This window comes from Pezoporus occidentalis, unplaced genomic scaffold (assembly GCF_034315485.1).
Source record: "Pezoporus occidentalis ecotype Australia unplaced genomic scaffold, CSIRO_AGI_Poc_V1 ctg63, whole genome shotgun sequence".
Taxonomy (NCBI): Eukaryota; Metazoa; Chordata; class Aves; order Psittaciformes; family Psittacidae; genus Pezoporus; species Pezoporus occidentalis.
In genome coordinates, this window is record NW_026915977.1 from 3,868,010 (window position 1) to 3,938,766 (window position 70,757).

At 54.3% G+C, this 70,757-nt stretch overlaps 1 protein-coding gene across 1 annotated transcript; it reads right to left on the reverse strand.

Annotated features, from left to right (window-relative positions):
- Nucleotides 1-4,670: 4,670 nt before the first annotated feature.
- Nucleotides 4,671-58,016, reverse strand: EFNB1 (ephrin B1). Its single transcript, XM_062640073.1, has 5 exons — nucleotides 57,757-58,016; nucleotides 27,779-28,056; nucleotides 11,724-11,816; nucleotides 10,585-10,713; nucleotides 4,671-9,452 (listed from the first exon to the last, which is right to left on the reverse strand). The coding sequence occupies exons 1-5, from the start codon at nucleotides 57,870-57,872 to the stop codon at nucleotides 9,064-9,066; spliced, it is 1,005 nt and encodes a 334-aa protein (XP_062496057.1). The 5' UTR covers nucleotides 57,873-58,016; the 3' UTR covers nucleotides 4,671-9,063.
- Nucleotides 58,017-70,757: the final 12,741 nt, after the last annotated feature.

The window sequence follows — 70,757 nt, forward strand, 5'->3', positions numbered from 1 at the left end:
CCTGCTTTCCAGACCCCTCCTAAAGGTCCTTTCCCTTTCCTATCCCTCCTACCCAGCTCTTTCATCATGGTTGCCCCACCAGGCTGCTGGCAAATGGGGGGGGGGGGTGTCAGGCACGAGACCCCTGTGTTGCTGCGTGTGTCCTGGCTGGCTCTTCCCTCCTCAAGCACAGGCTTCCCACTGGGATACATCCAGGAAAGAGCCATTTCGGGATGCTGGAAGCCCTGCCAGGATAAGAAGGCTGCAACCATCACCCTGGCTTCAGGCCTGCCTGTGGAGAGCAAACCTTGGCAGCACGTGACGTCTTTCTTAGAGCACTTGAGATCAGCTGGTTTTAGATACAGAAAACTGCCGGTCCTTTGTGTGGAGCCTGGGCTGGGCTGCTTCTCGTCCCAGATTTGCTCTGCCTTGGGGCACAGATGGCTTCACTGTCACTAAGGATGGTGCTGCTCGCTGGTCGCTGCGCAGGAGCGCGCAGTGAGCCCTGGATTCCAACCCAGCACAAGCTACGCTCTCTTCTTCCTCCTCCTGTCCTTCTCCTCCTCCTCCTCCTCTCCTATGCAGCCCCGGGGCAGGGACCACTGTCCCGCTCTCCCCGGCACGCTGCCCATGCGATGGGCTGGTGACAAACAGCCCTCCGGTGCATTGCCGTTATTGCTCTCATTACGGAGCCCGTGGGACTCGTTGCATACCACGACAGCCTGATGGATCTTCCAGGCTCCGCTCCTGCAGCGTGGAAACCAGGTGCAGCAAGTCGGTGGATGCTGCAGAAATCCTGGCTGTGGGAAAAGCCCATCGCCTCAACCAGGGGAACCTGTTAGTTATTTTGGATATACTGCAGGGAAACAAGGATAAACTTCCCAATCCTCATTGCAGCAGCCGGCCTGGCCGAGGTTTATTAAAAAGGATTGCTGTTATATAGCCTTTTACAGGCTGGGGGTTTTCAGATGCTCCCCTTGGAGTGGAAATACCGGAGGAGGAGGAGCGGGTTGAAAGGGTGGCTGTGTCCTTGGAAGTGTTGCGGTGAGCTGGGGCAATGGGGTGTGATAATGGCAAAGGGAACTCATAGTACCATGAGGACTGGGGCTCCATTGCCCTGCTTACCCTCAGCCCAGCCAAGGCCAGGATGAGCAAGGGGCTGGAGGCACTGGTGCTCTGGCTCTGTCCCTGCTGCCTCCTGGGGCCAGCTGATCCCATGGATGTGCAGCAGCAGCCACTGCTCAGGGCTTTGTGGGAAGGGGGAAGCTCCAGGACAGGCCACACTTGGCAGTGCTGGAAACAGCAAGGCAAAGAGCAGCCAGGAGGGTGGGAGCAGTTGCAAGAGCACGCTGCAAAGCACCTGTGCTACCTGCACAGCACCAGTGCATGGAGCCACTGCTGCAGACTCAGTCCCCCCAGTGTTGCTGCCTTCCCTACTTGCACCCCCCAGCATACCGGGACAAACAGGGTGATCCTCGGGAGGCGCCTGCACAAACGGAGAGATCAGAATACACCAAAACCATCTGAAAAGCATCAAGCCTCTCTCTGCAGTCTGCTTTCCATTCAGGGAGGTTGCTGCCAGGTTACATGGACCCACTGGTATGTGAGTCTGTGGCTATGAGGCCAGAGGTGGCCTGGGAAGCCTCCTCTGTGATCTCCCCTTCCCAAACAGCCTGACCCTCCCTGCAGCACAGGGATGCTGTGGGTGTGCAGTGAGAGGCGATGCAGCAGGGAGCATCTGCCCTGCATCCAATAGCACCTCCAGCAGCTGTGGCCAGTGTCCAGGCACCGCAGTCAGTGCTGTCTGTGTGTTCCCCACGCCAGGGCTCAGCCCAAGGTCCCCAGCAGCCCCACTGGGGCAGCGTGGTGTCCCATCACCAGCTGAGCCCTGTCTCAAACAGGAGTTGGAAGTGCCGTGGATCTGTTACACCCTGATCCCTCCCCCCAAGGCAGTTTGAGCTTCCCATCATTGAAGCGGGTTACACTGGTACTTTCTATATGGAGTCCCCGTTCCATGGAGTGGAGCACACTTGGGGTGCCACCCTGGCCATGCCACCCGGTGGGCTGGCTCCTGCACCGGGGGCCACAGTGCACTCCAGCATCCACCCTCCTGCAGCCACAGCTCAGGGCACAGCCCTTGCGAACACCCCAGCAGCTGCTTCGGACCCGAGTGGGATGCGGCCAAGGGTGAGTTAATAAACCTGACAGAGAGCTCCTTTACATTAAATAATTAAAATAACGTCTCCAGGCCTGACGGACATCCAAAAACATCAGAGCTTTGCAGCTTTAATGAAGTTTCCAGATCTGGAGGCTCCCAGGCAAAACCCTGCCAATCCTACTCCCTACCAGCCGGCCCTTGGGAGCAGAGCCACCACATGCCTGCATGTCCTTGGCTCCTGTGTCCCCGTGGGCACTAACACTCACAGGTTGGTGTCTTCTCCCCACTGCAGGCAAGGGTGAAGATGCTCCCAGCAAAGCCCTTCCCAGCCCAGATGCTTTTGGTACATCACAGTGCAAGCTGGAGGGGAGTGTGGTGGTTCCCCCAAGCCCCATGCAATGGGGATGGTGCAGCTCCGTTCTACCTGTGCCCATGGTACACCCCCTCTGCAGCAGCCTCAGGACCTACATGGGTAGGTGCACTGGGGGACACCCCATGGGTCAGACAGGGTTTGCCCCAACAGATCCTGCTGTGGGTGTTCCTGATTCTGTGCCAGGTCCCCGTCTGGGTCCACTGGAGCAGCCCTGGAGATGGGGACAACCTGCTGTGCTCCCGCTCCCCGGCCGGGTGCTGGATTACAGGAACCTGCTAAAGTGCTTTTCTCCTTCTCTGGCAGGTCCGAGCAAGTTTGGCTCTTACAGTTTTACCCTTTGGGCATCAGGGACCAGTGAAGCTGTTTAAAATTAAAAGTGTTATTTAATTCACACTGGGATCAAAGCATGCAGAGAAGGATGATTTTCAAACCAGCAAACCACATATAAGCACGTCTGTCACACCCAAAGGCCCACTCCCCCCCACCCTGACCCTGATCCAAATCGGCCCCTGCTTGCTCCTACAGATGTCCTGGCATGGTCCCTGTGGCTCAGGCTGCGCCCCAAGCACCTTGGAACCAGCCCACTGGTTTTGATCTCCTCGGCCCACCTTGTCTCTCACCCCTTACATGTCAGCCAAGAAGTTCATTCTCCACCCCCTCTTGTTCCTTGGCCTCATTTTTCCTCCAAGACCCCATAAACCTGACTCATCCCTGCATGCGATAACCATGCATTCCAGCATCCACAGCCCCTGATGGGACAACCTGGATTGGTGGAGGGTTGGAACTCGATGATCTTTCAGGTCCTGTCCAACCCAAACCATTCCCTGATTCTACAATGCAGCCTTTATACATCGCAGGCCGAGCTTTGACTCTGCCATCCTCTCCTAGAAAACTGTTGGATGAGCTAGAGGGAAGCTGGCCTTGCTCCCCTCCTCTGGATGGTTTTCCCTTTGCCTTTCCTGGAGGATGCTCATTCCTGCCAGCATTCTCTAGGTTGCTAAGAGCCTTCCTCTGACTCTGGAGACCAGTGAGGCCGTGGTGCACCAGCCTCCACACCACCACACCGGTCTCCTGGGATCCACAGGGAAGCAGCATCCAGAAGCTGTAGCCTCTGCCTGGGACCTCACACACTCCTGCATCACCTTGAGCACAGCCTCACCAGGAAGCAACCCCTTCCCCATCTTCCTGCTCTGTCTCCAGTCCTCATCATTCCTCCCATGTCCTGCATCCTGCATCCCAGATCCAAACCAGCAATGAGGATGTCACTAGCATTCCCCAGGACCTTTCTTCTTCAGCCGTCCCGGAGTCCCGGAGCTGGCTCCATGCCACCCGCTATCCTGTGCTGCAAAGTGGTGTCCAAAGTAAAGCAAAATCAGAAACACTGGCTCCAGGCTGAGCAAGGCAGCTAAAGAAACTCACCAAGCGTTTCCCATCCACATCCCGTTTCTCATTCCTAACGTATGGCGCTGCCTGCTACTTCATAGCAATGCAAAGTGCCATATGAAAGCTGGTTATAAAGAGCAAAAGCAATGACTGTGGTGGAGCCCATTTTGGAGCCAGCGAACGCACCATCTGCTAAGGATTTATTACCATCCCATTTCCTAAAATGACTTTTTAATAATTTATCACATGAAGGTACATTGAGAAATGACTAAATAATTATCAGTGCCTAGACGGGATGAACATCCCTGTCCTGAGCCATCTGTGAACGGCTCCCACAGGCTCTGATGGCTCCTGCTGCAGGCACAGCCCCTCGAGCTCCTGCAGGGGACGGGACCAATGGGCACACTGAGCCTGGGGCCATGCTGGTGGTATCAGGGGAGCCTCCAGCTTCAGGGTCAGAGCCACAGGATCATACAGGTTGGCAAAGACCTCTCAGATCATCAAGTCCAACTGTATCCATTGAGTATCCAACCATAGCCATCCATATGAACCCTAAGTCCCTCAAGGCAGAGGAGCCTTGTGAGATGCTGCAAGTATCAGACAAAAATCTGTGCATTTTTAATGCTGACCAAAACAAACCCGACAGCTCCCTCTGACACCAGCAGGAAAAGCCACTGATGAAGTGAGTCAGCTAACTTGCCCCAGATCTCTTCAGACCAGGCTGGGATTTCAAAAGACAACCTGGGGCAGCAAAAAAGCACACAGGAGACAGACGGGTTTCCATAGGAAAAAAACCCTTTTATTTAACAATATATCAGGTTCCATCACGGCTCCATGGAGTTCAGATGCCACAGAGCTGGTTACCGATGCCGATGATATGCTACTGGGCGGGAGAGCTGGAGAGAAGGTGAAAGGAATCAAAAGGAGGAACATGACACGAAGAAAGAAAACTCTGCAGAGCCGGGAGCGCGGCCGCTGGGACCCAACGGGAGCCAAGGACAATCAACCAGCGCGGGAATGCCAAGCCCTGCTCTGTGACATGGCCCCTGCAAGCAGCTTGGAGACCGGCCATCCCCCAGGTAGGTTATGGCACAGAGGGTCCTCATCTCCTCCAGATCATAGATACACAGCCAAAGCCCCGGCGTCCCCCTGCATGGCCAAGCCATGTGGTACCCAAACCGCTCCTGCTGCTCGCCAATGGCATTCCCAGCCCTGGGCCAAAGCCCCAGTCCCGCATGCCCTGCACCAGCAATGGGCCCGGCCACACCTGAGCTCCAAGTTCAAATCCACCTCTCGACTAACAGCAGCAGAGGATGGACAGGGAAAATGTGTCAGCCTGGATGCTCCAGTGGTGCCGGCACCATGGCAAAGGCAGCAGCCCCGCGGATGGTTGATGGCGTGATGTGGGGCTGCCCAGGAACATTGGGACTTTGCCCCATTGGGATGCAGGACCAGGGTGAGGGCGCGGATGCGACGGCATGGGATGTAGATGTGGTCACAGCTCTGAAATGTGGGAGTGCGCGGTGCGGGTGTGCTGGTGCGCGGTGCAGCCTGGAGGGAGGACGAGAGGACAGGAGGTACCAACCCTGCTCCAAACCACCTCAACTCTCCTATAATGCAGATTCACAGGCATTCCAATGAGGAAGTGTGACTGCAGGAGCTCCCTGCTGCCTTCTGGCTGCCCCTGGGGAAGTGCCAGCATGCCGGTGACACCAGAAATGGCTTTCATGGGCATGGACACCTCCCCAACCACAAGGACCCTTGGCACTGTCCCGTACAAAACATGGGCTCTGCTGAAGAGGAACAAGCCACCCCAGCCCAGGCACCAAGCAGAGATCGGGCTGTGGTGCGCTTGCAGCTGGCAACTGGAAAATAGGGATAGTTGGGGAAAAGGATCTGCAACAAGAGCAGCTGCACGGGTCTGGAACAGCGGATCAGGATCTCAGGATGCTGCACTTGAGTTCCACATCCTGAGGTTCGGGCTTTTTTGGTTTAAGACAAAAAATGAGATAAATTTGGTGCTCCTTTAGTTCACCTGGTGTTGCCAAGCCTCCTGCCTGGGGCTGCGGCTCTGCCTGGACCCAGAACAGCCAGAAACAAGCTGGGGATGAGCCAGGTCTGACCCTGCCATGGGTGCTGGGGCTGTCCCAGAAACCAGGGCAGAGCAGCCACGCTCTCTGCTATATCTCAGGGGGACCAAGCACCCGCACACCAGCACAGCCCGCGGGCAGCTCGGGGCTGAGCGCAGTATGACAATGTTTTACACCCGTTCTCATGGTTAGAATTACTTTTTCTTGTTTCTTTTTTCTTTTTTTTTTTCTTTTTAGTTCTCCTTTGTTTTTTTTTCTAAGAAAAAGCAACCAGAAAATAATTCAGAGTTTATACAAAACATCTTTACATTATTTCTTCCAAAAAAGACTAGTATTTACACAAACAAAACAAAAGAAGACAAAAAAAAAAAAAAAAAAGAAAAGAAACCAACCAAACTTCAATGCTTTCAATGAAAAGAACCGAAGGGACACACTCCATTTCAGGACCCAGCAGACCGAGGTGCTCAGCAAAAACCAAGAGTTCAGATTTCACCCTTTCTTCACATATTTACAAGGTTTCTCAGCTGCCCCCAGCAACAGGAATGGAGGTGATGGGGCTGCTGAGCTGCAGCCCGGCTGGGGACAGCCACTGAGCCGGGTAAGAGCGACTGTCACTTTGCTTTTGGCACAACTGTGGCCAGACTCATTCCCTTCTCCTCCAAAACGAACCAAAACTAAATCATCCCCCAAATACCTCCTCCACACCAGCCACTGCTCCCTCCTGATCCACCACCGCCACTGCCCACATCAGGAACCACAGGTCACCACGCAGCAGATGGGAAAGGGCACCAGTGAGGGAAAGGGGGATTTTCTTTAAGACACAATTTGCTGTGATTTCTGAGGGCAGACCCCACTCCAGCAGGGAATGGGGGGGTCCCAGCTGTGGCGGCTCCAGCCCTTCAGCAGCAGCCGAGGGCAGGCAGTGCTGGCATGGATGCAGTGGGGGAGAGGGGCTAAAAGGTGCTACATGGAGGGACCAGGGAGAAGGGCCAGGCCGGGGGGAGCACCCGCTATGGCTCTTCTCTCCCGAGGGCAGTAGCCATTTTAGGGCCCTAGAAGCCATCCTCAGTGCTGGATGCTGAGTGCAGGAGAGCAGGGGCAGCCTGCTCTGCTCCAGCCCAGCCTCCTGCCTTTAATAGAACAACAACCAACAACACAACGCTGCGGGATGCTCCAGTCCCACTCAGGACCGCAGCCAAACCCCCAGCACAGCATCGAGCCACTGGGTTTCCCATCCGCTGCTCTGCCCCTCCTGCCACCCCTGCCCGCTCCTCGTCAAGGCACTTTTGCAGAGCAGCTCTCTCGCTCTATGGGCACTTCCTAACACGGGTTTTGGGGCCCTGGGGACAGGCAAGGACAAACCAGGCCTCGAGCCACCGCAAGCCCGCTGCCCTGGGAGCAGCACCGCCTGCCCCACGCTCACTCCCTGAGCAAAAGCAGCTACTTCTGAAAGGAAAAGAAAGCAAGGAAGGAGAAGGGGGTGGGCGCCAGCCCCCAGGCTGGACAGGCTGCAGACAGGGGGGTGGCTGTGCACCACCTGCCCTGTGTTGCTCACCAGCATCAGCCACACAGCTGGCAGGTCCTCCTGGGAAGATGAAGATGGGAATGATTCCACCAGAAGAGCCCAAGGCTCAACCCTTCCAGTTCTGGACAAGAGAGGGGCAAGGCAAGGGCAGAGTGAGCAAGGGCTGGTGATGCTTCTGTGTGGGAAGCATGGCAGGCAGGGGCTGGCGCTGCAGGGTCCTGTCCCCAAAGACAGGTCCCACAGAAGGGCACCGGGTTCCCCTGGTAAACCAGGCTGGGGCAGGAGCCATCGGCTCAGCTCCCAGCAAGCTAAGTATGGGGCTACAGCCACCCGTGTTACACCTCCATGGGGCTTCCAGCGCCAAGCACCAGCCTCCTCCTGGCACTCACAGCCTCCCCAGCACCAGCCGTGGGTCAGGAATGTTTGTTTTCCAGTTTTCCTTTCCAAGAACAGCCACCCACAGCATCACCAGTTGGCGGACAGGACCGGGGGCTGCAGCTACCCCCTGGTCTCCAGCTGCCCCCTACTCTGCTTCCAGCAGGCTCTGCCCCAGCCCGATGGAAACCCTCCTCAAAGGCTTTTCTCTGCAGTCGGACACCCTCAGGGTGTTGGGAAGAGCTGCCAGGCCAAGGCTGCTGCTCCGCATGGAACAGGAGGAGCACCCGGACTCTCGCGCACTGAATGCTTGAGACATGGTATAATATTTTTTTTTTCTTTCTTTCTTTTTATAAAGAGACTAAAACAAGAGTCAACAGCTATGAACACAAAAGTTTAAAAGGGCAGCGCTGGGAGCAGTGGGGTCTGCCCCGCGGACAGTGGGATGGCGTGCTGGAAGGAGGCGATGGCATGTGCCCGAAGGCGGCGGGCCGGAATCCCGCCCGGAATTCACAAAAATAAAAATGTTACAAAAAAATTAAAATAATTATAATAATAATAATAGTAGTAGTAGTAAATCGGGTTTGCCAGCTTCCTCCCTGCACAGTTGTCTGCATCTTGGCACCTAGGCAAAGCATCCTCCTCCTCCCCACACACAGCTGCTTGCTCCTCCTCGGACCGAGGCTCCTCGCCGCGGCCCCGGCGTCGGTCCAGGCTCCGGGACCCGAGCGGCAGCCGCTGCGGCGCCAGGCGCACGGGCACTTCACACAAGGACGTAGAGGGGTGACGCGGGGAAATCCCAAAGCGAAAAAGGGGAGGTGGAGTCTCTGTGTTTGCCCGCGGTGTCCAAGCGAGCACGGAAAGGCACGGCACCCACCCCTGGCCGGCCGCAGTCCTGGAGAAGAAGAGGAGGATGCTGAAGGCTCACCCTCGAGTCTCGGGATTACAAAAGCTGAGAACTACAAAACTAAATACAAAGGGGAGAATTCAGCGCGCGAGTGTGCGAGCGAGCCATCCGCTCTCCAGCGCCGGACCCTGGCGCTCCCCGCGCCGTGCCGTGGGGTTCATTTCGCTTCCTCCCTCCTGGCGCCAGACCGCCCGTGGGGAGACCCTGGGGGCAGCTGCCCCCTGTGCTCGGCGCTCCCGTGCTCCTGCATCGGCGGCTTGCCGAGGCTGCTCCTCACACCTTGTAGTAAATGTTGGCTGGGCTCTGGGGGGGCATCTCCTGGACAATGTAGACGGGGTGCCCGTAGTCCCCGCTCACCTTCTCGTAGTGCGGGCAGTAGTTGTTCTCTGTAGTCCGTAAGGGGATGATGATGTCGCTGGGCTCGGAGCCCGCATTCCCGCTGCATTTCGGGCTGGCCAAGGTGCTGAGGGACAAGGCTGTAGCTCGCTGCTGCGTGTGCTTCCGGTGCCGTTTGCGGATCTTGATCAGGAGGACGACAAGGAAGATGATGATGAGGATGAAGATGACGCAGCCAGCGCCGATTGCCGCAAAGACAGCCACCTTGGAGCTCAAGAAACCATCGCTGGGACCTTGGGTCTCCTGGCCGTCCTGGTTGACAGATCCTACAAGGCAAGAGGAGAGGGTTGTCAGACCCTGGCAGGCAGCCTGAACCCCATCCCTGTGAGGGGGTCTGTGGTCTGTCCACACACAGACTGCATTGGTGGGGTGAGTGGACGAGCGGTACATCAGAATCCCTCTCCACCCCTCAAACTCAGCACAACAGCTTCCCCCCCACATGCTGCCTGGGGAGGGGAGCAGCTCCCTCACCTCCAAGGGGACAGCAACATCTCCTTACCTTCCCACTCCAGTTAGACCCACCCCTCCCTTTCATCTCAGCCTGCAGGTGCTGGGCAGGGCAGGCAGGAGCCCTGGCTGCTGCACAGAAGGGACCACATGCCCTCTCCACCACCCCAGAGTGCTGTTTCCCCTTTCCACCTGCCAGCCTATGGAGCAGAGCGCTGCTCAGGTCTGGGTGACCACCAGTCCGGACTCTCTGGGAGCCTTCACTCTGCAACAGACCTTGATGCTCTGGTGAAAGTAGGCTCTGATACCTGGAGCCCCATGATATCCAGTTACTGACCCCCTGCCTCCTCCTGACCCCTGGGGCAGGGCAGCCCCAAGTGCCCCGAGGGGAGAGTGTTTGGCTGGCCATACCGGGTGAGAAGAAAAGAGCAACTCTTCCCTACTTCATCTGATTTCACTTTTCTCTCAGCAGGGTCAGGAACTCAGGAAACCACCTTCAAAAGGCTTTCACACTGGCTCAGCTCAAAAACCCGAGGACCTCACCTCCTCCAAGCCCTCTCGGATGTACTGCAGATGGGCAGCAAGGAGGAGGAGGAGGAGAGTGCTGAAACAGCACTTCCCTGAGAAGCAGCTGCCAGGACATACCAGAGCTGGGAAAACAAACCCAAGCTGCTCCGCACTTGCAGCCTGGCTACCTGCGCTGTGCCCTGAGTGGTCCCTGTCCAGAAGGCTCAGGGCTGAGGCAAGGAGATGCTGTGAGCCACAGGGATGGTAGAGATGGGCACAATGCTTATAGTAAACCCAATAGGTCCTTGCTCTGGAGCACCTGGCATTCCTGGGATCCACGCTACAAGCCTGGCTCAGAGCTGCCCTGCCGGCAGCAGCTACCTTCCAGGCCTGTGGGTGGGCAGAGCCTCCATCCCTCCCCTGCGTGTCCCTGTCCAAGCTCACCCGGCTTGCCGGGCTCCTCCACCGCGGGGACCTTGCTGCGCGGGCTCTGTGTGACGATCTTCACGGTGTTGTCGGCCTCCTTGCTCGGCCGACTTGTGGTCAGCTGCTCTGGGATCACTGCGTTCGGATCTGGGGAAAAGAGAGGAAGGGACAAATGAGATTCAACCTGGATGGCAGCAGCTCGCTCCTCATTACACAACTGCCCCAACAATCCCAGCCAGCCACCCCCAGAGGCTGAAGGAAGATAACAGGAGCAGTGCGAGATGCTGAGAGCAGCAGAGCAAGGCTGATCTGCTTCAGGGCTCATGGGAAGTAGCTTCCCCACCCTAATCCCCCCCCCAACTTTTGTTTTCTGAGCTCCCATGCGTGGGCTGGGGCAAGTTTCTTGCATGGGCAGCAGGAGGAACAGGAAGGGAAGGCAGCCTGCCAAGGCTGCAGCACTGCTTCTTCTGTTTATTATAAGTATTGGCCCCACAGTGAAAACACAATAATGAAAAGCAGCCATCAGGAGCTGTGTATCTGAATCAGGGGCTGACACAAGCCCAGGGCATCCTAGGGCTGGGAGGCACCCAGCAGCTCAGGATGGAAGGTGCTGGGGAGCTCCCTCCAGAAGAGCACACACCACAGTCCCTCCATCGGTGGTACCCTTGGTGTCCCACTGCCGCCATCAGCCTGCACTGTCCCCACACTGTGGTGGCCAGCACTGCTGAGAGCTGCCAGGACCAGCGCAAGCGCTGATGCATGCCCAACTGGAACCCCCCTCGGGCCCCCAACAGCTCACGTGGACACTGCCTGTGCCACCCCCCCACTGATGCACTTGCATGGTTCATGGGTCCCATGCTGAGCTAGCTTCCCACCACGACACAAACCACGAGGCACCACAGAACAACTACCCCATTTTAATCCCAACACACCAAGCACGTGCAAGTGTTGGCAAAAGAAAAAAAAAAAAAAAAAAGAGGAGAAAAAAGAGCAAAAAATGAAATTCTGCTGAATTAACCACGGAAGCCTCCCAGGGACCAGCTGGCCCGGCCTCAGCTTCCCCACAATCCAGACCCCTACACACAGTTCAGGGGCCAACATTTTGCTGGGCAAAGGCATTTCGGTGACAGAAGACCTGAGGGTGCAGGGGGACTCACCCTGCCCCACTTTCATGACAATCTTCATGGAGCGTGTTTGGCAGACCCCTCCTTCCCGGTTCTCCAGGCCATCCAGCGTCCCGTTGGAAGTGGCTGCAAGAGAAGAGAGGAAGCGTTAGGCAGGGCTTGTGGAAGCTGGAAGGACAACGCTGGGCAGGTCCCCTCTGTCCCCTAGCAGGAGCTCGGCATATTGAGGTTCATTCCTGACCCCTCATTGCGGCCACTTCTTCACACCTCAGTCTGGCACCCACAGTGTTTAAAACACCGAGTTCTTGTTTTCTACACCTTCTGAAGATGTTTGCAGGGATGAGGATGTGATCCCTCCAGCTTCCCCTCGCTGCCACATCCACACAAGCAAACCATTATCCATGCCTGCACCCTCCTCCCCCTTTAATTCCTGGATAATTTCCTTTGCTCCTCGGTGTATAATAGGAACACATGCATATGCACAGTTTAAATTATACATATATAATTACACACTGTGCCTCAGTAAAGAATGTAAACTCAGAGCCCCAGTGGGGTTGAGTGGCTCTAATTGCAGGGCAGAAGTCAGTTAAATTCACATTAACTTTCTACTTTAGCCGGCACAGATTTTTTTAAGCCTTTCAGTCCTGAGGGAGCTCAGGGAGCCGCACATCTCCCGCTGCCACCACACAGGGAGGGACCTGCACACATCCACGTGCCCGCCAGCCCTCTACCATGGCAGGGACAGCAGGGCAGGGGGAACATGGGACAAAATTAACCCAAAGCAGAGCATGACAGCATTAAGCACCTCAGTGACAGCCCCTGCTAAACACACTCGAAGTGGCTTCTAACCCCCAAAGAGCCCTCAAGTGCCCAGGGGTTGCTGTGCCCAGTGGATGGGTGACGCACTGGGTGTGCATCCAGCTCTCCCTGAGACAAGGGATGGTCCTCAAGATGGCACCTCTGTCCATCGCAGCAAACACAAATCATCCCAGTGCTCCAAATCCAGGCATGGGGATTTATTCTGCTAGGGAAGCAACAAACCCTGGGAGAGGGATGGTGATGGCATACAGCAGGAGTGGAGCTAAGGAAAGGCGGCACAATGGAGAATCGCGAAGCTACGGGGATAGTTTTAGAGAGACAAGGCAGTGAAGCAAAGCAGGATTTGGCCAGCACAGCACAGCTCAATGCCAAAACTCAGCCTCAGGGTTTCAGGTTGCCTGCACAGCCCAATTCCTGCCTCCACCCCACAAAACTCGGGTTTGGGAGGGCGGGTGACTGATGGTCGGTGGGGCTGAATCCATCAGACCCCGCTGTGTGTCGGTGAGGAGGTGATGGGCAGAGGCTGAGTTATGGAGCAAGGTCTTTCTTCTGCACTGGCTTTCCCACAGCAAGACCCTTGGAGGAGGACTCGGAGCTGGGCTACGCCAGAAAGCGATCCTGGATCACGCCGGGATGCAGCTCAAAGTCCATCAGCTCTGTCCAAACGCCTCTGTGCAATGGAGGCTCTCGTGAGAAACACCAGCAAATGTTTTACTAATCAGAAAGTCGTTGGGCCGTTTGCTGAGTTATCACCTCTCCAGCGGCGGGGTTTCGCCTGCCAGCAGCTCCCTGGATGGAGCCGTACATCCACACATCTGGGATTCACTGCCGGGCGGTTTGACAGGAGCACTGTCAGCACAAATCCCGACGCAAACGCCTGGGAATGTAGAGAAACGCCCCCCTACAGCTCTTCTTAACCTGAATAGGCTCAAACTCCCCACATAAACATCTTAGGGAGCTAACTCCAGCAGAAGGCACAGCAGCCCAGTTTTCCCAGGCCAGAGGTGCTGGTTTGGGATTGAAATAAGCCAATATGTCCCAGCTCATGGCCCTGAAGCAGTTCCATTAACAACTTCCCAGCCCCACGCCATGGATTGCTCCATCTTGAACAGACTTCAGCCATTCACACTGCAACACAGCGGGCAGGGAAACCAGAGCAGTCTGTAAAACCAGCCTCTGCGAGACCTCGTAAGGTCTCATTTATAATGTAATAACCTAATTATATCAGAATGATCTACAGAGTAAATATGGGTCCAGCGTGGGGAACTATGAGATCCTGCAAAGGTAGAGCACGCAGCAGTAACAGAAGACAGCATTTCCTCCAAAATAACGTTAAACGGAGATGTTGTATTCGGATACAACAAAAACATTAAAGATCCAAACAGGATGGAGGAACGGCAGCTGGAGTCACAGGGACAGGCCAGGGGACACAGCAAAGCAACCTTCCTCCTGTGCCACATGCAGGACGTTGTTCAAGAAGCCTCCTCTTGTTCTGATCGTAAGGATGATGACAGGAGAAAGCAGCTTCGAAAGGGAACCACAAGGAAAAAATGAAGCAGCTGCTTGAAGGAACACCAAAAGGGGCAGGTAAAACGGCAAAACACTTGCAAAACCCATGGCGATAGTCTCCCGTGCAGCCGCTTGAAACAAGGACACACACTACCACACTCTGTACAGATCCAAAACAGGCCAAAGCAAAACAAGATGCTCCACACAGCTGGTTGGGCTTCCAAAAGTCATAATCCCATCCAAATGGCCAAAAGAGTGCAGCTTCTGGCAGGTTTCATACAAACACTCAGGACAGACTGATGTGTTGCGGAGCCAGGGGTCCAGAGGCAAGGAGCAGAGGGCTGCAGCTAGGAGTCCCTGGTGACCCGTGGGCACTGCAAGGCTCAGATTTGGAGAGCTGATCCTCCCACTCCATTTCTTGCTTTCACAGCATTAGATCTACCAGCAGAAGGCCACAGGATCAGGCCTGCACCGCTCCAGCAGAGACGTGTGATCCAGGAAGCATGGGGTGAATAGTGAGACGAAGCCCAAAGCATCTGTGACAGTCACTGCTGTGCACACGAGGGCAGAGCCATCACCAATCCTCAATGGCTGACGAAATTCAGCGCCAATAAATGCATAGTAACATACAGGAGGAAAAGGTAAATCCACAGGCACACAGCAGCTGCAGGGAGAGGCGAGAAGCAGCCCTGAGCCTGGGGAGAGGTGGCTGCAGGGCAGAAGCACAAGGCAGAGCTATGAAATGATCCATGAAGACAGGCAGGGAGCTGAGGACACCCAGGGGACTAGGAAATGGCAGGTCTCAAACGACAGCCGTGATCTCCACACGCCACATTTACAAGTGCAGCTCCATCACATCAATAAGGCTTGATCCAGGCAGCCCCAGCAACATGGAATGTATCGGAGCATTTTCCTGCCCCCCACTCTCCATTTTGGACTTACAGTTTGACTGTGGGACCAGGAGACCAAAAGCAGCCTCTGGACAAATGACTTCTACTCAGGCTCAAAAGAAAAGGCAGCTCCCAGTCCTGAGAGCTATTAGATGCCTTTGCCTTAATGAAGCATTAAGCCTCAGGCTGCTGAGTGATGAGGATTTAACATTGATACCATTAACCATGTAATTGCTTGTCAATTTAGAAGAGATGCTTGGTCTGCATGGAAGCACCGGCAGGACATCCACTTGCTGGCACAAATCAACCCAGTCCTCAGGCACAAGACCAACAAAACTCCACACCCCAGCCCGGTGACACAGTCCAGCCGGATGGGATGATGCCTCTGTGGGGAGGAGAGCCCCAACAACCCCATGTTTCCTTCCCCAGCAGCAAGCAGGCCCACGTGCTGTCCTCGGCGCATCGCATTCTGCCTCCCTACCACTAGCACTCAGACTGTCACCGCAGCTTTTCTTCCTTCCCTAAAATATTTCAACTTGAGAACTTGGGCTTTGGCAGATGGGAGGCTCTGGAAGCCATACCTGGCAGCAGATGAAGGCAAGGGTCTCTTAAATGGTCAGCTTTGGACGGAGCAAGATGTTTGGTTTCTCTTCTGGATTCCCTCTAGCAGGACTCTGCTATGATTTGGGCCCCAAAGCACAATTAATGTGCTGAGACTGTAGCGAATCCAAGTCTCTTTCCTTTTATTACTCTTAATTACTCTTCCATCTGTGCACCACAGCCCTGCTCCAGACCCAGCCAGGCGCTGCATGGACGCAGCCCGAGTGCCTGCCTGCGATCTCCCCTTCACCCCCGGACCTGTCCCAGATTCACATTTCCACCACACAGCTCTAGGCAGGGGCAGCAGCACCCCGCTGGCACCCACCGCCACTGCCTGTGAGGGCTTTGGGGTGCCACCCCAGCCTGACCCCGATCCCGGTGGAGCAGACAGGGCAGTGGGAAGGCACACACTGACCCTGCTGAGGTTCAGGGCAGCCTCAGGTAACCCACAGCACAGCCATGGTACCCAACACCAGGCTGGAAGCTCCTGCTGGTACATGTAAAAACCCTACAGGTGGCCCCGAAGATGTGCCTTGCATCTCCAGTGTACTCGGACACCGCCAGCAGATCCCTGCATGAACCCATGAACAGACTCTATTTAAAATAAAATCCTAGCTCATACCACCTTTCCCCTCCTCAAAGTTGTTCAATGCTCCCTCAGTACCACGGTGTGGGTGATGCACTGCTAGGGGTGTTGCATTAGCAGAGGTGCTGCACCAGTGCCCAGCTCTATCACAGGCACCAGGCTCCCTCATCTCCGCATCCCAGCCAGGGCTGGCACCACAGGGACACACAGAGCTGCTGACAGGTCACCGAGCAGAGGCACCCGCCTGCTCCACTGCACACAAATGCCCTGCAGCTTGGTCACAGCCCCTTCTCCTCCTCCTCCCTCTGCCGCCGCTCACAGCATCACTGTGATTATTAATATTACTATGATTTCCTCGCTGGGCCCCGCTGCAGGGAGCGAGCCCGCGTCCCCCCACCGCACACATCATCCCAAGCCCTTCCCATTAACTCCAGCACATTCACTGGGTCGGCTGCCAGAGCAAGGGCAAGGGGCTGTGCAGGGGGAGCCGAGCCCCACGCTGTCACGCTGCCAGCGGGGCCAGCAGCAGCCTTCCAGCCCAGAGGCAGCTGCACCGGGAAGGGGCCCTGAAGCCCCAGAAATGTGTGTGCAAGCCAGGCAGCCCCGTCCCGTCCCTGCACGGCCGCAGGAGGTGCAAGGCTTGGGTTTCACACACCCTCCTGGCAGCTTGAGAGCTGCTCCAGCCTCCTGGTCTGTTATAGAAGAAGGACTGAGCAGCCTGATTCCCCCCGTGCCACCAACACTGGATGCTCTGGGGTGCCCCCTCCCTAGTGTTGCAGGACACTGGCGGGCCCAGTACCACAATGTCCATTGGGACTTCTCTGTCCCCCACACCTATGTAGAGCCCATCACTGCAAACCAGCCTGCACAGCCCTGGGGTCCTTCTCCCCACCATCCCCAGTGGGCACCAGGAGATGACCCCACAGGCAGGGATATCCAGCCTGCCCACCTGGCAGCTGCCAGCATCATCTACTCCCTACTACTCATAAAAAGCCCATTTTGGCAGGACAATAGTCTGCTCCAGGCTGCTCCATCCACAGCAATGGCTGTTGCAAAGGAGTGAGAAGCACACAGAGATGCTCGGTGCCCTAAGACCCAAACCTGTGTTTCACGAGCAACACCCTTCCTGTTTGATATCTGCATCCTCCTCCTTACTCCTCGGGGTTTACAGTCTCAGGGTCCCACAAACACACACAGCTCAGAAAAACAGGGGCGATTTCTAGGAAAGAGCCTGTCCCAGGCTGCCGGAGCTGGGGTTTCAAAGCATTGAATGGCAAAATCTCCTCATGAACCAGCAATCTGTTTCAGGTTTCCTCTGCCTGCAGCACAGCCCCATGAAACAGAGGGGCTGACTACCACAGGTCGCTGGAGAAGCAGCAGCAGGACCCACACCAGCATGCACTGGGCAATGGCGTGAAGCCTCCCAAAGCCACCACTTCACATGCAGAGCCAGGTATGGGCACAGTTTATCCCCACAACCTCCAGCCTGTGGTCTGGCTTTGCTGACATCCTCAACCTCCCAGAACAGGGAGCTACGAGCAGAGCTGGGTCGCAGGGCTCACCCAGCCCCACAGCAAAGCAGGGCACTCCCAGCCCAACTCCCATGGGCACAACTGTACCAGCCCACCTAACAGCATGCACCCCTAATGAGCAGGGCACAGAGCTAGAGGGGCACATGGCAAACCCACTTCCTAGCCGACACAACAGTCCCATTTATGACTGTGGTGTTTGCCAGGGATTTCAGCTCTCCAAAGTGCCACATCCTCCTGGGAAGCCCTGGAGCACCCAAGTGTGGTTGGAGGGGTGTGGGAAGCTAACATCCACCAGCATCATGTGCCCAGCTCTGGAACTGCCTGGCTAAATAGATTTTATATATAAACCCACATGACTCTCCCTGCACTGCGGAGGGAAATGCCAGCCTCCATGCCGCAACCTCGGACTGAGTCCTTCCATCAAGGGAAGCAAGTATGGCCAAGCACTGGTGGGTCTTCAAGCAAGGCATGAGGAAACAACCTAATGGTGCTGATTCAGGCTGAATTTGTTATAGCCATTTTTTAGAGTTGTTGCAAAACCCTACAAATTTTTGCCACCAAAGGGAGAGCCTGGTGTGCTGCTCCCTCTAGCCAAGGCACAGCGGCTTCACCTCTGTCCTCCCCAAGGACACAGTAAGCGGGGGACAGTCGGGGTGACTGCAGAGGACAGACCACTCACTGCATGCCCTGGGTAACCCAGATACCCCAGACATGCTTCTTGCTCCAGCAAACACACCACAAAGTGAAAAGCACCGGGTTCTAACACACTTCTGGAAATAGGAATGAAAGTCTGGTTGGGATGGAGTTCACCTCCACCTGGCCATGGTCAGCACCCCACAAAGATAAACAGAAATGTTAAATCAGTCCCATCCCTTATGAAGAGCAGCATTCCCAAAGTGCAGGACCAGCAGCACCAGGCAGGTTAAGGGGCTACAAAGGGAGGACACAACACACCAACACTCATCCTCCTCACGTGCTACAGCAACGCTGCCAGCCCTAAGTGCTGGTTTGGGACTGTCTCAGGTACTTTCTGGGAGCAAAGAGAGAAGTACTGCACAGAAGACAACACTAACACAAGTAATGCTTAAGTGAAAACCTAATTTCCCATTGAAACAGCTTTCTGATGGAAAGATTATAACCAACCCTAATTAGCATCATAATTAAGAGTCAGGGCTACATTGCAGGCAACTTCTTCAAGGCTAGAAAGCACTTCTTGGTTGCAAGACCACTGCTTGCTTACTTGCTTCCAAGCCCTTTTGTACCAATGCTGCCAAGACATGCACGTGGACAAGCCATGCAAGCTCCCAGCATCCCCATCCCTTGCCAGGGAGCAGGCACAGCCGGATACTGGGACACTAAATAAAGCCTCTTGTCTTCAGGACTATCCCTCCCCTTCCGAAAGCAGAGAGTGTCAGTAGAAGAGAAAGTTTATTTGCACAGTCTCTGCGGTAGCCCCAAGCAACTGGTTACAGGTCAGGAAAAAAGTGCCATGTAATTCTCCACCTGATGCTCTGCCAGAGCCATTTGTGGGCCCCAGTGGGAGCAGGAGAGGAGGAAAGTACTCATTGCATTTTAACAGGGTGTAAATCTCTTCAGTTAGGTAGCAGAACATCTATGACTGACTGAGAAATCTGTTGCGAAGGGGATGGAGACAGATGCACAGGGGATAGTGCCACCCCCCCACTGCCCGGATGGAATAAGCCCAGAGGAAAATCCAAGTTGTAAGAGACAGGAGAAGCTGATTCATGTGCAAATCTTCTGGAAGTTCAAGCTGCCTGGGAGAGCGTGGGGAGCCAAGGAGGCACAGGGCAGCGGGGAGGGACAGGAGCTCGGGGTGCGCTGTGGGATGCTGGGAAGAAACCCCACTGCAATTAAAGGTAAACTTTGCATAAACATCAGGAATCTGCTGGCAGCGGGGAAGTTCACACTGGTGCAGAGGTGCAAATAACCCCATGGCTGGGACAGGAGCTAGCCCAGACACTGTTTCCATGGTGGATGCAGCCGCTGCTGCTGCGCACCCACCGGCACTGCACCCAGCTCAGAGCAGGACAGCCCCCAGTTCACAGCACCCCATCCCATGGCAGCTGGAGCAGGAGCTCACTACACCTCTGAGCAGCAGTGCCCACAGCTCCCCAGGGAGCAGCACAGCAGCACCTGCGCTGCCCCAGCAAGAGGCCACCGGCTGCAGTGGTTCCAGCCCTCTTCTCCAGGACACTAGCAAACGGACCTAACTGTCTCCAGCAATCACGTCATAGGATCTGGATATTTCCAATATAAGCTAAATAAGCCCGACTATTCAGACAAGGACTCATCCCCTCATGCGGTAAAGAATGAGGAAGGGCCCCCTCTCTGCCCAAGTTAGGGCTGACCCCACTGCAGAGGGTTGAGCAGCCACCCCCAGGCTCTGCTGCTCCCCACCAGCCTCCACAGCCAGCTCGCAATTAGCTCTGTTAACACTAACTCCAAGCTGCCAGGCAGGATCAAAGAGCACAGTCATTACACAGCAGCAGCAGAAAAACCATCACTCCTAGGGCAAAGACACATCAAATGGCAAATAAAACCCATTCTCGCCAGAAAGGCAAGTTTTTAAAGGTGCCACACACAATCTGGGCAGCCCTCCCCAGCACAGCCAGCCTGGTCAAGAGGCATCCAACAGATCATTAGAAAATAGAGATGGAAAAAGGCTGCACATCACAACTCACTAATGCCAAACCTGCTCTCCCCCTGCATGTCTCACAGTCCAAATGTCTCACAGTCCAAGTGTGGCTGCTTTCTGCAGCCCCCAGAGTGCTCTTGATCTGACAGCCAGCACCCACCGCTGTGCACCCCAGGCTATCAGCAGCCCAGTTTGCAGATGAAGCTACAACGCACTATGTCAGAACTGCGGTGGTGCCTGCATGCCTCTCCCCAGAGCTTTGGCATCAAGAAAATTCCATAGGTACAGGAGCAGTGGAGCGCAATGGGGATCTCAGGGAAAAAGCCTGCGGAAAGGATCTAGACGAAGAATGAGTTATTAGAAAATATATGCCAAGGAAGTAGTTGCCTGAACTTATCTACTGTACAGCCCTTCCAGGAGCTCCTGTATGCTGGGATGTTTTTCAAGTCTTTGTCAAGCTGAAGGGTTCTTCTGCCTTTCAAGAATCTTCCTGGAAGTTTAGTCCAAAAGGAGCCAAGTTTTAATGTCTTCCAGTGTTACAGAGGTGAGCATCACTGAAGAGCAGGGTCCACCACAGTCCATGCACCTGCAGCTGCATGAGATTCTCCAAGGTCCCCGTGCCCCCCCTGCTACAGACGTGCTGGAGGGAGCAGAGACTGGAAGGGGAGGAAGAAGATGAAGGCAGAGGCATGGCCAAGGCATGCAGCACTCCGGAGGGACTGCTTTAGTGTTTGCCCTCCTCTGCAGCTGCAAAGGGAGCACCTTTTTGGGGAGACAAGGCAGAGTCACACTGTCCCAGCAGCATGGGGGGGGGGGCACAGCAGGATCAGGCAGGCATGGTGCCAGTTGGATGTCACCTCCCTGCTGCCTCTGTCCAGGTTGTACGGCACCTCTTCATGGCACCTCGGTTTTCAGAAGCACTGTGGAATTAAACACGTTTTACTTTCTCCTAATGGGTCATGTCAGTGTTAAAGAGATGCTCTTGGAAACACTATCTCCTGGGGAAGGGCACCTTCAGTTGCAGGCAGCCCAAAGGCCCAGGCAGACACAACCTGGTGTCCGGCACCCTGCGGCGGGGAGAGCCCTTGGCCTTGCAAGAGCTGCAAGCAGGGGTCAGGCTACCCAGCAGGCAGAGAGTTAAGCGGGCACCGGGACCCCAGCCAGGGTCTTTGTTGCAGGCAGGGCCCCCCTCTCCCCAGCCCAGGAGCAGATCAAAGCACTGGGTATTTACCTCCTGGCTGGGTGCAGGACACCGGCCCTTTCTGCTAGAGCTTTTCATCCCTATTAGGGCCGTGAAAGGCTGAGCTATGAGATCAGCTGCCAGGGGCTGTCCGGGGACAGCGCTGAGCTGCAAAGGTCAGGAGGGAGGAGGAGAAGAGAAAAGAGGCAGAGGCTTAAGGGACAGGGCTCAACAAAATCGCATTTACTGTGGTCACGGTCTTCAGACAAGCCTCCAAGACAAGGAACCGCGTGTTGTCTAAGGGCCATTATTTGGGTTTGACACGTCCAGTGCCCGGGCTTTGAAGTTGGGAGTGGGACACCATTAGAGACCCATTTGTCTCTGGCACAAGCCCTTTGGCTCCCACGCAGCATTTCCTGCAGGAAGAGGGTCTCATCTACCCTCTGCCACCAGCTCCCAGAGGGATACGGACAGAAGAGGAAAGCCAGTCCCCCAAAAACAGATGGTTATGGCACCAGGATGGCTTTGCTTTGCCCAGGCTTTCTGTGTTGCCCCAGGTATGTTGCAAGCTGGTGAGGCAAGGATGCAATGCATCTGCAGAGCACCAGCCCATTTGGGTGAAGAATGAGGAAGCCGGTTAATTGGGTTTTTATCAGCAGAAGTTCATAGCTCTCATCATGGCATCAAACGGCACTTTTGCTTTCAACTCATCTTCACCAAACAAGTTGTGGGACGGAAGATGAGGAGCACATGAAAGTGGCCACATTCAAATGCAATCAGCAAAGAAAGCCAGCAAAGAGCTGGCGGGCTGACAAAGCGCCCTAGGGGGCTGCACCCGGCCCCCCCCGGCATGGCACCCATCCACAGCACTACACCAGGACACAAGGAACCAGGGAGAAAATTATCAAATCCCAAGGGCTGCAGAAAGAGCTCAAGCGGCTCCGCAGACACTCTCACATATGCTGGCATGGGCTAGAGGCTTCCCAAACCAACAGCAGCTATTCCGGAAGCTGGGGGAGTACAGCCAGAAAAGCAAGTATGGCAACGTGTCCTGAAAACAAGGAGGAAGGATTATTCTGGCAGTTGGCAGTACATAGGTGACCCCTTCTCCATGATGAAGTGCAAGCTATAGAAAAATGCTGATGTAGGAAAGGCCCAGGGACGAAGCACACATCCAATGGTTTACAACAGATAATTCTTGCCAGGTTAAGTCTAATTGCATCTAAAAACAGAAATGCAAGACAAGGGGTTTAAAGAAACACTCAGGATAATATATCTGGTCTCACTGAATCCGGCTGCCAAAAAGCGTTAGATTGGATTATGAACATTATTACATCAAAAATGGATTGAAGGGCTTAAAGACTAACAATAAACAGCAAATGTATCAGATTTATGGGGCAAACATCTACCGGGGCCTTGCTTTTACTTCAGCATTTTCATCGAACAAGGTCTGCTTGCCTTAAAGAGGCTCCCAAGAGAGGTGTAATCCTATGGCTGTGCCCAGGCACTCGGCAGAGGGATGGGGAAGAGACAACACCCTGGAAAAATACAGCAGCACTGGCTGGCCAAGGTGCTGCCCATCACATCTGCAAACAGCTGCCTGGAGAGCACCCAAAGGCTTTGCTTGGAGGTCTTTGCTCTCCCACACCCCATCCAACACAGAAAGGGCTGCCAGGACTGCCCCCAAACACCAATGGAGAATGAACTGGAGAATCATGTCCAAGGATGAAGCCAGTGCTCAGCTGAAAAACACGTCACCCCAGTAGCTCCCTGCCTGTGGCATTGGCAGCAGCCACGGCACATGGGGCCACATCCAGAGCTCCTGTGTGGCAATGCTGGGGAGCTGCGCCGGGAGCTTCTCCTCACGCCACTCAGCTGCCAGGACACCAGGATTAATGCATCTCTATCTAGGCACCTCATTACCAGAGATAGGAAAACTGGAGCAAGTTCAAAGAGTAGCAGCAAATGCAATTAAGAGCTGGAGTGAATTGGGAGGGAGGTGGAAAGAGCCAAACCTGCATGGCTGGCTAAGCCCTGGTGGGGTTGGAGTCACCCATGAGCATCCCAGGAGTGCAGACACCAGGGAGAGAGGGGGGAAAGCCTACTTGAGTGGGACACAGACAGCCAAGGAAGCAGAGAAAATCATCTAAATGGGTAAAAACCAAGGCTGAGAATAAATATCAACACGGTCAGGCTCTCAAGCCTGGGGTAGGTGACCTGCAGGCACAAAGCAGGACCCCCACCCACATCTAGAACAGCACTGTCACAAAACAGCCATCAGTTTTCATCTTCCTGTAACTCCTGCTAGCCCCAAATACAACTGGATGGACTATTTGTAAGCACTCAGACACATTCTTCCCTTCCATTTTGGCCATTCCGTAGCATTCAGCTTCTCTACCAGCTCTGCAAGGATGAAGGGAGGAATAGCCACACATCTGCTAATGAGCCAGAAGCACCTTCTGTCTCTATGAGGATCGTATGAATGACCCACACCCTGCTGCCAGCCCAAGGGAATAGCAGCACCAATCACATCTGCACTGAGGTCTGCAAGTACAAGCTACCCTGGAGTCCCTGTCAACCTTTCCAGTAGCCTTACCCATGTGCTTGGCCAAGGAACCCCAAAAGAGTACTTCCTTTTGGGGTAAAAAGAATTAATTCCTGATGGATTGCATTTTACCACCTCCCACAGTACAGCCACCACTACATGCTTCTGTCCATAGTGTACAATGGTTCTGCAGGGAGGAGGCAGGAGACCCCCACCAGGCACCAAAGGCAGGCAGGGAGGCAGCCACAGGAGACTGAGGACAGCAGAAACGAAGAGCTGCCCTGAACCCATGGAGCAAAACACCTAATTCCCAAATTCCCAGCTTCTTCATGGGCCAAGGGTCCTGATGCCCCATGTCCTGCTGCAGCCTCACATCCTCCACCAAGCAAGCCTCCATCTCCAGCACAGACCTGCAGCAGGAGCTGCCACATCTTGTTTTTTATGAAGCAGCTTAGGAAGAAGCATCACCTTCCCCTGCCCAGCCCCGAGGAAAAAGATGCTTTTAAGTGGCAGAGGGGCTCAGCACGAAACTGCAGAGGACGGGGAGAGGTTACGTTTGCTTTCAAAAGCCTTTTTCATTGCTAAGCCAAAGGCTGGGGCCATGTCCCTCTGTGATAAAAGTGGCCTTAAACAAGGCTTGGCATATCCAAGGCGGGAGCAAGGAGCAGCTCTGAATGGGGAGGGACCCCGGGAAGCCCCTGGCTCCAGCAGGGAGGTTTTCCCTGCTTGGGGAAAGCAGGGGCCAAGCAGCACACGTCCCGCTGCTGCCCTGCTCCCGTCCACTGCAGCATCGCTTCCCCAGCTTAGGGCTGCCGGCAAATGAAAAGGAAGAAAAAACCCTTTTGTGTGTCAAGGCAAAGCTTGGGGAAAGGGAGGGGAGGGGGGGGGGGAATGGAAAAAAAAAAGGGGGGGGGGGGGGGAAGGAAAAAAAAAAAGACAACACGTGGGTGGTCTGCTCAGGAGACTTTTGACTTTGTTTTTTCGGCTATTTTCTTTCTCGGCAGAAAGAGCTCCTGGGGCTGCTCGGCAGAGGGGTACGGCCAGATCACAGGAGCATCCTCAGCCCACCCAGGGGCCAAAGTTCAGCTGGCAGCAGCCGCTCGCTCCCAGCGCCGAGGGGGCTCGCATCAAAGTGCAGAGGAGTCAAGAGAAATTAAAGTCAGAAACGGTCCAAGGAGGGGGCAGAGGCCACTGCCAGCTCCCTGAGGAGAGAGGGGCACCCCACAGGGATGTTCTGTGCACCCCACTCCCTGCATCCCTGTTCCGGCCCTATACAGGCTCCGAGATGCTGCAACTGGAGACTGGGACTGGGAAACAAGAGGATAAATAGGATTTTATGGTAGTCTCTTGGGAGTTCTCCCTGCCCTGGGAAGAAAGCAGGATTCTATTACAAATAGAGGGAAGACTTCTAGATATGAGAGAAGATTCCCATCACTGGTAGCAAAATCATGTAAAAAAAGATTAGGCAAACATGCAACGAGTTTAAAAGCTTTGGCGAAACCTCTGCTGGCAAAGCTGGCACGGTGCAGCTTGCAAAATCCCAGCTGAGCATCCCGTCGGAGCTGCAGCGAGCCGGAGCAATAGTGACCCAGGTGTGCTGGCAGCGTTGGAGGGGAGCTGGCAATGGCTCAAAGCCATGGGGGCCCTTGGGGAGCTGCGTTTGTACTCGGCAGCACGCCGTCGGTCGCTTGTGAAAATGCCACCGAAAGCTACGGGAGGTTGATTTAACTTAAGCAAGAGCTTTCGTGTGAAATGCAAAGCAGCTCCTTAAAACTTGTGCAATTCAGAACCTGGTAAATCCCTTTGCCTGCACTTTCCTGACAGACTTGCATTGCAAGACGAGGGACCCCACGTTCCTCCTCCCCGGTGCTTCGTTAGGCTCCTGAGCTTGTTCTGGGGAATGTATTTGACTATGGGGGCTCTTTGCAGCCTGTGGGTCTCACGGGATCTACCGAAGGGGCGTGATGTGGGATCCCGCTTTCAGCCCTCATGAGCACAATGACCGTGGCACTGCTTGAACTTGACCCCCGAGCATGGAGAAGCTGCTGACCAAGTGCTTGAAGATGTTTGCCTGACACACAAAAGGCAGATTCACGGCTGTGCTTTTAGCCCCTCTCCCCACTCTCTGCCCACCGCAGGGAAGGCTTGCCATTGAATCAAGCCTTGCCTCAGCTGAGGGACAGCAGAAGGGCTGACCTTCTGGGGTTCCAGAGCTGTCAGGCTGGTGCCAGCCATGGTTACTCACGGTACAGGAGATGAGAGTCTGCTGGGGAGCTGTGCTGGGGCTTTTGGCATCCCAATCCCATCCCCAGGGCACCTGGGCTTGCAGCCAGGGTTCCCTGCACCCCCAAATTTGGTGACCCCACCTGTGCCCCCTTAGTGACACCAGGCAGATGGCCCCAAATCCTGACAATGAAGGTGACCAAGAGATGGCAGCTCTTGGGAGAGACCGGCCCTGCCAAGGCGTGACTCAATCCAGTGCAGCCCGCGGTCTCTGCCGGCACCATGGCCATGCAGAGCAGGCTGAGCCGGTTCTTGTGCCAGGTCCTCACCCCTCCTATAGCCATGTGGTGCCCAGAGCCCCTTCGTCACCACCCTGTGCTCAGCGATGTGTTAGGTAGCACTAAGCAAAATTCACCACCAAGGGTGGGCTCAGCACTGCCCTGGCACTTTCAGTGCACCAGGTATACCCCAAACTACAGGCAGCCCCAGGGAGGGCTTGGTGGGGAAATCCAGGCTGGCAGCATCACTGTGTCATCACACTATGGCAGAGCACCTCCTGCCCCAGCTGCCTGCTAACACCCTCACCACCTCCTCTGAGAGCAGGGATTTCAGGCTAAAAATACACTGTTTACTGACTGAGAAGCACCAGCTCCCACGGCTCAGTGCTTGCTTCCCATGCGGGATGTGACCTCTGCACTGGGCTGCTCACCAGTGAGCCTGCGGCATGTGATAGCGAGGGCAGAGATGAGCCACCGTGCCCTTTGCAGGCTGCTGTACTGCAGGTTCACAGGGGTAACAGTGAGCTTGAGCAGAAGACAAACAGGGAAAAGTGAGGCCAGCGCTGCCAGACTGGGGGCCAAGGGATGCCCAAGCTGCCCAGAGTCCACACTCTGTCCACACAGAGCCAGCACACGCAGATACATCCCCCCGCACTCATGGACCACGGTCTCCAAGAAAATTCAGCCCTTCTTCTCTCACCCCTCCATAAAGATGTGTTGCACCAAGAAAACAAGAGGATGACACCAGGATGCAGAATTTTACAGCCATTTAGACCACAGAAAGCACTGGGTGGCAGCTTCCCACTTGCCGGGCTGCTCTCAGAGCCAGGACCAGTGAGGAGGGTGGGCATCTCCTTGCTCACCATTTCTCCTGATCCCAAGTGCAGCACCAGGAGCTCCCCAGCCCCAAGGCAAAGCCCTATAAGAAATGCCCTGCAACACCTCCAGCAAAGATGACAACAGGCTCCAGGTTTGACGGTGCTCCAGACACACGTTGCCCCTCCTTGCCAGGACTGACCTGGCAGGGGGACATGCTCCTGGCTGCGGGCACGGCCAGGGACACAGCAGAGCAGCCAGACAGGGGCCGATGACCCGTTCTGTTCGGTCAGTGCCACATTCCAACCCCTTCTCCCATCCAGCTGGAAATATTTTCCATGCGTGTCAGCTCTCTGCACCAGCCAAGTCGCGAACAAGCGCCTGGCGACACTCTCCAGACCCCTGCAGCCCCCCCGAGCCAGGGTCGGCGGCGAGGAAGAGGAGAGCGACTCACATGTGATGAAGTAATCCTGCTGCCGCTTGAATTCCAGGCCCATGTAGTTGGGGCTGAACTCCTGAAACTTGATGGTGAAGCGGATCTCCTGCTCCGGCCGGTTGCACGTCACCAGCACGTTGGGGTCCATGACGGTGCTGCAGGCATCTGCCTGGTCCTTCTTCACCAGGTACAACTTGTAGTACTCGTAAGGCTTGGACGGCTCCGCCTTGGGGCAGATAATGTCCAGTTTATCCCCAATCTCTGGGTAGATGACCAGCCCCTTCCCAGTCATGAACCTGGAAGAGAGGAGGGCAAGAGGTTAGCCACATGCTCTAGCACAGGCCACAGTGGTCACACCAGCCCGTTCCACCCCGTGCACAGCCCTGCTTTCGCACCATTTCTTTCATGCTTAAACTGCTGTTTTCCCTCTGCAAAATGGCTTTTGACACCAAAATAAAGCTCCCTTCTTCCTTCACCACCTCTGCACATGCAAGGAGCCAGTGCAAGGCTCCCATCGAGAAAACCATGGGCTCAATTGGTTCAGCCCCACTCCACATCTCTCCTGCCATGATGAGGGTGAGCACCCTTCCCAGACACAAGCCTGGCACCCAGAAGGGAATGGAGCCTTCCCACAAAGGGCTGCAGAGCGGGCAGCCTGGAGACGCCACGGCTCTGCCCGACGGCCAGGCAAGGAGCTTCCTGCAGGGACAGGCAATAATTAGGCATGGGGAGAAGCCCTGACAATGGGGCGCAGGGAGGGATCCCTTCCACGCCCCAGCTCCCTGAGGAATTCCTGTCCTTAAATGGAAGGGAGGGAAGCATCCTGCAGGACAACTTCTACCAAGCCAGGCTCAACGGCGTGCCCAGGAGCGTGGGAGGACCGGATGGAGAGGAGCAAGGAGGGAGGAAAGCTATTTGGGGCTGGAAGGCAGGGCATTGCGAAGGGAAGGAAGGCAATATGCTGATAATTAGCATTCAGATTTCATTATTGTGGGGTAATAATCTGAATAATTTTTTTTTCAGTGTGAAGTAGAGTATTAGGGAAACAAGGAGGGAAGCAGCAGATCATCTACTTTGATGTAGGCAACATAACGCATTCTTGATGGAAGATAAGGTGGGAATGGATGCTCCTGCAAAGTTATCTCCGCTGCAACTCCCTCACATAATTTGGGCACAGCAAAAACTGAAGCGTGTGCCTCAGCAGGCTGCACGTCGGCAGCTTTCCCTTCCCACTCTGACGCAGCTGGGTCCCTGCCCCATCCCACCCCTTCAGTCAGATGGGGGGACAAGGACACCTTCTCCCTCCATCAAGCTGCGCCGGCTGGGGCTCCAGGCACCACAGAAGGAAGATCAGACACACAAGACCAACCTGCTCTGTGGCTCTGGTACAAGTCTTTGCAAGAAGCCACAGAGCTGAAACCATTGCCTGAGCAGCCCAGACTCCAGGCCTCTGGCTGCCCGAGCCGCAGCAGATCCGCATGCCGACCCATGGGGCTGGGAGGCAGCAGGCGGAGCTGGGGCCCACGCACAACCCGATGCCCTTGGCAAGGGCTCCGGAGCTCGGTGCCAGCTCTAGCAGGGGGAGGGCGGGATGGCCAGGACAGAGACAGACATCAACTGCACCTTTCTGCCAGCTCACCAGGTCACCCTCATCCAGCCCCAGGAGAGGAGGCAAGGCACAGGGACAGGGGAACAGTCCCCTTCACCGACGCTGCTCTGAACACGGGAGCTGAATTCCAGAGGGTTGTCTGCCCCATCCTCCCTGCGGTACCCAAAGCATCACTGTGGGATCATCCCAACCCCAGCACCACCATGGCAGTGGCTGTGCCTTTGCCATGCAACCTTGTGGGAAGCAAGTAAGTTGTGTTAAAGTCATGACTGCTGGAAGAAGGGATGCAGCAGCCTCATGGAAGAACAGGAAACGTAATCCACACAGGGCCCGTGCAGGTGGGATGCTGCACCACGGCTCCATCCCCGGCACTGCCGGCAGGTGAGCCACGCTTTGCCTGAGCGCTACCAAGTAGGTCAGCTGGCCCCCGGCCAGCGCACCGCTTCCAAACCTTGGGAGGGAGCGATAAAGGCTTCCCCCACCCACAATTCCTGACGCAATCCCAGGAGCCGAGCAGCAGGAGATGCAAAGGAGCCCCTGCCCCTCCCTTCCCTTGCTCAGCCTCCCCACCCCGTGCCGGGCCGCAGACATGCAGCGCAAGTGAACACTTGCACGCTCGCTCATGGGTTCCCACCCCGAGAGGCAGCTGGATCCCACACTCGTTTCTCCACGGTTGGCCTGAGTCAGAGGCTTTCTGGCACAGAACTCCCAAGTGACTCAAATTCCCTCCTCCAGCCCCTGCCAGCTCCCTCCTGCCCAGAAGATGCCAAACAGGAAGCCACAAACAAGCCAAGCAGATGTCTTGCAACGCCGGAGCAGGAGGAGAAGGCTCCTATCTGTCCCCCATCTTCATACCAGAAGGACTTATCACATCTCCTTGGCCAAAGCCTTGGCCAACACCAGCAAACCAACCGGTCCATGTGACACCAGCCTGTGCTGCCGGCACGGCCGTCTGGGATCGGGTCAAGCTGATTTTTAATGAGAGGAGAGGCCATAAAGCAATCAAGGGAGCTGAGAACATCCCAGCACCACATCCTGCTGGCACTTCTCTTCCTCTTAGAGAATTCACAGAGGAGGCCTCTGTTTGTTTTATTTGTTTCAAGGGTAAAATGACAAGATTAATTTCTTCTAGGAACGCTTGGTTTCAGCTTCAGAAGCACACAGCTTCTGCCTGGGAATTAGCCCAGGAACGTTTTCCAGATCTCCTACACGAACATCAAGCAAGACTGAGCTACCAGCCAAAGCAGCAGCCCTTCCCCACATGCAGTGCTGCACGGGGCTTATGGGGGTGCTCCCTCCAGCTGCTGCTCCTTGCCAACCACATTCCTGCCCGCACACACACTCTGTACCCTTTGCCCTCTTATTTCCCCGATTTCTTCTCCTCTGTTTCCCCCTTAGTGTCCTCCCTCTCTTCCCTGAAGATGAAGAGAGTCCGGGCAGCACAAGTGGTGGAAATAAGCCCCTGAAGAGCACGCATTCAAACCCCTCTCAGTGTTCTTTGAGCTCCTCACCACAACCACACATCCAGATTTCTTCCCCCCCCCCCCCCCCGCTTTGTTGCAAGCAACAGCTTGTGATGACCATCCTACAGAAGACAGACACCAGTTCCCATCACGCGACAGGCCTCCACAAAATTATACTTTAAAATACAAAAGGCGCAAAGCAACATTTATCACAAGAACAGCAGACAAGTTCTGGGTATGAGAAATATTACTCCAGAAGGATTGTTGAAGGCAAAAAAGAATCACTCTTGACTTGTCTTTACAAGGACACATCTTCAGTTTTATCTTAACCGGGAAGAATGAATAGATCTCCTTTTAAATTAAGAGTGAAACTCATCATGGCCTCAGAGCACGCGCTGTCATTCTGCGGGGAGAATCTGCTCTATCCTCCATACGCTACAGTTTTGATTTCCCTGTTTTAAAGCAGGGAGGGAAACAAAGAAAAATCGTAATTCAACTCAACCTTAATGCTAAAACTAGTCTGACCAAGTGCTTTTGAGGCTGATCGTGCACAGTGTGTGCTGGAGCCTAGCTGTGGAAGGCCACGAGCAGGCACTCAGCATCCCAACTGCACACAGCACCCGCTTCTACCTGTGCCTCCACTTGGGAGGAGGATGGTGGCTCCAGTTTTATTTATTTAGCCTTGGTGCTACTGCCATTAGCAAGCTCACAGATAACATCTCAGCATTCTTTCTCCTAGTGGCAAAGGTGGCGGAAAAGACTAACTACAACCTATTAAAGTTTAAAAAACACTATATTTTTGCCCTTGCTGCAAACAGCATTCATTTGAGCAAACAGTGCTGTTGGGGGGACACTGGCCTCTGCTCCATTATGGGCAACTTCATTAATTAAAACCCCTCAAGGTGATTTTTGGGTGGCACCTGTGGCTGCCCACCCGCAGAGCTGTGCAGGTTGCTGAAGAGCATCCCATCGCAGCCAGGCATCCCGATCGCCACATCCCGGTCCCCAGCTCCCGGCCCCGCAGGTTCCCTGGGAGCGATCAGGTGGCAGCATCCAATTTCCTCATTGTTTCGGGAGGTGTTTTCTGATGGGAAAGGTGAAAAGGGTATTTGTGAGCCTTGTAAACCGATTCCTCCGAGTTGGGTAAACAAGGGGAGCTCTGTTGGCAGCGGGATGCCGGGATGCCGGAGCAGAGATGGGATTAAAGAACAGCCGCTCCCCTGCCCCGAGTTGGGGGGCCGCTGGCAGGGTCCCTCAACCCCTGCGGACCAGGCAGCTCACCAGCTCGGAGGGTTGGTCTCCCATCACGGATCTAAAAAGCACCAGTGGGACCTGATGGAATGACCCAGGGCCTACATATGGGACCTGCTGGAAGGGCCATGGGCTCAGCCAGTATCCAGTGTCAGAGGCGGCCACCCTGTCATCTCAGGGCTGGTTTGGGGGAGAGGAATTGGAATGAGGCAGTAAGAGATGATAATCCCTTGAAACACGCAACGGGGCTGCTTAGGGTCCAGGGAGGGATTGCAGCCTGGTGTCCTGGTGCTGCGCCTAGGCAGGAGATGAAACCACACCATGGCACCAGCACATTCCCTAGGTGAGTACCGACCAGCCCCACAGTGCCAACTGCTCCTTCAGCTCAATCCAGTCCTTCGGTCTGTCCTTTGGTTCAACGGCCAGGCACAGACCCACCCAACAGCTCTGCACACTGAGAACAACAGGGAACCACAGGCAGAGAGATGCTGCCCTTCTACCAGCAGCCGAGACACTCACACCTTGGCTCTGAGGAGCAGCCACGTGGAAGGGTGGCAGGGCTCCCAGCAACCCCCCTGTGCCAGCCAGATCACAAGCCCATGGCTTCCTGGGCTGCCTCAAAGGACACTGGCTGCAGCACCAGGGTTCCTGCAAGCCAGCACATCACACAACGATGACCTGCTCCATCCCACCGCTGGTAGAGGCTCAACAAGCCCAGGAACATGAGGTAAGAAGGAAAACCATGCAGGTTGAGTCAGAGCAAGCTCAGAACTCCTGCTGGGCATGATACCTCTCTCCTCCACACACACACACACACACACACACACCAAGCAGGCTCCTCTTCTCCACGTGGGCATGCATGGGCTAGCAGACTGGGTCACAGTTAAACATGGACAATGCTAACATGTTCACAGTAATAGCTGCAAACACAAGTGTCCTGCAGATACAGCATCCAGCACCTTTACAAACAAGCTAGAGACCTTCAGCTCTTCCTCGGCGAGAAAATGACTGGTAAAATGCTTGAAAATATGACTTTAAAAAAAAAATGAGCTGACGCACTTTCCAACAACCTCTCCCCCAAGCACAGGCCCTCCTTGCATCACATGAACTACCAAATCTTCGGGGCAGCACCACTTTCCCCACATCCAAGAAACATGATGCACCTCACCTTGTTTCAGGCTTTGCAGAAACAGAAAACAGAACAACATTTAACAACAGTCTCCTCTTCAGAGGAGATGCTCTAAAGCATTAATGCTGACATACATACAAGATGACATATGCTAAATGCTGTTTTCTTCAAAGAAATCCAAAAATAGCTGTATCTTCCAAGGAGAACATTTACTTCTGGCAGTGAAGGCTGCAGGATGGCTGATAATGCCCGGCAGAGCGAGGCACTGCAAGTGGAGGGCAGCAATAACCAAGGTCCATATGGCATTTTCTAATATGCAGGGGACCTGCATCTTCCTGGTGCCTGCGCAGCTGAAGACCACACTGGCGCAGCTCTCCATACCAACAGAGCACACAGGTCCCACCAGCAAGACCACAGCTTCCATGAGCCAGCGCAGCTCCTGACAGCTGGGAACCACCTTAGAAAAGGGATGGGAAAACAGCCAGCAGCTCTGCAAGCTGAAGAGACCCAGTAGAAAAGCCAAAAACTTCATGTCTAAACTGTGTGCGTACTCCTGAAAAACACCTCTGAAACCTGTGAGAGCTTTGCCCATGCCCAGCCACACACAAAATTAAATGCCTGCATCTCCCTGCCTCATTCTTTTCCCTTTTCTGGGACACAGCAGCACTATTCTACAGCAGCTACCCAGGCACAGGGGACCCTCTCTACCCAGAACGCTTGGCCATTAGTTAGAAGAAATCAGTCCTGTCCATGGAGGAGTCCTCCAGACCCCTGATGCCACAGAGCCAGGTCACACTCCAGCCATCCGAGGGTCCCTCCAGAGCTCACAGTCACTCCAGAGCTCCTCCAGTGACACCCTAGCATTTGCCAAACCCATATTTTCACCAAGCAAGAGACATCAAGGGGTTGGCAGCAAATACTGGGCCCTTACTTGGGCTGTACCTTCACAGCTCCGTGGCTGAAGCCAAACAGCATCATAGGACAGGGACAATGGCATGGTCCCTTGAAAGCTTGAGCCAAGAGCACCAGACATCCCATTTCACAGGCATGGGGGAGGACTGGATACATCTGTGGGGGTCCCCAGCCAGCCCTGCCAGACACTGCAGCCCACCACCCAACTCACTTCACCTCTCCAGAGCCAGGGACAACTAATACAGGAATGAATTACACACTTAACCAAAGGGCCCACCTCATCCCAGTACACCAGCAGCATCCACAGCCCTTTTCCAGAGCACCCGGAGCAGTGACAGCACCTGGAAGCACACAACCCTTTTTCACCTCCCGTTAAATTCTTGGGAACAAAGATATCCCATGGAAGGAAGTTAATTACAACTTGAATAAAAAGGTTCCCTGCTCTCCTCTGCCTCCCATCTGTATCTGTCGCCTTCTCGCTTGTTCAGTTGAGTTACTCATCACCACAAAGGAGGGTAAATAGGAGCACGCAAATCCCTACACTTTCAGATCCCACTTCTTTTATGTGCTCTGCTATTATTAGTCTCCTTTAAAAAGAGCCTTCGATCTTTTTTTTCCCCTGCTAATCTACGTATAATTATTTTCACTGCCCTTCTGCAGACCTCTTCTATTTCGGCTGCATCCTTTCGGAGCCGAGGTGGGGAGCACAGAACCTGGCAATTTCAGGTAACTCTTTCTGAAAAAAAAGAAGCCTCTTATCTCCTTCAGCCCTTTGGCCTCCACTGCTCAAAGAGATATTTTTCAGCTATTCACAATGGCACCTTCCAGCCTCTCCCAGCTCTTCGTCATCCCCCTGTCCCTGGGGAGGGGGAATTGCCTCTGCTGAGCCCCTGCGGCCACACTGTCCCGTCCCCCTCCCAGACACACTCTAAGGCCCTTTTTCCACATCTTGGGTTTAATGAGGCCCATTCAACCCTCCCAAAGACAAAAGACCCTTCTCGTTTCCAAACGGATTTACACGACGCATCAGTGAGGCATAAACGGGTTGCCATGGCAACCCGCACCCTGGCCCCCCCCAGCACTGGGATGCCATTTTCTAACGCCACTGAGCCCCAAAACCCCTTTGTTGCTTTAATGCCAGCTGTAAGGTTTGTCACAGGCTGGTAAAAGTACTCACCCACCCAAAACTGACACACACACACCCTCAGGTGCCAAGGATGCCATTTTCTGAGATGAAGCTAAAAGATGCTCAAGCCAGTGCAGCGCTCGTGCAGGCACCCCAATAAGCTCTGCACCATGATCAACTCCAGGTCATGGTCAAGCCAGGGTTCAAATTAAGCAGAAGGCAAGGAAACACCCAACTGTAAAGGGGAACTGAAACTAAAATACCCTTCCCTCTGCCCAGAAAGAGGTGAGATGCTTGAGGCAGCACAGGAGAGTCCATGCTAAAGCGCCAGCCCTGGCTTAGCTCCCAGCCTCCCTCCATAGGGAAGCCGGTGGCTTTGGCAGTGCCAGAAGGCCACTCAATACTTTGCATAGAGGCTCAGTAACCATAAGCCTCACACTCAATGCTTCATGCTGTATTTCTCCCTAAAGCTTCAACCACTAAAGGCCAAGAGATAATATCGTCTACTCCATGCAGAGCTGCCCATCCCAGGTGGGAAGCAGGAGAGACCCCACCATGGCTCCTCGAGCTTTGTTCAGAAGTTGCACAGCCACTGTTGTAATCCTGAAGACCAAACCCTTACAGAACGTAAAGGGGACAGGCCAATTGTGCTTAGGAAAATGGAGAAAGACCAGATGGAACCTATTCCATCACAAACCCACACAATTGCAGTGTCTTTCTGCAACGGGAAGCCAGCAGGAGGACCCAGGTTACAACTGCAAACCAGCCTGCAGAAGGGTCTGGTCTCCCCTTCTCCATTCTCCCGTGGGAGAAGGAATCCAGAACAACACTGGGCAACGGCTGACTCAGAACTCCACCCACTTCACCACCCAGCAATGGTTTCCATTACTAGAGGTGCTCTTCAGCCAAAAAAGCCACCCACCAAGCAGCAACAACACAGTCCCTCTGTAGGGGTTTTGCTTGTATCATCCCTGCACCAGATGCCAAGGCAGCGCGAGTCCAGATGCGGGACAGCTAGCAGGTCACTGGGGGGAAAGAACAATCCCGACAGGTCTCCTCTGCCCTCTGCACCAGCGGCTGAGCTCAGGAGCCCACTCTGCTCCCAGGGGCTTTAGGACCAGTTCCAGCAGCGGTTACACCACGGTTATCACCAACCAAGATGACATCGAGCACAGGAGGGCTCCAGCCCATGAGGGTGCTGCAGGGATCAGGCTGGCAGCCATGCTTCAGGAAAGCAGGCATGGGTGCTGGTCACACCTTGGTGTCCATGGCCAGCGGCTGCCACCACAGCAGTGACATCCCCATCCCCACAGCCGCCAGCAGCCAGGGCCGGCCCCGGTGACTCAGAGCAGGGCTGCGGGAAGGGCTTTCTCTTTGAGCCATCCTCTAATTACAGCATGGCAAAAGGTACACGCTGTCAGAGAGCATCCAAGCCCCAGTCTCCCCCCTACCAGCCCCAAGGACAGGCACTGGAGACCCACAGTGCTCAGGTGGCTACCAAAGCACCCAGCCAGGTAGGGAGAGAGCTCTGCTGTCCCCTCCCATGGCAGAGACCACATTTCCAACCACATCTCCTCCTGTCCCATCCCAACTATGGCCTATCAGCTGCCCACAAACACTCAGCAGAGGTTGGGTGGCTTTGGGCTTTGTCCCGCAGAGGCTAAAGCACGCACCAGTGATAGCAGAGCCACCACAGAAGCCACCAGTACAGGGCCTGCCGTGCCGGGATCACCGGAGTGGGGTTCCTGGCCCAGTCGTCACGCTGCTGCGTGCCCCCTGCTTGCTGTCAATACATCCACTCAATCGGGATGGGGGTCTCAAGGCTTTAGTTACCTCCAGCACCCTGCCTGGGTGCACACTGCCTGCCCTGTGGCTGGAGAAGGCGCACATAGGTAGTGGGGGACAACTGGGTACCCCCAGATCACCTCCGCACTGGGGATGAGCGCTGCCAAAGGTGGGTGACAGCACCTGCCAAAAGGTGGATGTTTTCTTTTGTCCCCTCCTGGGCTCGGCCAGGATGCCTCCCCATGCCTGTCTACCACATAAGAGGATGGCTGCTGACCCCCACCCCCCCAGTGCTCTGAGGAGAAAGGGGAAGAGAAGGAAGGCTCCCAGGCCTCACAGAAGCTGAGCGCTGATGTGAGCAGCCATGTGCTGTTCCATCTTCCCACCTCTGCGCAGCAGCCCGTGCGTTCGGATGCTGCACCCAAACCATGTAAACAAACCATATTAACCCAAAGCCCGTGAGGGGGAGTTACAAAAGGAAAAATGCTGGTAATTGAGGGAGTTTGAAGCAGATTTAATTGGGGCCAGAGCCCTGGCGCAGGCTGCTGCTGCCACCTGCAGCACTCTCCACAGCCGGTGGCATTTGGCCCTGGGGACCCCCAGCTCCTGCCGGCACCAACTCATGGGGTGCAGACCCCATCTGGGTTCAATAAGGAGCAGTGGGGGTCCCCTGGGCTCACCCCCCGCCCCCCTACACCCCTGCAAAGTCATTATTTTCCAGCACAATAAGCGGCTCCGCCAGCGATGGAACCAAGGGCTCGGCCAAACCATAAAGAGGGAGATGAAAAAAAGCCATATTCTCTCCCTCAAGTAATATCGCCCCGCACCTCCCCTCGGAGAAATAAAGACGGACCGAGTTATCTAATTAATGCTGGCAAGAAGCAGGGAGGCCGGGGTCCGGGGGGGGGGCTGCCGGCAGCCCACAAAGGCGGCGTGGGGAGCGGTCTCCCCGCCGCCGCCGCCGGCATCTCCCGTCAATGGGGCCCCACGCTGGGAGTGAGGTAAGAGGGGATTCAAAGGGGGGTTTGTCAGGGGTTTTGTTTTTGAAAACGGGGGAGGGGAAGGGGACAGGGCTTGACAAGAGCTGACAGACAACTGAACAAAACCATAAGGGCCATGAATGGCAACACGGCTCTTTAATTGGCATAGGAATGGAGAGAGAAGTGAGACAATGAGGCGCGGGCAGCAGCGGCGGAGCCGAGGCGCAGGCAGCGAGCGCTCACCTTCTGCCTGCCTGCACTGCTGCTCCCCAGCACAGCTGCCTGTCCAGAGGTTGGCAGCTGGATGTTGCAGCTGCAACCACCATAACCTTCCCCATAAAACCATCCGAACCCCCGAGGGAACGGGAAAGCATAGCCCAGCACCCCAGCAGGCGCTGCAAAAGCCAGACGGCACCAGAAGCGAGCGGCACAAACCCAAAGCCTGAGCGCGGGATGCTGCAGGTATTAAATGATCCAGCGGAAGCAGATCAGGTTCCCCGCTCAGCCTCGTGTACTTTTCAGCTTTGATTCGGTTTCGATGCTCGTGCCCTGGCTGCAGCCCCGCTCATCCGGAGGACGGGGGGCCGAGAGGGGAAGCGGGGGAGAGGCAGGTTAAAAGGGAACAAGGTTGGATCAGCGGGGTTCCCACTCCTTCCCTGACCCCTCCGAAACAAGACAGTGGAGATTTCGCCTCCCGGTTCCAAAGCAAAGAATTACTTTGGCAGGGGATGCGGCGGCGGCTGGGCGCCCACTTGGAAGAGAAAGCGGCAGGAATATGCCCAAGGAACCCAAGAGCAAGACCTCCCCGCCAAGCCCCACTAATTGTCATGCAGATTAATCCCCTGCCAGGACAGAAAGGAGGCAAAACTGCAGCCCTTCACCATGTGGGTTTGGGGAGCGCAGGGGACATGAGGGTGGGGGTTCAGCCCACCAGACCTGACAGCAACCCCAGTATTTTATGAAGACCCCCCCCTCCCCATCCTTCCCACCTCTCACTTTTCCAGCTCAGTTGGAAAAATGAAGAACTGAAAGCAAACAGCCAAGAGATGAAGTTACAGCCTGCGGTTAGTCCTTGGGCGAGAGGAAGTCCCTTCCTCCCTACACCCCAGTACCTGACACCCTGGCTAACCCTCCACTCCACAACCCCAGACCAGCCCCCTCCCCACATGGGTCAGTGGCTGGGCACGCTCCCGCACCCCAACCTGGCCACCACAACGTTGCAAGTTGCTGCTTCTACATCCTCAGGGGTACACGAGGGCTCCCCAAACCCCCTCAGCTCCCCACTTCACACTACACATGACCATACAGCTGCCTTCAAAGCAAAGGAGAGGATCAACCAACCTCACCCATTTTTCTGAGGACTTCCACAAATCTAAAGCCCACACATCCCCCAGGGCGCAGCAGCAGTGGGGGCCTTCCAGCTTCAGCCACTTCCCTGGCACCCAGCAGCCCCCCAGGGTGAGCTAGAGCCCTGGAGAGCCCACTGAGGACTGGGTGATGGCACCAACCTTCACTTGTGAGCATGGGCTGAGGCTCGCCCTGGGGAAGCAATGCTGTGGGCTTGAAGGATTAATCCCAGCATTAGGAACTGGGCAGGGAGAGGAGAAATCCCGGCGGATGGTTACCCACAGCCGGGCTGCGGGATGCCCTGCCCTGCACCAACAGGTCTCCCGGGTTCCGCCAGCCCCGCGGTCCCCGGGGAGCAGCGTCACCCCTGGCCGCGCCGCCGTGACTCAGTGCCAGGCCCTTTGATCTCCCGGCTCCCAGATGTGGCCAAACGAGTTCTGTCATCCTGGCTCAGTCTGGAAGCTGCCATCTTCCCAGGCAGCTGCAAATCACCATCCCTCAGCCCTCGTGTCATTACCGGGAACTCGCCCAGCTGCAGCCAGCCTTAGAACCCATTAAAGCCTTCTTAACCGCCCCATCAGAACGAAGTGCATGCGTACAACCACCCCAACAGCTGTCCACTGCTGCCCTGCTCTAACTGCCCCAGCAACCAGGTCGCACAGTATTCCTCACCTCTGAGTCAGCCCTATCATCCTCACGCCGCACTTGGCTGGACAGGACCTTCAGCCCCACACCACGGGGTGGATGGGTCTGGTTTAGGTCTAGGAGAAAAAGCTAAAGATGAGTCATAAGACCTCAAAAGATTATTTCTCCCTTCACCCCGCCCTTGTCCTCCTGCACACAGACTGCAATGGATCTCCAAAACCTGGTGAGCAAGCTCTGTGAGAAAGCACGAATCCAGCCTCTAACCTTTGGCCATGCTCCTGGATGTCACTCAGGGAAGAAAGCTACCCCTTTCTCCCTTCAACCTCTTCCTAGTGCTGCTCACATTCCCTCATTCTGGCACAAAAGCCCCAATCTTCTCCATATCTGCAGCCTGCAGGAAAGACAAAGCCTCTCCTAAAGGCTTCACCACTGTAAGAGACTGGGATCCCCTGTGCTCCCCTCTGCCTGCCCTTCCACTGCTCCCAGTTTACCCAGTCCAGGGCTAGTTGGCACAGCTGCAGCTGAGAGAGGAGCTGGGAGAGAGGCCAGCACAACACAAGAGTGTCAGGTTTAAACCTCTCCTCCTGCCGAAAGAGATCTGGCTCGTACTTGCTTTTATTTTTAGGCCAGATACACATACAGCTGAACTTTACACAATGTACAGCCTCCCGCAGGGAACAGGAGGAGAGGAACCAAAAAGCCCACTGCTGTCTTGGGTGTCACAGACGCTGTCAGATCCAGAGGTCTCAGAACTGGGGCTGCTCTCCAGCCCCTTCCCCAGGGATGCCCCAAGCCCCAGGAGCTTTAACAAAGCACTAAGGGAAGCTCAGGTTTTAGATCTAAAAATAAACCAGCCCTTGGGATTGGGGAGGAGGACGAAAAGGAGGAGGAGGAGGGCAGAGCACCCAGGCTGCCGCCCCGCTTCCAGCCCTGGCCCAGCACACAGCAGTTTCCAATTGCCTGCGGATGGGGAGCATTCACAGTCCTCCTCCTCCCTCCCCCAGGACAAAAACCTCCAACTTGCCACCCACATGCATGGAAGAAAGCTGACGAGATGCAGCAGGAGAGACCAGAGTCTGCCCCCAACCACTTCCTCCCACCCAGCTTCGCTGCCAGATGCAGCCCCCCAGAGCCTTGCCCCAGAATCCCGCTAGCTCAGGCGTTCCTGGCTGCGGTGCTTGCCCCACCGCACACAGTGCCACCAGGCCAGGGACATGTCCCAGCGATGCCACCATGCCAGCAAGGGCTGATGCTAACCCTTGTATTGCAATGTTATTGCAAAGCGCCTGCTGTGTGCACGGGGATTGTTCCAGGCATGGCACAGACACCCCACTGTCCCCCCAGCACTCCCCCACTCACTGCGCAGGGCCAGAGGTGGCTCAGGGCACTGAGGGGATGCAGGCAGATGTTTGCAGAGGGCAGATGTTTGAGGAGATGTTTGCGGAGGGCTGCAGCCTGGGTGGCATGCGCACCTCCCACCCGCTCCCCAAAGCACTGGAAGCGACCGGAGGTGTGAAAGCAAACAGAGATCAAACACCCACCTTGTACACGTGGCCAGCGATGGATTCAGAGCATCCACCAGCAAAGGGGGTTTGTTTAACAGGCCTTAAATAAATGCCAAGGGAAGCACTGCTGCAGAATGGCCCCAGTCCTGCCCTGTAGCCCTTTGGACCCAGGTGGGACTCTGCGTAACTCCACAACCTGCCCTCACTCTCCAGACCCCAAATCACCTTCCTGGGCCCTAGCTCCCCTTCCCTCCTTGTCCCAGCTCATGAAAGGCTCTTCTGAAGGGCTCATCCAACCATCCAGCTTTACCCCAATGAGCACATTTTAATCCTGCTTGGCATTTCAGGTGCTTTTCCTTCTCTAACTTGGTAAGGAGAAAGTTCAAAACATTTGCAGTGACTGCGACGCACTAATTTGGAACTTACCGTGGTGTCGACATTGCATTAAGTATTTCTGTCAACCGTGAGGACACACCACGTCTGTGTAAGAAATTACACTGGCAATTACAGCTAAAGAGGCGTGTAAAATTAAAAAAAAATAAAAAAATAAAAAAAATGTATTCAGAAATGATAACTGACATTCTTATTAGGATTAATCTAATTTTAGTAGAGTCATTTATATCCTGCCTCTGGATAAAAAATGAATTTCAATTTTAAAATCTGGATAAAAACTGGCATTTAAAAAAAGTACTTTCAGAAGTCACCCTGCATGATTAAGCGTGATAATAATATGAGAAAGCTTAACAAAAGCTTCGCCATTAAAGAAGGTATTTGTTAAACTAAACAGAACCAGAGGTATTTATCAACCTGAGCAGACTATTCCAGGCTAACTCAGGACCTGGCACTGTCAGGTTTTGCACTGCGGTCGCAGGTTAGTGGAGAGCAAATTGGCAACAGCAGATAACAGGGAAGGGCCAGGAAGAAGCTTGGGGCTGGGTCATCTTTGTCTCTAGATGCCAGGCACCACTGAGAGCAATACAGTGCATGCGTAGCCTAGACGAGGACAACAGCAAAGCACAGAAAGGATTCAAAGACTGGGAAAAAAAAAGGTGGGGGGAAGGGGTTGGTTTAACTTATCCAAAAAAGAAAACCAAAGAGATTTAACTGCAAGTTCCTTTACAAAGGGAAGATACGGGCCACGGTGTTTGTCTGATGCCGAGATCCTGCAGTCATAGCGGAGGGTAGGCAGCTCAGCATCACCCACACCACCCTGAAGCAGCGCAGGCTTTGCTGCAGCTCTGGCATAGATTAGCTGTCTTGTAGACAAGCTGCGGTGCTGGCCTCCTGCACTGGTCTCAGTACTGTCCTAACTCCACGGAAAATGACAGTTTGAGTGATAAAGATCCTGGCAGGCTCCATTTCCCAGAAGTGCACACAAGGAGCTTCTCTGCTCCCTTTCCTGACTGACCCAAAGAGGATGCCCTTCCACAGCACAAGCTTCCTGTTACGCACATCTTTAACAACAATAAAATAATCTCAAAAAAGCAAGTGTCCTTCTTAGCACTGAGATACTCTAGGCAAGAAGCCACCTGAGATGCCTCCTCCAGACATGCATGTTGCTCCATGTCCCCCATACCCACATCCTCCATGGCCATGCCCATGAGCATCACGCACCATGGTGTACCAAGCAGATGTTCACCTGCCCAGAATGGGGAGGACAGGGAGCCAGGAGAGTGTGCAGAGATGGGAGAACGCAGGGAGCCAGGCATGGGAGCTGAGGCAGCCAGCACCAACCATTCTCTTCGCTCACCCACAGCCTCCCAGTCAGAAAGGCATTAAGCACATAGGCAAGACACAAAATGATTTAAGCACATCTGGAAGGAGCAAAATGCCAACGGGGGGGGGGGGTGTGGAGGGGGAAAGAAGTCCCAGGCTGATTATTTTATTTTCTCCTGACAGTTTCAGCCACAATGGCCAATAAATCCCAATTACAGATTTTAAAAATGCTTCCTGCAGACACTTGGACCATCAAGGCAATTCTGGGCTCCCATAACTCCTGGTTTATGATGGTCATACATGTCAACTCTTCCCAGAGCCCAGCATTTCAATAAAGATGACCATAAAGCTAGATTAGAGATTAAAGGACTGACTCACAAGTTTGTCAGAAGAAGAAACAAGTTTCTCTGCAATTGCCTTGCCATTTTTACCGACTTCATTTTTTTGACGGTTTTATACTACCAGTAAATTTTCAGATTGCCAACGTGCAAGACAACAACCCAGGGAACGCAAGCACAGCAGCGGGGAGGTGCAGGGAGGACACGAGCTCAGCCACGGGCTCAGCTGACAACACGGAGATGAGAAGTGACAGGTCTCCTCTATGGGCTACCCATCGCCTGCGACGGCACGGGGACGCGGACGCCAGCTCCAACCGACCTTCCCGGTTCTCCCCTCCCAGGCCCCCAACCTGTCAGACTGCTCTCCAGGGAGCAGTGCTGTCCTCATTTCTCCTCCTCTCGCCTTGGCAGGGTCAGCAGCTGCCAAGCAGAAGCACGCAAGCACATGGGAAGGTGACAGGAGACCGATGACCCCCCCAAGGGCTCCCCATTGCTCCCCATCAGGACCAGGGACCCCCGAGCATCTCCATGCCTCCACAGCTGCCGTTTGCCCCCCAGCTTGTCAAATCAACAGCAACACCCGCGACGGAGATGCCTTTTAAACTATAAACACCGTGTGTTTATTGTGCTCTTGTTTCCTGGATGAATATGCCGCTTCCTTTTAATAAGTGCTCTCTTAGGAGAAGGAAAAGGGAAAAATAAAAAAAGCACCAGAGAGGAAGGATGACTCACAGTGAGGCCACATCTCCATGAACACAGGAGAGCTGCCGAGACAGTGCCAAGGACAAGGGCTGGGATCAAAAGGACAAGAGCGGATCAATCGCTCCCCCCCTGGGGAGGGGAAAGGCTTGCAGGAGCTGCCAAGGGGAGGACAGTGGGATGGAGCCATGCCCTTCTGGCCACCCATGGTTTGCCCACTCGGGTTCCAAGAAGCCATCTCCCTTTCCGGAGGTTCAGCCACTACTTTCACATTCTGAACTGGGCTCTCACTTGTTCGATTTCATTCAGCCAGCCACACAGGGCTGTTCCACACACACCAGGGCACGGTGGTGATGGTGACAGGAGGACTAGTAGGAACCATGGGTGCACCCAGCAGGAGGTAAAAAAAAATGCCCTTTTCCAGAGTAAATGAAAGAGCCGAGGCCGGAGCTCAGCATGCCGAAGGGGGCCAGTGCCCTTTCTGCCGGTGTCTCTCAAAGTCTATCAAAAAGTCCCATTTACATCAAAATGCCCTTCCAGACATGCTTCAATTTTACTTTTCCCCTTTCATCTCCTTCCACCCTCCCGCCCCACCTCACAGCCCTATTGTACTCACAGCATCTCGCGCGGCAGAGAGGCCCGAGCGGGCTGCCAGAGTAAAAGAAAACAGGAGAGAAAGAAAAAAGCTTTAAACTAAGAGAGAAGCCGGAATCGCTCCTGGTCCCACTCCAGCAGGAGCTGTGACCCCATCTCCTCCTGCCTGCTCCTTGGCGGCTGCCCCGGGGGGATGGTGCTGGCCACGTCGCCACCATGGGGATGGGGACTCGGGCTGCCCAGCCTCCACTGGAGACCAGGCTTTCTGGTCAGGCTCCGGTAACCACAGATGGATTTAATGAGCTTTAACAAAAGCCTTGGGCAAGGGTTGCAGAATGCAGCCCCGCACCACTCAGCACCCTGACATCGGCACTGCCGCCATCCCTGGCCAAGCAGCACCCTTAACATCCTGCTCCCAACAAGGCAGCTACTGGTGGCACTGGAACAGCCCAACCCTGGGCATGGGCACAACTGCACAAACCATTTGGCAATGAAGCGGATGGAGTTTAAGTGCCTCCCTCTCCAGATCAGTCCTAAAACCACCATGAGAGCTGGAACATTCCTACCCCATGCCAGGCTCTCCTCTGCCAAAGCCGTGTCCCACCTGTCCTCCTCGAACAAGTCAGATTTAATGAGCTGCTTTCTTCCCCCAGCACTGGCCCCAACAGCACTGCAGCCTCGCTAACAAACTCTTGCAAGACCCTGAAGAGCAGAGGCACAGTCCCTGCGTTGACTGGTTGACATCTAAGCCCAAGGGTGAAATTCACTCCACATTATGGCAAGCGCAAAGGCAATTTAATTCCGGTCTAACCCATTAAAGCCAGCTCTGGCAGTGCACAATGCTGCTGCCTCTCGTGGGGCTCTGTCCATCTCCCCTGACACAGAGCTTTTCCAGTCCTCCCTTCCTATTGTCAGTGTCTATTTTTAACCCCAAGCGTTATTTCTCCCTGCGTGCCTTCAGACACTCTCTGGGGACGAGGTGGAATTGCTGAGCTGGTACCAGGCAAAGTGACTCAACTCTCACCTTCAGAAGCACTACAGAAATCACAAGCGTAGTGAATTCTCCTCCGTTCACATTTTCCTTCCTCCTTCCCACCAAGCTTTTTGTCTGGGGCTAAAAGCAAGGGAAATTGTGAGGAAGTAAAACTCATGTCCATCAGCAAGCAACATCCCGGCAAGCCATTCTGCTCCCTTTTCATCCGAGCACCTTCACCATCAGCTAGATTTACCTCTACCTTGGGAGCTACCTTGCAGCTACCTTGGGAAAAACCTACATCAACAACCCATTGCTGGAGCAAATCAAGGTCAGAACCATAACCTTAAAGTAGGTCTTATGAGTTGAGGCTCCAATCTACCAGGCATGAGGAACAAGCTTGATAAATATGCAGAGAGAGGCACACACATCCCAGTGCAGGAGGGAGGAGGCATTTTCCTCGCGGGGCCCTGGCCGGGCTGAGCGCGCCGGATGACGATGCTTCATTACTCCCTTTCAGCTGGTCCTCCCAGCACTGCAGAGCAGTAATTAACAAGAAGGTCAGCAGCAAAGCCCTTCAAGAATCTATACCTTCAGGGGAGTTTATCAAAACAACCCACCATTTGCCTTCTTCTAACTCACAAAGCGCATAAAAACCCAACGCCAAACGTTGAAGGAGCAACATGTGCGCTGCGCTAGGCAGATGCTTACATTATTTGGCATTAAGAGCCAATAAATAATCATTAATACTACTGCTAGCAACGATGCTCTCTGCAAGGAAGCCCAGATGCCAAGCAGCACGGTGTTTACGGCACAAGCATCCCGCGGCAGCGCGGGCTGCGGTGAAGCTGGGCGCAGCGGAGGCAGCCTCCTGCGGCACGGATCCGGGAGAGCCGCCTGCCGTGCACAATGCAGCCAGCGCTGCCAATTCCGGATTGTGTCCCCAGTCCTGCAGCACTTGGCAGTTCTCGTAGGGCCCGAGCTCGGGGGCTGGCAGAACCCGGAGAGCCACAGCTCACGAGCACACCCACTTCCATGTCCGCACAGGACGGTTCCGGCTGTCAGAAGATGCGGTGCAATCAAGAGTCATCGCAGTCTGAGCTGCTTGAAACCGCTCGGGCCAGCCCCAGCTCTTGGGCTGACTCCCTGGTTTAGCTCGCTGGAGCTGGCAAGGCGCTGGAACACACACGGCCACAGCGACGAGGGGAGGCAGCATCTGGAAGCAATTATCCCACTGCTCTTGTATCTGTCACCCGCTCCCCATCCCTGCGCAAGGAAACGATTCATGCTATCAACAAATCTCTATCTTTAATAAACCAGAAAAGGGATTTTCACTCTGCTCCTCGACAAAGAGTAGGAAGCGGAGGCTTCCCCAGCAGATGGCACGGGGTGGGCAAGGTCCCTCCTGCCATGTCACAGGCACATGGGGACAGGCACCTGTATGTGCCTCAAGGAGGAAATGTTATTGGATAAGAAATGCAAAGATTTCTCTGCTCCATGCGCCGCAGCATGTTAATGCTTTACTTGCAAGTTTGATGTCCCACAAAACTCCAACTGCTTTACAGGCATGGGTGAACTCCTGGGAGCTCCACAAGATAATGTGCTTCTACCTTCAACCCACACATCTTCATCCTCAACCCACACCTCCCCATCCTCAAAGAGGACAAATAAGGAGGAAAGGGTCCTGCCTGGGAGAGCAGGAGCTAGGCAGACCCTGCAGCCCTTCCACACTCCAGACACCCCATCCTCAGGCTGGCGACAGCAGCAGGACTCCCTGCACCCTCCATGCCACTCACTGCACCCATCCTGCAACACGCCCAGGCACAACATGCCCTGCACCACAAAAGAAGCAAAGCCCAGGCAACAAGGGATGCTGTAGGCAGGCACTGGTGCTCTTCCAGCCAGGCAGCACAACCAGCAGAGCCCTAGCCCCACTGAATAGTTGGCACCCCAAGAGGTGGTACCCCCCACCCGCCTTCCCAAGCCCATAGGTTGCACATGCAGCAAAGGGAGGTGGTTTAGGAAGCCTTTCGTGCCTCTCCTGGATGTTACGAAACCAGCCAAGGAGCATGAAACTGCCTGCCGTGGGTGGGAGCACCCAGGGCTATATGAAGAGCTCTGTAGAATTCCTGCCTGGTATGGGAAAGCTCCCCCACCCCGCACACACCCTTTCAGGGTATTTTTTTTTCCTTGAGAGAGAGACAGGGTAAGCACAAACACCCAGCGCAGCCCCACATGAAGGGGGTAATTAGGGAAGCAGCACCCATCGCTAACCAAGTCAGGGCAGAGATCAAAAGCAACATCAAGTGTTAAACCTCCCTGGGATCAGGAAACCGCTTCTGGGAAGAGACTTACATGGGACCCCCCCCCATCCCAGCCTTTGGGTCCACCAGAGCTGGTCTCTGCGAGGGTACTGGCTGCTCCCCACCACTACCACAGAGTGCCATCCTCTCCCCAAGACACAAAGCAATAGCAAGCTGGCCTACACACCATCGTGTACCATCCTGAGCCACCAAACCCAGCAAGGGCTGTGCCCCAGTCCCTGCCTTTGGCAGGGAGCCACGCACAGCCTCCCCCGAGCCCCTGTACTCATTGCTTACAGTGAGGGAACACCAAGCCCAGCCAGCATCGTTGTCCCCAACATCCTTTGTGGGCCAGCTTTCCTCCATCCTCTACCCTCAACAAGAGTTCTTGTAGCTCAGGCAAGAGGAAACAGAAAGCATGGAAAAGTTCTCCTGCTGCAGCCACACTGGCAATGGGCACAAAGGTGTGCTGGCACAGGGACAGGGGAGGCCTCGGGGTCCAGGAGGCATGGCCGCACAAGGGACCCTCCTCTCCACCAAAGAATACTCCTACAAATATAAAGCAAAACACAGATGAAGAAGAAATTCCAGCTTCCTCCAGCCCTTCGCACCTCAGAGCACCTTCCCGAAACTTTTGTCTGGCCCCCGGTTCCCCAGCCCGCTCGGGCAGCAGGGACCATGTGGCACCACAGGTCTCCCCAAGTGACAGGGTAGGGGCTCTGCACCCCCACTCTGACAGCACTGGGACAGCCCTTCCCCACCTCCTGGGGAAGCATCTCCCTCTTCCTCCCACTGCCAAGGAAGCTGGGAACAATGGGATGCACCAGTGCCAGCTCCGGAGGGGATGTTCACAGACCACCCGCCTGGCTGCCCTGGGACAGGGGACATGCTGGGGAAGACAGCCTGATGCAAGGGGCACTGGAAGATGCCAGGAGCGCATTTCTTGCTTGATGCAAGGGGCAGCTCCTCATCCCGCCACCACAGGGGGACATGCCAGAGCGGAGCAACTACAGGCAGAGGTCTCTAGGGCAGGAGCTGTGCAGAGCCTCAGCTCCCCCCGACTCAGTGCTTCCTGCAGGAGAGGCGCTGCTGCCTGATGCATTGGCCAGACCTTCCCCTATAAAATATAAGGATTTTTTTCCCTTTTCATTTTCTTCTTCTAAAATAATTGACTAATTGGCTGAGCCCCAGTTCCGTGCTGGGAGCGGATCCCAGGTTCGCTCTTGCATGAAGCATGTTTCTTAAAGACACCAGAGGAGGAGAGGAGGCAGAGCCCGGCTGGAGCAGGGTGGTGCCTACAGCCAGGTGGAAATTTCCCATCGCACCCAGAGGGAGGAAGCCCAAAACTTAATCCCGGCCGTCCCCTGCAGCACATCTCTGCCCAGAGCAGGGCCTGAGTCAGCCATCAGGGAGAGCATCACACCCTTGGGAGCACACTGGGCTGCGAGCACGTGGAGGGACGAGGTGCCCCAGGGGGACAGGCCCCCATCCCTGCTCCCGGGGCTGCCCCCTCCTCTCTTCCCTTTAATCCCCATCCCCAAAGCAGAGCCCTTTTAGGGGAAAGTGTAACGCAATACCTGGAAAATTTCTCCCACCCGCTCTCCGCTGCCGGCTGCCAAATTTAAAACATATTTGCTGCTCGGCCTTGAAGAAACGTAACCTGCTGCTTAATTCCAACACGTTCAGTCTTTGGGGGCAGCGAAAAAATTTGCACTGCCGCTGGTGGCTCCTCTCCTTACACCCCGTGAGCCCTCGGGGGTGGGAGCTGCCAAAAGGCTGTCTGGGAACCATCCACCACCACCACGCAAGCATCGAAACGCACCAGGGAAGGGTGGGAAGCTCACTCTGCCCATCCGGCCCTGCCTGCGGCACCAGTGCAGACAGGACAAGACGTTTTTGGCCAGTGAGTAGGTGCCCTTAAGCCCTGAGCATCAGCTGGGTGTACCACTGGCCTTAAAGCCCTTGGGATAAGCAGAATCCAGGGCACTGCAAGGCTCTGGAGCAAGGGAAAGGGCAGAGACCACCACACACTGCAGCGAGAGGACCTCTCTTCAAGATGTAACCACCGCATCCTCCCCTTGTCCCACAGACACAGTGCAGGTGCCCGTGGTCCCCTATCCCTCGCCCCACCACCCGGGCTCCTCAGCAGGAGGAATTTTCCAACGGGCTGGGTTTGCAAGGGGAGGCTGGAGCAGTGGAAAGGGGCCGCAGCAACACAGGGCTGGGGGAGGGCACAATGTGTTTAGCAGACTGAGTGATCCGACAGGGCCCATTAAAGGAAACAATTTGTAATACAATAATTATTATGTCGTTTCTCTGGACTCTTTCCTAAGACTCTCTTTAAACAGTTAGAGGCTTGACGTGCCTGTATAAAGCAGACAGGATCTGTAGAGATGAGGATGCTTAAGTGCCCGCATGTGCCGAGACAAGGCAGATGGGTGGATGCACGCTGCACGCCCGGCTCTCACCCAAAGAGACAGGAACTCACCCCAGTTTGCTCACAGCCCTCGAGGGATGGCAGGGGCATCTCCAGGAACACATGGCGCAAGGGAAGCCAACGCTCCCCAGCTACAGCGGAAGATGCTGGCAACCACCCAGCACGACTGAATGAGGGGTCCTCTCCCTGCTCAACATCATGGCAGAGGCCGCATCCTGGCAGAGCGGCCGGGACCCTCAGCTCCTCCTGCTCCACTTTTATGCTCTGAAGTTCTCGGCCACACATCTGAAGAAAGCGGCAGTAGCGAACAACAGAGCGAGAGCAAGCAACACAAATCCCCAGGATAATGAGCCTGGAGGAGGGAGACGGTGGGCTCTGTCTGAGGAGGGAGCCGTGCTTTTATTGGAGAGGCCTAAAAGGGCTATAAATCCTCAGATTCAAAGGCGAACTCAAGCTCTTTCAAGTCTGAGGAAGGCCTGGGATGTGTCAGCCGGGAGGACTAACCACGCCGCGTCCCCTGCTGAAGTGGCCTCTTCAGCAAAGCCGCGCTGCAGCCCGGGATATTACACCCAGATCCTTTCCATATGCTGCCCGCCCGGCTGCAGGCAGGCAACGCCGTCAGCCCTGCCAGCACGGGGGGAGCCTGCCCTGACCCCCGCCCAGGCAAAAACCAGCCGTCCTCCACTTTAAGGGGGGGAGGCACATTTGAGCTTATTTCTCCTTTCCAACACCCATCAAGAATTTGCCCCCCAAAACCTTGTTGGGAGCCGGGGGGCTGCGGACCTCCCCCTCGCGTTTGGCTGCGATACTACAGCGAGAACAAAGAACACCGGAGCCCAGCACCACCACATCCCCGAGCATCACCGCGTCCCCGAGCATCACTCTGTGCTGCTGCCAGACCCGAGGCTGCCGGCCCTGTGTGCAAACCCACATGCCAGACTGAGCTCACACATTTTACAAACCCACTAAAACATTGAAATCAGTAGCAAAGAGAAGACGTGTCGAGTCTCAGCCTTGCCGCTAATGCATGTGCAACCACAGACGTTTCCCAGCTCATTAAGAGAAGGAAAACATGCAAACACTCGGTGACCAATATTAACGGTGTGAGGGTATTTATAGCTGATAAGCCATGAAAACACTCTTTGCTCTTTCTGAAGGACCTACTCGGAAGCCACTGAATGCCAAAAGCCAGGGGGGACAGACAGTCCCCAAGGCTGGGCTTGTGCTGCACGCCAGTGAGCGACCAGCTGCTGCTGGGTACACAGAAAGGGATTGCCAGGAAACGGGATGCTTGTGTCCTATCACTGCACATGGAGCGGTGAGAAAAGCTTGGGTGCCACCAAAACCAGCCAGGACCCTCTCCCAGGGAGGGCACCCACCCCAGGCCTTTGTAGAGGAGGGGGCTTGGCCACCACAAGGAAGGCACTTCCAAAACTCCAGGCTGAAGGTGCTGGGTTAGAGAGCTTGTGCCATGTCCCATGGTCATCCTGCCCCCAGCATCTCCATGCTGGCAGCAGCAAGAACCAATCCACATCAAACCGGGATAACACTAAGCCTCTCACCACGGCTCAACCCCATGAATGCCCACGCCAGCAGACACGGCACACACGTGGGCACACCATGACGGAGCACATGGAAAACACTGAGGGAAGTTCACAGCTGGACGCCAACAAGCCCCCCTACTCGGGCTTCTCTATGCAGCCCCTGGTCTCACAGCCTCGGGAATGGGGAGCAGCCCACCGCGGAAGGGCCGGCTGTGGGTAGGAAAAGGTTATTCCAGAGCAGCAGAGCCAGGGTTATAAATAGCTGGCATTTTTGAAGCACAGCTGCTGGCTCGGCCGGGGCAGCACTGCCACGCCGGCACCTGGGCCGGGTGGGACCCTGCCCAGGGGCGCCGGCAGGGAGAGCAAACAGAGAAGCCATCGTGAGTAATCCCCCCATGTCTGTTCACCCAGCCTCTGCCCCCCCAAAGCCTCCTTCCCCTCCAAGCATCACCCACAGCCTCTGCGGGGTTCAGCTCCCACCCCAGAGGAAGAAACCCATTGCTGAAAGTGCAGGGGCCATGCAAACCCCACCCCACTCACAAATCCAGCCTAACCAAGCCCAGCTCTTCCGACTCATCTGGCATTGAGCCTGGATAGGCTGGCAGAGCCGGGAGCACCGGGATCCGGAGGCTCCAGCACAGCACCAGTGCTCCAACCAGAGACGCCACACAAGGGGCAAGAAAAACCTCCCCAAAGGATGCCGGGTGTGCACTGAGGGGCACCAAACCTCTCCACAAGCATGTGAATCACCACCACCACCCCTCTGCTTGCCAGAGGAGGAGGGAAGGGAGGTGAAAAGCATTGGGAAGCAGCAGCAGGACCTCAGCTCTTTCGACGGGAGCACAACAAAAGCCCCGCAGCACCGCCACCACATTCCTGTCCAGATGTGACGCCAAGATAGGACCGAGCCCAGAGTCCTCCTCCTGCTCTCCCAATACAAGCAATCATTAATGAGACACAGAATGGATTTCAGCTTTGTTTCTCCCCACCCTGTTTCAGCTGCCAGACTCCAAGTAGCATGTGCTACTGATCGGTACAAGATGTTTTCCCACCGGACCCAGCACTCCTCGGGCAGACAAGGCTTCCCAGCAGCGCTGCCACCGCTGGGTGCCAGCAAGGCAGGGACTAGGGTGCCCCAGGGTGGCTGTGGGGACCCAGAAATCCTGCATGGAAACAAGGGGCCATCCCTACCACTAAGCCCCCAGTTTCCAGGGACAACCCAAACACCTCCTGACATGTGCTGTGCAAGGGGTTGCACGTGCACCACGGCTCTTGGTGATCCCCATGACCTGAACAAACATCCACAGGGCTCAAGGGGACCCCTGCCCACTCAGCTGCACCTCACAAGGACATGGGCACATCCACACACAGCCCATTTGGGACGGGGATCCAAGTAATAGTTGAAATAACCAAAGCAATGAAGTGGCTCAGGTGCAGCGGAGGGAAGGAGCCCCCCAACAGCTCCATCCCAGCCCTCCACAGCCAGAAACAGCACAAAAGCCCCATCCTCGTCCCCGCTGCCATGAGGCTCCGAGGAGCTGCAGCAGCTGTTTTGCTCTGAGAAAGCTACAGCTCCTTTTACAATCAATCAGACACCCCATCACGGCTCTTTTTTTCTTTTAAAGGAAGCAGTTAAATCCATTTTATAGAATCCAGTGGTATTTACCCAGCTACTGCAATAGCCGCAGCCCTGCCTTCACTTTTTTTTTGGTTGGTTTTTTAATTTAAGTTAATGAAGTCATTCCCAAACGACATGCAAGGAGCCCTGGGTGCTCCTTCCCCCAGGCGCAGCAGGAAGGGTAACATCACTGCTGAGACATGGGCCCATGCTTTGGGGTAGTGAGAGCAAGAGCCCCCCATGCTCTTGGGCACTCAGCAGCAACCTACGGGCTTGGAAAGGGCTCCTCAGTTCCAAGAGTGAAACTCCAGCCAGGATGAAGACCATCCAGGCTCACTTAACCCAAACCACCCTGCAGAGATTAAGCAAAGCCCAAGGAAGAGTGGAGGGGCTACTGCATCCCATACAGGACCACTGTGCCCCCCCCACTGCTCAGCCCCCTCGTGCTCCCCAAACACTATGCGAACTGAACACAACTTTTAATTACACATAAAGGAGCCTGCTTTCACTATTTCCCAACTCCTTGCACTGCGAAGCGCCTCATGCACCCACTGGTATGGTAATTAAATTACATGTGCTCCGACAAGAGCGAGCCCACCGCCGCAGAGCTCCAGGCCAGCCCTTCCCTCGGAACCAGCCTTCCCGAGAGCACTTCGTCCCTCGTAAAAGGCATTAAAAATGGCAAAGATATGCCAGGATTCAAACTCAGCGCTTACAGAATTCAATAGGACACCATAATGTCATTAAAGACAGAATAAAAATACCAGAAAGGATTAAGACTTTTTGTCTGGGTTTTTCCTCTTCCCCCTGCCTTTTTTTTTTTATTAAATAAATGCATTTATTTTGTTTTTAGGAAGTTTCTGGGTTGCTGCACAGAGCCAATGGAGCTGAGTAAAACTTTATATAAAGGGCGAGAGAAAAGCAGAGCTGAAACAACCCGCTCTTCGGAGCTGCGCGGATGATGTGTCCCATTTCCCCCCACCTTCTTATTAAAATACTTTCTGGAGAAGTGAATTCCAGCCTGAAATGAATTTTCCAAACCATATTTTATTAGAAATGCTTCCTTTTAACAGCCGGCACAGGAGCCCACCAGGGTCAGTATTTCTCCAAAATCACAGCCAAGGGAGTCGAGGAAGGATTTAGCCAGAATTTCGCCAGCAATTCCCGGCTGTCCAACAAGAGCACGTTCCCCCCCCCTCCCCAGCCGAGCAGCAAAAGGGCCAAGGAAATCCCAAAAGGGCCCTTCAGACACGATGGAATAAAATTAAGGCCATACTGGCTCCCTGAGACCCCTCCCAAGGGGCTCCACATGCAGCTCGCTTCGAGGGGATCTAACTTAGCCTCAGGTTTGTGACAATCACCACCTTTCACCCAGCGAAAGCATTTCTAGGCCTATTTTTTCCCCTTTAAAGACAGTGAATTATTCACGATCGGAAGGTGGTGATGATTTCACTGCTGGCATTTGGGCACACACCTAGGAACCAAAGAGAAACGCTTCCCCAGCACGGCAGACAGTGCTGCAGCTTAAGCTAAACTTAACTCGATTAGGAAATCGTTCCTTCCATCAGGTGCGTTATCAGCATCGCCCTGATAACCACCACGAGACCAGGAACCTGCTGGTAACGCCCCGGTGAAGTTTAAGCCCACACGCTCTAAGCACAGCCCCGAGCTGCCCAGGGGAGGAAAGGGCAGGAAAATATTTTCATTATTTACAGTGATAGCACCAAGGCCAAACGGCCCCAACGCGCGATGCTTTCTCCTTGTGTCTGTTGGAAAATTCCACTTAGCCGTGTTATTTTTAAAGGCTTTAGCTCTCTTTACTCTAAAAACACAAGCTGAAGCTCAGCAGAGCGGGGAGGAGAGCTGGCACAGGCACGGCAGCGCCCACGAAACAGCGGAGGAAGGGGTTTGAAAGCCTGGAGTATAGTGGGGAGTACATGCGGGGGGGTTAATGCATCTATCCAGGGGAGTCATTCCAGCCTAACAAAGAGCATGGCTTTTCCTGGAGCTGGAGATGGGCTCTGTACAGCACACCGCTCCCTAGGCTGGCTTGCTGGCAGGAGGGGGCTTGAGGAGGTTCTACCCAACACCACGCAACCTGTGAACATCGAAGGCAGAGCGGGAAGGCATAAAAGAAAGCAAAGGACCACAAAGGCGAACCCTAAAGACAAGGGCTCGGGGTCAGGCCACATGGACACAGACTGATGGGGCACAAGTGGCCCCATGGCTGGGAACCGCCACCCCCACGGACCCTTCCCTAGCACCCATTCGTTTCTGGGTGGGAACGCCAGCATTCCAGGCACTTCCCACCTCCTCGCACTGCCCAAGGGAGAGGTCCCCACATGGGACAACACGCACCCAGAAAACCACACGAAAGGCAGACAACCACAGAGCTCCAACCTGGGGGAAAGCCCAGAGACGAGCCCAGCACGGCCCCCAGCAGATGGGAGGGTGGTCGGAACCCACCATCATGCCATCGACCACCATGGCCACCTCATCACCCCGCAGCTGTCCCAGACTTAGGCCTTTAATAAAGCCAAGGCTAACGAAGAGCACTGGGGTGACATGGCATCCCCCACCAGCACTGAGCCAAAGAGGTTTCTACCTCCAGCTGCCCTTTCTTCAACAATAAAAGGTATTTTCTGGAAACAACCGGCCTCCTGTCGCCAGCATCACAGACTCGCAAACCCAGCGGAGCAGCTCCCAAGGGTCAAGGCTCGTTCTGCTCCCGTCACCAAAGGGATGGGAAGGAAAACCATGCCACGCAGGAGGATCAACTCGTGGGAGCCCTCACGGCTTGTCCCAGCACTAGGCGGCACCTCCGCAATGTGTGCCCGCGAAGTTGCTTTCCCCATACACAACGAAATAAAGGTCTGGTTGAAATACAGGCGTCCAAGCAAGACAGTTGTCCAAATTATTTCGGTTCTCTACAACCTCAAAAAACTCCATTTTTTTTTTTTTTTTGACAAATGTGGTGGTGGGAAAAAATACAACCTCAACCTAAAGGCAGGATTATTTTCTTTCAAACCCAGAAGGGGCTAAGATAAACAAACACTCTGCGATCTACAAGATACAGCCCAGCAAGAGGGCAACCAAAACCACCACCCTGGCACCTTCACTGCTCCTCACCCTCCATCCCGGCGTGCTGCAAAAGCCCCCTCGCATTGTTCCAGCTCCTCAGCCGGGGCAGACACACGTACGCACACACCCCATACATATATATAACAAACATAGATCTATAATAAACACACATCTATGCAATTCAGCTGTACATACGGCAAGGCTTGGGGGGGGGGGGGGTCCGCACCCCACCGCCGGCTTTGTTCGGGCCCGGCTCTCCCCGCCGGACCGGGGGTCCCTCCACCGCCCCCCCTCCCGCTTAGCAAAGGGAAAACCCATCAAAACCAACACAAAGTATAGGCAGTAAATCCAGCTCTAGCGGCGGCGATCCGGGGCGGTGGCGGCCCCCCGGCCCCCCTCCGGAGCGCGGGCGGGTGGGGGGCGGCGGAGCCTGCCCTAAATCCCGGGGCAAAAACAGCGTCAAGGTGGAAAAAAAACAAAAAAAAAAAAAAAAAAGAAAAATTGTAAAACTCGAAAAAATAAAACGCGTTTTGAAAAATTAAAAAAAAAAGATTTAAAGGTAAGAAAAGCTCTAAAAACCAACGGGATTTTTAAAAACTAGTTAAAAAAAAAAAAATCAAAGTATTTTATAAAGCACAAAAGAAGGTGGGAGCCCGCCGGGGCCCCGCCAGCCGGGGCTCGCCGAGGGGTCCGTACTCCAACCGGGGGTCGCTCCTCTCCGTCCGTCGACCGCAGCCTCCAGCCGCTCCTCGCTGCCCGCTCCGCTCCACGGGAGGGATTTTTTTCCTTAAAAATCCTGCGGTTTTGGTTAAAATTTTTTGTGCGCGCGTCAGATTCTCCCGGATTTTGGTAAGAATTTTTTTTTTTTTTTTTTTTTTTTGCCAGGGGGTCCGAGGCGGGTTCTCCCCCCCCGTTCCCCCGCGCCCCTCCGCTGCACGTACTTGGGGTTACCGGAGCTCCAGGAGACCGGTTCCAGGCTCTTGGCGAGCGGCGCGGCCAAGCGGCACAGGGCGAGGAGGACGCCCAGCAGCCACCGCCCGCCGCAGGGCCGCGCCATGGTCCCTCGGCGGCGGGACGGGACGGGCGTCAGGCGCCCATGCCGCTTCCCCGCCGCCCTCCTCCGTCTCCCGCCCCGCCGCCGCCGCCGCCGCCGCCGTCTCCTCCCGCACAGCGGCGCCGCCCGCCGCGACGAGCACTCTACTCCTCCGCGCAGGCAGCGGGACGGGCAGCCCTAAGCGGAGCGGCCAATCGCTGAGTGGCGCGGGGGGGGGCCTTGCGGGGCGGGACACGCCCACTCCTGCCTCTTAAAGGGCGCGCGTACCACTTTTTGACACACACCCCCCCCCCAGCTTTATCCGCTGCCCCCGCGGAGCGGTGACCGGGTGAGGTGGGAGGGGATGGGGGCACGGCGGTGCGGACCGGCCGCTGTGGGCACGGGGCCCCCTCGCCCCGGCGGCTCATCCCCGCCCCGACGGCTCATCCCCGCCCCGATGGCACAGCCCCGCCGCCCCGTCATTCAGCCGCGGTCCAACAGCGCCCCCCAGCGGGCGCCGGTGGCAGCGGCCCCGCCTGGGAACCGTGGGAGGGAGCGGAGCGGAGCGAGCGGCGGGGAGAGGCCGGTAGGGTTCGGGCGCGGAGCGGCTCCGGGTGAGGCTGATTTACCCTTAGGGGCTGCAGAATCCACCTTCCGGGGTGGTTTATTTGAATCCTGGCGGAGTTGGTTTTTTTTAAAAGATTTTTGGAGGTTTGTGAGACTTTTTGAAGGTTTTTAATATTTTTTAATTTTTTTTTTTGCAGTTTTGTTGAAGTTTTGGGGGTCTTTTAAGTATTTGGAGGTTTTTATAAGGTTTTTCTGAATGTTTTCTAATTTTGTTGAAGTTTTTTTGACTGTTCAGGGTGTGTGGGGGGGCTTGTTTCTGAAGTTTTTGAGGTTTTGGTGTGGTTTTGAGGTGGTTTGGGGTTTTTTTGAAGGGTTTTGGAGGGCTTTGGAGGTTGTTGAGATTTTCCCTTTTTCTTTTTTTTTTTTTTAATTTGGTGAAGTTTTGTTTTTTTTTTAAGTTTGGAGGGTTTGGGGAGAAAAAGAAAAGAAAGAAAACAAACTCCACAATCGTCATAAACCCATAATTCCAAAAAACCTCCCCAAAATCAGTTCATTTCCTGAATTCACCCCCCGAATCAGTTCACTTTCTATTGAGAAAATATTTTTGAAATCTCTGGAGTCAGTTCACTTTTAATTACAAAAAGAAAAATAATTTTTAACCCCCTCTGCAGTTAATTCCAGTTTTACTGATAAAATTAAAAGAAGGAATTGTTTGTAAATTAAGCAACCAACCAACTCCAGAGTCAGTTCAGTTTTCATTCAGAAAGCAAAAAGGAAAATACAAAGCTCACCCAGTTTGCTTTATGTTACAATAACAATAATAACAAACAAACTTCGGAGTCAGTTCTATTTGTATTAAGAACATTTAAAAATAAACAACTGTGGAATCACTTCACTTTCTATTACAAAAATAAGTAGAAAACCTCCAGCATCAGTTTTCTTTCTATGAAGGAAATCTAAATTACAGCTCGAGTCAGTTCACTTTCTATTAGACAAAGTTGTAAAAACCCTTCAGAGTCGGTTCAGTTTCTATTATGAAAATTTTTACAGTAAATATCCCCACTCTGGAGTCAGTTTGCTTTTTATTAAGAAATGTATTTTTTTAGATCAGGTCAGTTCACTTTCTAGTTCACAAATGGAGATAAACCCCACTGGGGGCACTTCACTTTCAACTAAACACATTCAGAACTCCCTGGGTTTGTGTTTGCACCCTGAGACACATTTGTCTCCCTTGTTTCTTCCCTCACTGATATCCCTGTTTCTCCTCTGGCACCCTGCATCAGTGAAGGTTCTGTATTTTACCCAAAAAAAACCTCACTGAAGGACTTTTCATCAGAGAGAGTAGCAACAGGACAAGGGGTGATGGGTTTAAACTGAAACAGGGAAAATTCAGGTTAGATATAAGGAATTTCTTTACTGTGAGGGTGGTGAGGCACCAAAGAAGTTGTGAATGCTCCATCCCTGGCAGTGTTCAAGGCCAGGCTGGATAGAGTCTTGGGCAACATGGTTTAGTGTGAGGTTTCCTGCCCATGGTAGGGGGTTGGAACTGGGTGATCTTAAGGTCCTTTCCAACCCAAACCGTTCTATGGTTCTGTGTGTGGGGCACGAGCAGCTGGGCCTTGTGCTCATCTGAGGATGCCCTGATTCAAAAGGAATGAAAATACTTGAGGAAGGAGAAAAAACAAACAGGGAAAGAAAACTATTGTCAGGTTTTGGAGGGGAGATTGAGAGAACAACCAGCATGGCTGGGGCAAGGGAAGTGCTGCCTGCCCTGCCTGCTGCCTGCCCATTCTTGCCATCCCTGCTCCATCACCTCTGCCGATGACATCATGATCAGTTGCCATGGCAATGACGGCTCTCCCCGCACAGGCTCAGGTGGGGATCCAGAGCCTGGGAATACAGAAGGAGGATGCTGTCCCATTCCCAGGTCCCCAAGGGCAGAGGGAGATGAAGGCAGGAGCACTCTGGCATTGCTCTGGGATCGCAGCCCCTCACCTGAGCACCCCAGCTTGCTGCCAACAGGATGAGGGTTTCCAGCATGCCAGGCATGCAGAGCCACTGGTGAGTACCCAAAGGCCACGCAGTGCCATCTGGCTATGGGTTCCAGTGGTACAGCCACAGCCAGCATGTCAGGGATTGCCACATGCTGGGTCTATGGCCTCAGCCCTCGCAGGAAGGTCTCAGCAGACCCCAACCCAACACAAGGTGTGAAAGGCACATGGGGAGAGGAATTACTCCTGGCAGTGGGGCACCTCTGAGACGTGGGCATCTGTCTCAGAGAGCAGGTAAACCCTTTCCCAACCCTTCCCTGTGCTGCCCCTACAGCTGGGAACACCCGCACAGTGAAGACAGGGACAAAATCCTGCTTTTCTCACCCAGCCCCGGTAAGGAGATCAGTGGTGCCAAACCAGGGCACTTCCTAAGACAGTTTGGGAAGTGGTTCCCAGCCTTGGTTGCACCAGCAGCAGCAGGGGTTGTTATCCTGGAGACCCAAGACAAGCATCTCCAAGCAGCTGTGGGGCAGGTGCAGGGGGCAATGACACCTTGAACCTCTCCAAAAATCCCAGGCTTTATGGGTGACCCTCATGCTTCCTCAAGGAGCTGGATGTGGGAGACAAATCACCAAGAGGCTGTGGCCCTGCCCATGCCTGCCTGTCAGCCCAGCAAGCCATGGGGATTCGTGGCTCCCTTCCCTTTGGCATTGTCGTCCCCACACACTGCAGCGGCCACGGGCACAGTCTCACCCAGGCCTGTCCATAGAGAGGCAGAGAAGCATGCACAGAGAGTGTGCATAGACTGAAAGTGAGTGAATGGAAAAGCATGAATGGGGAGCGTGAATGGAGAGTGTGAATGGCTGTGGGTGTCACGACTTTAATGAACTAAGCTCCCACGAAGTCTCCCTCCCCAGCACTCGGGAGAATGATGGTGCACCGAGCTCCTGGAAGGATGCAGACACTCCCCCGGAGTCCTTGTCTAAAACTGGGGGGGAACCTGTGAGAAAAGAAAGGGCATCACTTAGTTCCTGCATTGTTCAAATTCTTGGGGCCCAGGAGATGCCTTGTGCCACGTGCATGGACAGCTTAGAGCTTTCCTGCCTCTAGATCACACTGTCCCATTCCTACGCCACCAGCACATGTGTACACTGGTCTCTTGGGTTCAATTTCTTCCCTCTTCCACCTCCCTCAAAACCTCATTTAAAATGATAAGGTCATTCAGGGGAGTGATCTGGGGAATTCACCCCCACCTGCTTCATTCTCAAGGGACAAGGTGAAAGGGAAGTTACCATACGCCCTTTGGTAAAAGCCAGCATCACCCCCAATTTACAGTTCCCCGTCAGCTCAGCATCACCCCCATCACCTCCTGAGCAGCTGTACCTTGCAGTTTCTTACCGTGCACAGTCACACTCTCATCAAATGATGATCTGCATCCCAAAATGTATTCCTCAGCCACTTCATATTTAAATTACCTGAGAAATTTTATAGTGCAGGAGTAATGGGCTAAAACAGAGCAAAAGAAAATTTAGGCTGAACACCAGGAAAAACTGCTTAGTGCTGAAATCTGTTGGGCTGTGGGACGGTTCCCCCAGGGAAGCGTTTGAGTTATTTAAAACTCACCTAAATAAAAATCGGTGGGGATTAAACTTCATTCATCCCACAGGCACGGCCACTGTGGGACCTGGTAGATTTTTTCCCCCCTGTCTGTTTTCTGGGATGAAAGGGATGAGATCTCACCAGGCTGAGCTCACACAGCACGTGTGTCCCAAATGGCTTTGCAGGGAGGCGCAGCCGCTCTCCCGGAGCAGAACCCTTCCAGTGAGAGCCCTGCACGTCTGCGGCCAAAATCCATGATTAATCCAACCGTCTTTGAAAACCCAGCACAGGGGGTTTTGAAACGCCAGGACATCGGATGCGTGGAGATGTCTGACAAGCCTTGTAGCTATTAAAAAGCAAACAGCCAGGCAAAACGGGTGCCAGAAAGCCAGCGTTGCGCTGCTAAATCAGAGGATCAAATTCAGAAATGAAGGTGATGTCAAGGATTTGCCTTCACTGTGATTTATACCATCATTCTTGCACTCCGGCTCCTGGAAACTTGCACCTTCTGCAGATGTGCTGGCTGATTAAAATGATGCAACATACTCACTAGCTGTGTAATGTGCTTTAGATTAAAAAGCCTGTATTCTAACTGAAAATCTGCTCCAGCTGCCTCTCTGGCGCTTCCCACCTGCCTAGCCTGCTAGGAGGGCCAGGGCAGAGGCAAGGGGGGGATCCGGAGGCACTTGAACCATCAGGGCAAGGAATGAGCACGGAACTGCAGCCGCAGAGGTGCTAGGCTTCCAGAAGGCACATTTTATGGGGCTGAGAAGTCTACTGCATAATGGTCCGGGGAAGGAAGTATTAAAATCTTTAACCAGTTTTCAGAGACGCGATAATTAAGGTGTTGTAAGCTGCAATTGCCTGAAAAGAAAAAGAAACAAAGGCAGAGAATAAGATTTTTGTCACTTCAGAAGTAGCCACTCGTGGATTTCAGGTTTAAAACAAAAAGGATGAAAAAATTCCGTGCACGAAAAAGAACGTGTAAAAGGTGAATGAGGAAGGGTCTGCCCAGGAGCTGGGGGAAGAAGAGCAGCAGAAAGCAGGAGCTGGGTGTGCAGCCGCAGGCACCGGGAAGTCAGGGAACCTGATTCAGGAAAGCACTTAGCATTGTCCTGAGTCCAGCCACTCACCGCTTTAATCAGGCGCTTTAATGGAACTTGAGTACAGGCTTAATGCTTAAGCATCTTCAATGGAGCTGCTCTCTTTCATCAGGACCTCTGGGGAGGAAAGAATATTGGCTTAAATTAATGAGGCCTCAGAAATGGGTGAGAGAGGCTGAACTCATGGCTTTGCCTTCTGTGAGGGGCGAGTGGAGGCAGAGGAGGCAGCAGCTGCGAATTGCTTGAGAGCCGGGCAAATCGTTCCCCCATCTCACCACACCAGGAGCAAATTCCTTTCTTTGGCTGTGCTCTGGAGAAGGGGGAGAGCAGAGGAGCAGAGCTCGGGGGCTGTCCTAAGCAGCTGACATCACCCTAAAGCGAAGGGAGTAAGGGAGAAAGGTCCTGAGCATCCAGAAGTTACCGAAAGCCAAGCTAAAAATCTTCGCCAGGAGTAGTTCACCTTGCTCTTCTAACGAGTAATGGCAATGGGTGAGAAGTGGTAGGGAGCTATTTTTAGCTCTTTGAAGAATACTGTAGAAAACATAATGAAAATTACTCAAATTGGCTGGAGCTTGAACAGCCCTAAACTGCACAGTAATCTATCCCAAGAGCAGTACGGTGGGAATATATAACCATACATATAGATAGATATAAATAAGGTAGGTAGCAATCTACCCACTTGTGCAGAGCTTGCTGGAAGAGGTGGAGTCAGGAGTATCCAAGGGGGTACTGCGGAGGTCATTCGTTAACATCTTCCTTAATGACCTGGCAGAACGCATAAACAGCACGTTAATGACCTGGCAGAGAAGATAAGCAGCTTGTCGATGAAATTCCCGCGGATACCCCGATGTGCAGGGCTGTGCATACTTCCACAGTCAGAGGAACATGAAAGGGACCTAAATGGTTAGAAATGCACACAGGAAACCTAACGATTTTGTTGTTGGGGGAGATCTAATTGGATCTATCTGGGGCGAGCGATTAAAAACTTGTCGGAGGGGGAGAGCGGCAGCCAGCAGCTCAGCAAAGGCTGCTGGGGACGGCAGGTCGGGTTTAATATGCAGCTATGCCAGAGCTCGTCTCATCTACCTCTCCCAGGGAAAACATAAAGTGCATTTTCAGGTCACTGATCCACCAAAAGAAGGAAAAGCCCCCAAAAGGAGCAGAAGCTGGAGGAATGGTATGTAAGCCGAGATTTTAAAACACATGGATCTGTTTTCTTTGGACCGGTAGCGGCTAGGGGAAGTCACGACTGCATGCAAATATCCCACAAGGTTTTAACACCAAAGGAAAAATGATTGAGGGTGGCAGAAGAACAGAAGGTGACCTCAGGCTGTATTCGACCCGAGGGGAAGCTGCCAGCAGCCCTGAGGCCATGCTTCACACCATGCCGGCGTTGTGCCAGGGCATGCTGCTGCTGGTGGAGGTGCCCAGAGCATCACACCTCTGCTGGTCCCAGGGCTGCTCTCCTGCTTGCCACAGCTTCTGCCCCTTGGCTGGGGCACCACATAAAAGCGTTGCTGTCATTAGGGTCAGATCTACTGACCCCAGAGTCAGGCCTGGCATCTTCAGCCTCAGATCTGCTGTCCCCAGTGTCAGACCTGCTGTCCCCAGTGTCAGACCTGCCGTCCCCAGTGTCAGAGCCTGTGTCTCAATGTGACAGTGGGTTTCAGACAGCTGGATGGAAGAGTTTGGGGACTGCAGTACACTGCCTCATAGTCATGATGATGCTGCAGTAGGGTCCTGGAGGGAGAGCAGCTGGATAGGCTGAGCTCTCCCAGCTCATCTGCAGCCACTCAGGGCAGGGTCCCTGCAGAAACCCCAGCACGTACCTACCCGTGCAAGTGCCCCGAACACGACGGTGATCTCACGTGAATGAGCTAAGAGCTGGCTGGGTCCTGCCAGGATTTACATGGGAGGCTCCAGAGAGTCTGTGTGTACTCACAACCCTCCCGCCGAGAGCCACAGCTCTCCCCGAGGGGAGGAGGAGCGGGGCTCCCTTTCCTGCTTCCCCACCTTGCCCTGCCAGCTCTGGCTCCCTGGCAGCCAGCCTGTGCTGGGCGGCCCACGCTGCCTCCCCATGAGGCTGCACAACCCTGCCAGCACCGCTCCACTGCCCCGCGCCAGGAGCCCCAGTACCCTGCACCCTTGCATCCCTGCATCCCTATGTCCCTGCACCCTTGCATCCCTGCATCCCTATGTCCCTGACACCTGCATCACTGCATCCCGATGTCCCTGCACACCTGCATCCCTTCGTACTTATAACCCTGCATCCTAGCAGCCCTTCATCCCTGCATCCCCACACCCTGACACTCCTCCATCTCACAGCTCATCCCTCCCCACCCGGGGCATTGGGAAGGGACCCCAATTTTCCCAGGGCACGAAGGCTATAAAATCCTCCTGTTTAGGCAGATCATGGTGTCATGCTGCCTGCTGGGACCATCGCTCCATGCCCGCCACAGGTTTTGCTGATGCAGCCCGGGGAGCCTTTGGCAGCGATGTTGCTTTTCAGCCACATTTAGATGCTGGTTCCCAGCGTGGAGCAGAGCAGGGCAAAAGGCAGGAGAGGAAAGCAGAGAAATGACGCTTTATCTCAGTGATCACAAAAGGGATAAACTGACATCATGAGTAGTTGCACAGCAGCGTTTCCTTTGTGGGGCTGGTAATTTGTGACAGTGAACATCACTGAAAATATCTTAATTAATGTTTATTTTGATGGCTGTGTAGGATTGGGTGACGTGTCCCTGGGTCTGGAACGGGGAGGGGGCAGGGTGATGGGGAAAAAAAAAAAACAAAAAAGCAGATTTTTTTTGACTCGCTGCCCAGAACCACAAAAATGTCTTTTAAAGGCTCCCTCCCTCGCCCTAACAGGCTCATCAGGAGCAGAGCAAAGATCATGGAAAGAAGAGAGATAGAAAGATAGAAATTCAGAGGAAGGGGGTGAGGGGCAAAGACATGGGAAGGAGACAGACAAACACACACAGAGCAATTTGCATGTTTTATGAGTCTTTGATTTCAGTGTATTTACAACCTCAATGCTAACACCCTGGTGGGAAGTTCTGGAGATTACTGTATTTACCCTCTATTTCTCTTTACATCTTTATCAAGCGATCTGTCTCGCCTCCAGCCAGTCGTTTAACAAGCTGCATCCATGGTACCTGCCATGTACATGCCCTGCTCAGAGCAGCCCCTTCCCTTCAGCCCGCGGCAGTGGTTCCCATAACCAGCACCCCGCTGGCACTGCACCCTCTACCCCATCACCCTGCAGGCACTGGGATCCCCTCTCACCACAGTTCTTCCCTTATCCAGCCTTGCAACACACTGGCAGCTGCTGGAGTGCCATGGGGGATGCATTTGCTCCTCTGGCTGCTGCACCAGGTCTGGGGGTAGAGAGAATTTTCCTGGGCTGCTGCTGGAAGAGCAAAGATAATCTTAGAAATTGCAGGGTTTTTTCCTTGAGGGATCTCATCTCTTTGTTGCTGTCAGTTTTGCCCAGCTTCAAGCATGGGCAACAACAGTTCTGGGGTCAGGCTGGGCAGTTTCTGGTTCAGCAGAGGGGAAGGGGACCCCATGCCCAGAGCATTTGATTCCCAAATGGAAGAGACACCGAGGGTGCAGGAGCTCCAGCTGTGTGAGCATCCCATTCTTCTCCCATTTCTTTCCCATTTTCCTCCCCTTCAAGCCATTTTCTTCCTGCATGTTCACCAATGGTATTGAGTTCCCTGCATCAATCAAGCATGCAACAATGATGGGACAGCTGGTAGGGCTGAAATGTGTTCATTTGGTACTTGCAATATTGACATCCAGCCCCAGAGCAACTTCTAGAAACCTCGGAGGGGAACATGTCTTTTCTACCAAGTGCCTTTCTGCTGGGAGAGACAATCTGGGGGGGGATTTCAAGGCCTGAGTGAATCTGTCCTCTGGCTGGAGAGCACCCATCACCCAGACACAACTATGCAAAGAGTGATTGGCTTGTGCCGGGTTTCACAGCACCATCCTCCCCAAAACCACGCCAGTTAGCACTCTGGAGAAGCAAATAACGAGTCCTCCATCTAAGGCTCTTTTCAGCATGTTTGCTTAGTATGAATCCTGTGATCTGCCTCCATCACTCTAGGCGCACCCTTAATTCATCTATTTTCTGAGCACGCCGACTTGTGATCAAGGGAAGTTTTTCCTCAGGATTTTGGCTTCTTTCTGCGCTTGGAGTTCCCCCAGATCATCACGATGGGTTTTTTTCCCTCGGATTTAGACACCCACATGCACACAAGAAGGCTGGATCTGCCAAGAGCAGCGCGAGGGCAGTCCTGGTGTTTCCCACCACAGCTCTGCCGTTCCAATCGCAGGAGCTGTCTCACTTGGCTGCGAACCCCCCCAAACCGTTTCCACTCCATAATTGGGCAAGGGCTGCTCTTCCTATCAGATCTTCAGTGCAAGCACCAACGAGTGTCTACAAGTCTCCAGTGGATAATAAGGAATATTCAAGGAAAATCTTGTATTTTTTCTCATCTCCTTTCTGCCAGCAAGCTCATTTTGGGGGATACTGAAGCTGAAGCACAGGCAGCTCACAAGCACAGGCACTTCTTGCATGACTATTCATGGGCAATCGTCAGAGGATTTGCTTAAACGTGAAGCAGATTTGGAGGCAAAATAGGAAACCTGCAGCACGCTGAGCCTTTGCTGACGACTCCTCGCTGTAGCCCTGCTGCTGCTAAGACTCATCCCGGCACTACCAGAAGGTTCTCTGCTCCCTCCTGCAGCTCATTTATATCGCTCCCCCTCCCAACGTTATTTAAATCTTGTTTCTTAATAAGTCTACAACTAAAAGCAATTAACGAGTTCAGTGAGCAGCATCAATTTCAGCAGTGGCTCCAAAGCGTGTCCAGCCCAGATAAGCCCTGCCTGGAAGGCAGAGGGAGGGCAGCGAGTGGCTGGGTGCCCGTGTGATGCCCTATGCCAGAGGCCACAGGAGGTCCCTGCTGCCCCCAGCCCAAGCCTTCCCACCCTGTGAGGTGCCCCCCAAGCCTTTGCTCGAAGGCTGAGGGTCTGGGGGGGCACGGCCACAGCATCCTGCCCATGCACCCCTTCACCAGGAGGTGCTGCTCCTCCGATAAATGGTGCTTAAAGCAAAACTGAGAGAGAGAGAGATGAGTTTTCTTTTCCAGTGAAGCAACAGACCAAAAGCAACTGTACCTGTGAAGAGATTATAGTTACTGGCACTACCCTACCTGCAGCCACCACCAGGGAAGCAACATGGAGAAAGATAGTGGGGGGCAGAAGGGCTTCCCGGAGAGTCTGGCTCAGAGCCGCAAGTTACAGCCACAGACAGGGCTTCAGCAATAAAAGAAGACATTCAGCTTTGCCTAAGGGGCAGCTCATTTAAATCCAGACTGCCCCGAAGTCAAACCTCCAGAAAGGGTGAAGCAGTGCAGGGCCCAGGGCAGCAGGCAGCGACCTGGCTCTGCCACTCAGGAGGGGTCAGGGTGTGGGGCTGGAGGGGTCCTCTGCCCCATCCTTCCTCTCCCAAAGGGGGATTGAAGCCTTTGTACCACCATGGACAGCCGATACAGACACAGCCAGATGCCCAAGTGCCCTCGCTGGCACTTGCAAAAGCCCTTTCAGCCAAAACTACTTTACATTCTCTCTGACAAAGGGCTCCTGCTTCCATCTCAGCAGTAATAAACACCAAGGCAGGAGAGGTAACCTTTTCCCACAGCATTTTAATGAAGAAAACACCCACTGAGATGTAAACGGCAGCCGCAGCTCGCTGCCTGAAGATCTTCCCTCCACCTCTCCTCATGCAGGGATGCGGCTAACCGCCCCGCTGCAGCCACAAGCAGCACCCAGCAGCAACGGGCACTGCCGATGATAAAGGTCACCCCAAAGCCCGTGTCATGGCTCTTTTGACACCAGAGAGAGGGGCATCCCCAGACAGGGCACTGCCACATGTGGGCATCGGGCATGGCCAGGAGGGGAGCAGGCAGCAGCGCATGGGAAGAGGGCAGGAAAGCTGCATAAATTAGCAGGAAACAATTTTATACTCATCTTCTAATCACCCGGTGCACACGCTGCTCCACAAAACTAATAACAAAGCAGGGTGGTTTCAGTCCATAGGCATGCTTAAACAAAATAGAGATACCGGGCTTTTAATGTCAACACATCCTTAATTACCAGGGAGCAGGTACTTGATCTGGATAAGCCAACACCAGCTTTCTAGTAACAGGGTTGTGCTCTCCTGGGCAGGATCAGCGCCACAGTGGTGCCAAGTGCTCGGGGCTGGACCCTGTCCTCCCCATGGTACCTGCAGCCCTCCCTTGGACCCCCTGGCTTCTTCAGAGGATGCTGGTCCAGGCTCCTTTCCTTCCACAGCTTGTCTCCTCTGCCCCACCTGCCTGCATCCAAGGTGCTGCAATAAGCAACCCTGCTCATGGGTGAAGCTGACTTTGCTCCAAAACCAGCCAACAGCTCTGATGCCATCTTTGAGTACTGTCCCCAAGAGAAGTACATAACAATGAGAACGATTTATTGAACTTTTCCAGGAAAACACACATGGTTTTTCCTCCTGGAAATGTGGTTTGCAGGTAGAGAATTCTTTAATTGGAAAAGAAAATATGAGGTGTGTGCAAACGAGGCAATTTGGGAAAAAAAAAGACCCTAACCCAAACCAAAACCAGCCAGAAAGCCCAAATATCTGTTGGAAAACCATTGCTGGGAAGTTAATAAATAAGCACCACTAGCAAAAGCAGCACAAAAGCTACTGAACACTTGGGTTAGAGCAGGCAAATTCACTTCTGGCAGAGCAGCCTCAGGGCAGAGGGGCCAGGTGAGCACCAGCCTGTCCTCAAGGTCCCCAGTGCCCACACTCGGCTCACTCCCACACATGGTTATGGCACCCAGGATACCCAAATACCTTTGGTGCCATCCCCATATCACTCAATGCAGTTAACTGCAGTCACCACACCGTCAGTGCAAAGGAAGAGAAAAGCTAAATAGACCTAAATGGCACAAGCCTGGTGCCCTCTCGGCTCTTCTGCCCAAGGGAAGAGGGGAGGTAAAGCATCAAGTCCTCCCTAGCAACAAAAAAGCCTTCCTGCTGCAGCATCACCAGGCCTGGCACCGTTTCTCCTGTGACCTCCTCTGCATTTGGCCTTTTCTTTAGGGAAAAGCCAGGCTGTTGGAGCACTTCCCCAGGGAGCATGGCCCTGAAGAGGGGAGATGCAGCTCCTATGGAGGAGCCCAGATGGGTGAGGCTCGCTCCTGTCAAAACATTTCAGAATGATAGTCATAAAGCACAGCCAGATCAAAACAAGCTAAAACAGAGCCGCCAAGGTCTGGTCACCTCATAAACCACAGATAAAGCCAGAAAGGCCTCGCTAAAGCAGGTTTGATCTTCCTCCCTTCCTGTATCTCTTTCATAAACATCTTTGGGAGATACAGGAGAAGAGTCTTATTGATGAAGTCTGAAAACTAACATCCTATGGGTGCTGGGAAAGCCCAGCTAACTATCCCACGCTTAATCGTCCCTGTCCACAGCAGCGCCAGCCTCAGCAAATTCTGCCTGCTCTGCAGAACTGCCCATCCTGCCCCAAGGACTCCTCTGTTTGCTTTATCCCAATTCCTGTCAAGGTCCTCACTCAAGAAGAGAGAAAAATTGG

Bases quoted from the DNA above. Each gene is read 5' to 3' on its own strand.
- EFNB1 (XM_062640073.1), bottom strand. From the start codon at position 57,872: ATGGCGCGGCCCTGCGGCGGGCGGTGGCTGCTGGGCGTCCTCCTCGCC. The intron at 11,817-27,778 runs GTGAGTCGCTCT...CTTCTCTTGCAG, and splicing joins GCAGGATTACTTCATCACAT to CCACTTCCAACGGGACGCTG. The intron at 10,714-11,723 runs GTGAGTCCCCCT...TCTTTTCCCCAG, and splicing joins TGTCATGAAAGTGGGGCAGG to ATCCGAACGCAGTGATCCCA.